Source organism: Argiope bruennichi, chromosome X2 (assembly GCF_947563725.1).
Source record: "Argiope bruennichi chromosome X2, qqArgBrue1.1, whole genome shotgun sequence".
Taxonomy (NCBI): Eukaryota; Metazoa; Arthropoda; class Arachnida; order Araneae; family Araneidae; genus Argiope; species Argiope bruennichi.
This window is the reverse complement of record NC_079163.1, coordinates 42,480,480-42,552,568: the sequence shown is the minus strand read 5'-3', so window position 1 is coordinate 42,552,568 and position 72,089 is coordinate 42,480,480. Positions and strand designations below refer to the sequence as shown.

Sequence of the window (72,089 nt, the reverse complement as noted above, 5' to 3'; positions counted from 1 at the left end):
GTATTTATAATTCAAATTTTTTCAGAAAATTGTTTACTCCAATAAAGAAATGAAATAAATAGTTTTAAAAATCATATTCAAGAAGTGAGCTCAAATCGATAAATTAATTCAATCACACGTTACTTCGATTAGTTATTTAAATATTAGTTACAATTAATACATTTTGCATTTAATACTAATTAATAAATTTTAATTAAAAATATGATTGAAATAACAGATATTTGGAACAAAAATTTAAAAATAACAATAGTAAAATTATTTGTCTAACTTTTCTTTAATTAAGTCTCTAACTTTTCAGGAAGTTCGAATTTGCCAAATCAAAGGCCCAAGAAACTTATATTACCTTAAGGGACTCTAAATGTTTAATCAGGGAGTAAGGAAATAACTTAATACCCTCATATTCTTAATGGTTTGCCTGAAATGGTGAAATATGGGGAAAAGTAACAATGTTCGTTATTACTTATCATAGTTGTAATATTCTTATAAGCACTAATAATTTATGGTGAAGTTTGAAATAGCAACTTTAAGAGAATTAACTAAAAAAGTAATAAGTAAATTTATACAAATGTATATGGTGCAAAGCGATGAATAAGAAAAAAAAAAAAAAAATGTAACTTACATTTGTGGTGAAAGATATTAATTTCAGGATAGCGAAGTGAACTGAAAAAATGAAATATTTATTGTATACATTTACAATTTTAAATTATTTTTATTTCCAGCTTAGATGGGCATGCTGCAACTCTGACAGTTATAAATTGTATCTGAGTAATATCTCTGTGATATTAAGATTGGATTTGCTTAATATTTCTTTCGAAATAGAGTACGTTCGCCACAATTGTGGCAATCGTTTGCCATTAAGGTTGGGGAAATAAAGATGAGTTCTTCGATATTGGACTCGAGTTTTGATTAACGTTGATCACCACATTACTCATCCTCCAGTGAATCGGAGGTGAAACGAACGATATTTTGTCCTGTTTTTTGCTGTTATTAGTGGTGATATTGGCTATTGCGCTTTACCCATTTTTATTGTCTGAATATTTATCAGCTTTATTTATTTATTTTTTGGTTGATTATTTATCAGCTTGATTTATTTATTGGCTTATTATTTATCAGCTTGATTTATTAATTTTACAGTAATCTTGATTTTGGCAACTTTTTTTAGATGGTTTCCTGGTACATGGTTGTTTTTTTTCTTGGAGGAGTTGTGGATATCCGTTTCTTAGGTGTGGGTGAACGCTTTGGTCTTCTGCTTACTTTACGTTTCTTAGATGCTGGTAATCACTTCGGACTTGTGTGTTTTCACTTATGCCTTCTTTTTTACCTTGGCGGGCCTTTGAATAAACTGAGATTGGGATTTGATGTGTAAATATTTAATTTTATCAAATTTTAAAATTAATTATTTATGGCCTAATGTGTTTGTGTTTTACATTTCTTTAACAATACTGCATGTTGAATATAAACATTTTTTTTGCATTTCCTTTTATAGGTATGAAAAGTTATGATAGGGACTTAGTTGAAATGCAGGGAATGAGCTAAATAATTTAAGACATAAAGAGGCAGGTGTGTATTTTTTTTGTTTTTCTTTAATATTTTTAAGTTTTTTTTTAATTATTTAATTACCACTTTGTGTTGTGAATTCAAGAAATGATACAACAAATCATGATTCATAATAATATATAACTGAGGATAAAAAAAGCTGATAAATATTTAGACAATAAAGATGGGTAAGGCTCAACAGCCATTATCCCCTCTAGTAACAGCAAGAAACAGGACAAAATATCGTTTGTCTCACCTCCGACTCACTCGAGGGGGAGTAATGTGGTGGCGCTTTATAAGTCAGACAACAACTACGAGACATGAGTAATTACTTCTGTCTTGTGGTCATATTACTCGGCTACAAAAAAAAACATTGTGAGTTTGGTCCTCGCTATAACCAAATGCTACAGAGCTAAACTAATCTTAAGACATTAAGAGGTAGGTGTGTATATTTTTGTTTTTCTTTCATATTTTCAATGTTTTTTTTATTTAATTAACACTTTGTGTTCATATTAAATGTGTTCTAATGTAAGAGATCGGAAAAAAGTAACATGAATTATAAATTGGACCTTTGTTCATGAATTCAAGAAATGTGTCTAGATACAAGTCATGAACTTATGGTATAAAATCAAAGTTTTTTGCTTCTTGCCACTTTCTATTTGTGTTTTTCATTCTTTATGCTTGATGCTGCAACGGAATATTAGATCTCATTTTAATGGTTTACTCCTAATTCTACCGTTCACTTAAAATGTTTGTGTTAAAAAAAATACTTCTAAGACTATGTCTTTTGATTTCAAATATTTCTGTGTGTTATTAAGACTGAATATGTTTCTCATTCCAGGATATTCTTTTCTCAGCCTTTTTATAAAATTGAAAACTGAAAATATTGCTTTTTTAGAATATAAGATATTTCAAAATGTAAAGTTGATTATTTTGGCATAACACGGAAACTATGCTCAATTGTTATTATATTTGAATTATATCTAAAATCTCTGTTACATACCATTGTCAATGTAGAATGAAATCTGCCTTCTTTCTGATGAACTTAATAATTAATATGCATTTCGAAAAACTGAGTTTGTGATTTGACGTATAAATTTTTAATTGTATGATTTTTTAAAAATACCTATGTATGGCCTATTGTGTTTGTTTTTTACATTTCTTTTACAATACTGCATGTTGCATTTAAACATTTTTTTTTTTTTTTTTTTTTTTTTTTGCATTTCCTTTTATAGATATGAAAATTGTATAGCAAAGATGGAGCTAAACTAATCTTGAGACATTGATCTGGTGTGTATGTTTTTGTTTGCCTTTCATACTTTCAAGTTGTTGTTTTTTTAATATAATTACCACTGTGTGTTCATATTTAAATGTGTTCTGATGTAAGAGATCGGAAAAAAGTAACATGAATTATAAATTGGACCTTTGTTCATGAATTCAAGAAATGTGTCTAGATACAAGTCATGAACTTATGGTATAAAATCAAAGTTTTTTGCTTCTTGCCACTTTCTATTTGTGTTTTTCATTCTTTATGCTTGATGCTGCTGCAACGGAATATTAGATCTCATTTTTCTTATTTTAATAGTTTAATCCTAATTGTACCGTTCACTTAAAATATTTGTATTGAATAAAATACTTCTTAGTCTATGTCTTTGGATTTCAAACATTGGAACATTTCTGTGTGTTGTTAAGACTGATTATGTTTCTCGTTCCTGTATATTCTTTTCTCAGCCTTTTCATAAAATTAAAAACTGAAAATATTGCTTTTTTAGTATATAAGGTAATTCAAAATGTAAAGTTTATTTTTTTGGCATATCAAGAAAAGTATGCTCAGTTGTTATTACATTTGAATTTTAATTATATCTAAAATCTCTTTTACATACTAATTTCAATGCAGAATGAAATCTGCTTTCTTTCTGATGAAATTAATAATTAATCTGTATTTCGAAAAACTGAGATTGAGGTTTGATGTGTAAATATTTAATTGTATTAATTTTTAAAAATAATTATTTATGGCCTAATGTGTTTCTGTTTAACATTTCTTTAACAATACTGCTTGTTGAATATAAACATTTTTTGCATTTCCTTTTGTAGGTATGAAATGTTATGATAGGAACTTAGTTGAAATGCAAAAAAGGAGCTAAACTAATCTTAAGACATTAAGAGGCAGGTGTCTATATATTTTTTTCTTTGATATTGTCAAGTTTTTTTTTTATTTCATTACCACTTTGGGTTCATATTTAAATGTGTTCTAATGTAAGAGATCGGAAAAAAGTAACATGAATTATAAATTGGACCTTTGTTCATGAATTCAAGAAATGTGTCTAGATACAACAAGTCATGAACTTATGGTATAAAATCAAAGTTTTTTGCTTCTTGCCACTTTCTATTTGTGTTTTTCATTCTTTATGCTTGATGCTGCAATGGAATATTAGATCTCATTTTAATGGTTTACTCCTAATTCTACCGTTCACATAAAATGTTTGTGTTAAAAAAAATACTTCTAAGACTATGTCTTTTGATTTCAAATATTTCTGTGTGTTATTAAGACTGAATATGTTTCTCATTCCAGGATATTCTTTTCTCAGCCTTTTTATAAAATTAAAAACTGAAAATATTGCTTTTTTAGAATATAAGATATTTCAAAATGTAAAGTTGATTATTTTGGCATAACACGGAAACTATGCTCAATTGTTATTATATTTGAATTATATCTAAAATCTCTGTTACATACCATTGTCAATGTAGAATGAAATCTGCCTTCTTTCTGATGAACTTAATAATTAATATGTATTTCGAAAAACTGAGTTTGTGATTTGACGTATAAATTTTTAATTGTATGATTTTTTAAAAATACCTATGTATGGCCTATTGTGTTTGTTTTTTACATTTCTTTTACAATACTGCATGTTGCATTTAAACATTTTTTTTTTTTTTTTGCATTTCCTTTTATAGATATGAAAATTGTATAGCAAAGTTGGAGCTAAACTAATCTTGAGACATTGATCTGGTGTGTATGTTTTTGTTTGCCTTTCATACTTTCAAGTTGTTGTTTTTTTAATATAATTACCACTGTGTGTTCATATTTAAATGTGTTCTGATGTAAGAGATCGGAAAAAAGTAACATGAATTATAAATTGGACCTTTGTTCATGAATTCAAGAAATGTGTCTAGATACAAGTCATGAACTTATGGTATAAAATCAAAGTTTTTTGCTTCTTGCCACTTTCTATTTGTGTTTTTCATTCTTTATGCTTGATGCTGCTGCAACGGAATATTAGATCTTATTTTTCTTATTTTAATAGTTTAATCCTAATTGTACCGTTCACTTAAAATATTTGTATTAAATAAAATACTTCTTAGTCTATGTCTTTGGATTTCAAACATTGGAACATTTCTGTGTGTTGTTAAGACTGATTATGTTTCTCGTTCCTGTATATTCTTTTCTCAGCCTTTTCATAAAATTAAAAACTGAAAATATTGCTTTTTTAGTATATAAGGTAATTCAAAATGTAAAGTTTATTTTTTTGGCATATCAAGAAAAGTATGCTCAGTTGTTATTACATTTAAATTTTAATTATATCTAAAATCTCTGTTACATACTAATTTCAATGCAGAATGAAATCTGCTTTCTTTCTGATGAAATTAATAATTAATCTGTATTTCGAAAAACTGAGATTGAGGCTTGATGTGTAAATATTTAATTGTATTAATTTTTAAAAATAATTATTTATGGCCTAATGTGTTTCTGTTTAACATTTCTTTAACAATACTGCTTGTTGAATATAAACATTTTTTGCATTTCCTTTTGTAGGTATGAAATGTTATGATAGGAACTTAGTTGAAATGCAAAAAAGGAGCTAAACTAATCTTAAGACATTAAGAGGCAGGTGTCTATATATTTTTTTCTTTGATATTGTCAAGTTTTTTTTTATTTCATTACCACTTTGGGTTCATATTTAAATGTGTTCTAATGTAAGAGATCGGAAAAAAGTAACATGAATTATAAATTGGACCTTTGTTCATGAATTCAAGAAATGTGTCTAGATACAACAAGTCATGAACTTATGGTATAAAATCAAAGTTTTTTGCTTCTTGCCACTTTCTATTTGTGTTTTTCATTCTTTATGCTTGATGCTGCAACGGAATATTAGATCTCATTTTAATGGTTTACTCCTAATTCTACCGTTCACTTAAAATGTTTGTGTTAAAAAAAATACTTCTAAGACTATGTCTTTTGATTTCAAATATTTCTGTGTGTTATTAAGACTGAATATGTTTCTCATTCCAGGATATTCTTTTCTCAGCCTTTTTATAAAATTGAAAACTGAAAATATTGCTTTTTTAGAATATAAGATATTTCAAAATGTAAAGTTGATTATTTTGGCATAACACGGAAACTATGCTCAATTGTTATTATATTTGAATTATATCTAAAATCTCTGTTACATACCATTGTCAATGTAGAATGAAATCTGCCTTCTTTCTGATGAACTTAATAATTAATATGTATTTCGAAAAACTGAGTTTGTGATTTGACGTATAAATTTTTAATTGTATGATTTTTTAAAAATACCTATGTATGGCCTATTGTGTTTGTTTTTTACATTTCTTTTACAATACTGCATGTTGCATTTAAACATTTTTTTTTTTTTTTTGCATTTCCTTTTATAGATATGAAAAGTTATGAAAATTGTAATGCAAAGATGGAGCTAAACTAATCTTAAGACATTGATCAGGTGTGTATGTTTTTGTTTGCCTTTCATACTTTCAAGTTGTTTTTTTTTTTAATATAATTACCACTTTGTGTTCATATTTAAATGTGTTCCAATGTAAGAGATCGGAAAAAAGTAACATGAATTATAAATTGGACCTTTGTTCATGAATTCAAGAAATGTGTCTAGATACAACAAGTCATGAACTTATGGTATAAAATCAAAGTTTTTTGCTTCTTGCCACTTTCTATTTGTGTTTTTCATTCTTTATGCTTGATGCTGCTGCAATGGAATATTAGATCTCATTTTTCTTATTTTAATAGTTTAATCCTAATTGTACCGTTCACTTACAATATTTGTATTAAATAAAATACTTCTTAGACTATGTCTTTGGATTTCAAACATTGGAACATTTCTGTGTGTTGTTAAGACTAATTATGTTTCTCTTTCCAGTATATTCTTTTCTCAGCCTTTTCATAAAATTAAAAACTGAAAATATTGCTTTTTTAGTATATAAGGTATTTCAAAATGTAAAGTTTATTTTTTTGGCATATCAAGAAAAGTATGCTCAGTTGTTATTACATTTGAATTTTAATTATATCTAAAATCTCTGTTACATACTAATTTCAATGCAGAATGAAATCTGCTTTCTTTCTGATGAAATTAATAATGAATCTGTATTTCGAGAAACTGAGATTGAGGTTTGATGTGTAAATATTTAATTGTATTAATTTTTAAAAATAATTATTTATGGACTAATGTGTTTCTGTTTAACATGTCTTTAACAATACTGCTTGTTGAATATAAACATTATTTGCATTTCCTTTTGTAGGTATGAAATGTTATGATAGGAACTTAGTTGAAATGCAAAAAAGGAGCTAAACTAATCTTAAGACATTAAGAGGCAGGTGTCTATATATTTTTTTCTTTGATATTGTCAAGTTTTTTTTTATTTCATTACCACTTTGGGTTCATATTTAAATGTGTTCTAATGTAAGAGATCGGAAAAAAGTAACATGAATTATAAATTGGACCTTTGTTCATGAATTCAAGAAATGTGTCTAGATACAACAAGTCATGAACTTATGGTATAAAATCAAAGTTTTTTGCTTCTTGCCACTTTCTATTTGTGTTTTTCATTCTTTATGCTTGATGCTGCAACGGAATATTAGATCTCATTTTAATGGTTTACTCCTAATTCTACCGTTCACTTAAAATGTTTGTGTTAAAAAAAATACTTCTAAGACTATGTCTTTTGATTTCAAATATTTCTGTGTGTTATTAAGACTGAATATGTTTCTCATTCCAGGATATTCTTTTCTCAGCCTTTTTATAAAATTGAAAACTGAAAATATTGCTTTTTTAGAATATAAGATATTTCAAAATGTAAAGTTGATTATTTTGGCATAACACGGAAACTATGCTCAATTGTTATTATATTTGAATTATATCTAAAATCTCTGTTACATACCATTGTCAATGTAGAATGAAATCTGCCTTCTTTCTGATGAACTTAATAATTAATATGTATTTCGAAAAACTGAGTTTGTGATTTGACGTATAAATTTTTAATTGTATGATTTTTTAAAAATACCTATGTATGGCCTATTGTGTTTGTTTTTTACATTTCTTTTACAATACTGCATGTTGCATTTAAACATTTTTTTTTTTTTTTTTGCATTTCCTTTTATAGATATGAAAAGTTATGAAAATTGTAATGCAAAGATGGAGCTAAACTAATCTTAAGACATTGATCAGGTGTGTATGTTTTTGTTTGCCTTTCATACTTTCAAGTTGTTTTTTTTTTTAATATAATTACCACTTTGTGTTCATATTTAAATGTGTTCCAATGTAAGAGATCGGAAAAAAGTAACATGAATTATAAATTGGACCTTTGTTCATGAATTCAAGAAATGTGTCTAGATACAACAAGTCATGAACTTATGGTATAAAATCAAAGTTTTTTGCTTCTTGCCACTTTCTATTTGTGTTTTTCATTCTTTATGCTTGATGCTGCTGCAATGGAATATTAGATCTCATTTTTCTTATTTTAATAGTTTAATCCTAATTGTACCGTTCACTTACAATATTTGTATTAAATAAAATACTTCTTAGACTATGTCTTTGGATTTCAAACATTGGAACATTTCTGTGTGTTGTTAAGACTAATTATGTTTCTCTTTCCAGTATATTCTTTTCTCAGCCTTTTCATAAAATTAAAAACTGAAAATATTGCTTTTTTAGTATATAAGGTATTTCAAAATGTAAAGTTTATTTTTTTGGCATATCAAGAAAAGTATGCTCAGTTGTTATTACATTTGAATTTTAATTATATCTAAAATCTCTGTTACATACTAATTTCAATGCAGAATGAAATCTGCTTTCTTTCTGATGAAATTAATAATGAATCTGTATTTCGAGAAACTGAGATTGAGGTTTGATGTGTAAATATTTAATTGTATTAATTTTTAAAAATAATTATTTATGGACTAATGTGTTTCTGTTTAACATGTCTTTAACAATACTGCTTGTTGAATATAAACATTATTTGCATTTCCTTTTGTAGGTATGAAATGTTATGATAGGAACTTAGTTGAAATGCAAAAAAGGAGCTAAACTAATCTTAAGACATTAAGAGGCAGGTGTGTATATTTTTTTCTTTGATATTGTCAAAAAATTTTTTTATTTCATTACCACTTTGGGTTCATATTAAAATGTGTTCTAATTTAAGGGATCAGAAAAAAAATAACATGAATTATAAATTCGACCTTTGCTCATGATTTCAAGAAATGTGTCTTGATACAACAAGTCATGAACTTATGGTATAAAATCAAAGTTTTTTGCTTCTTGCCACTTTCTATTTGTGTTTTTCATTCTTTATGCTTGATGCTGCAACGGAATATTAGATCTCATTTTAATGGTTTACTCCTAATTCTACCGTTCACTTAAAATGTTTGTGTTAAAAAAAATACTTCTAAGACTATGTCTTTTGATTTCAAATATTTCTGTGTGTTATTAAGACTGAATATGTTTCTCATTCCAGGATATTCTTTTCTCAGCCTTTTTATAAAATCAAAAACTGAAAATATTGCTTTTTTGCAATATAAGATATTTTAAAATGTAAAGTTGATTATTTTTCATAACACGGAAACTATGCTCAATTTATAGTATATTTGAATTATATCTAAAATCTCTGTTACATACTATTGTCAATGTAGAATGAAATCTGCCTTCTTTCTGATGAACTTAATAATTAATATGTATTTCGAAAAACTGAGATTGGGATTTGACGTAGAAATTTTTAATTGTATGATTTTTTAAAAATACCTATGTATGGCCTATTGGGTTTGTTTTTTACATTTCTTTTACAATACTGCATGTTGCATTTAAACATTTTTTTTTTTTTGCATTTCCTTTTATAGATATGAAAAGTTATGAAAATTGTAATGCAAAGATGGAGCTAAACTAATCTTAAGACATTGATCAGGTGTGTATGTTTTTGTTTGCCTTTCATACTTTCAAGTTGTTTTTTTTTTTTTAATATAATTACCACTTTGTGTTCATATTTAAATGTGTTCTAATGTAAGAGATCGGAAAAAAGTAACATGAATTATAAATTGGACCTTTGTTCATGAATTCAAGAAATGTGTCTAGATACAACAAGTCATGAACTTATGGTATAAAATCAAAGTTTTTTGCTTCTTGCCACTTTCTATTTGTGTTTTTCATTCTTTATGCTTGATGCTGCTGCAACGGAATATTAGATCTCATTTTTCTTATTTTAATAGTTTAATCCTAATTGTACCGTTCACTTAAAATATTTGTATTAAATAAAATACTTCTTAGTCTATGTCTTTGTATTTCAAACATTGGAACATTTCTGTGTGTTGTTAAGACTGATTATGTTTCTCGTTCCTGTATATTCTTTTCTCAGCCTTTTCATAAAATTAAAAACTGAAAATATTGCTTTTTTAGTATATAAGGTATTTCAAAATGTAAAGTTTATTTTTTTGGCATATCAAGAAAAGTATGCTCAGTTGTTATTACATTTGAATTTCAATTATATCTAAAATCTCTGTTACATACTAATTTCAATGCAGAATGAAATCTGCTTTCTTTATGATGAAATTAATAATTAATCTGTATTTTGAAAAACTGAGATTAAGATTTGATGTGTAAATATTTAATTGTATGAATTTTTAAAAATAATTATTTTCGGCCTAATGTGTTTTTGTTTTACATTTCTTGAACAATACTGCATGTTGAATTTAAACTTTTTTTTTTTTTTTTTTTTTTTTTGCATTTCCTTTTATGTGTATGGAAAGTTATGAAAGTTGTAATTCAAAGGAGCTAAACTAATCTTAAGACCTTAATCAGGTGTGTATATTTTTGGTTGTCTTTCATATTTTCAAGTTTTTTAAAAATTTTATTACCACTTTGTGTTCATATTTAAATGTGTTCTAATGTAAGGGATCAGAAAAAAGTAACATGAATTATGAATTGGATCTTTGCTCATGAATTCAAGAAATGTGTCTTGATACGACAAGTCATGAAGTTATGGTATAGAATCAATGTTGTTTGCTTCTTGCCATTTACTATTTGTATTTTTCATTCTTTATGCAGCTGCAACAGAATATTGAATCTCATTATTCTCATTTTAATAGTTTATTTCTAATTGTACTGTTCGCTTAAAATGTTGGATTTAAAGAAAATACTTCTAAGTCTATTTGTTTTCAGGACAAATTTTCAATCATTCCTATGCGATAATAAGACAAATTAAGTTTCTCCTTTGAGTACATTTTTTTTCTCAGCTTTTAGTAAATTAAAAACTGTGAAAATATTTCTTCTTATACTGCAATATATTAAAAAATGTAAAGTGTTATTCTGAGATTAAGAAAAGCGTGACAAATTGTTATTACGTTTTGAATTTTAATTTTAGCTATAATCTCAGTTACATACACTCTGATATTAATATTTATTATTGATGTAAATTATTTATGTTCTTTGGTATCATATAAAATAAAGCAGACAAATCCATCAAAATGTGGGATAAGGAAAATTTAAATAAAGCCATATTTGCAGTATTATAAGAATATTTAGTCTCCAAGCATTAAAATCACTCATTATTTTAAAATTAAAGGAAATAATAATAATTGGCAAATTTTTTCTTAAATATTCATAGAAACTTTAAACAAATGTTGAAATAAATAGTCAGAATGTAATTTACGTCAATAATTAAAAAAATGAAATGTGTCTTGAATATGAGTTTTTTTATTCCAACAAGTAAGTGAATTTTGCTGGAACTTGTTTCATGTGACAATTTCAAATGAATATGTAATCTACATAGAGAGAAAACTTTATTTTGCGAATGAATAAAACTGAATTTTTAAAACATAAAAACTAATGAAGTTTTGACACCATATGAACAATAAATGAGGTCATCAAGGATGTTCGATTTTATAACTATGCAAGTTAGTTTTGTTATGTTGTATCAATCAAAATGTAATAAAGAAACAAGCTTATTGTGCAAAAAAATCAATATTCTAAATACATAGTAAATCAAAATTAAATATATTTAGAAAATATTAGTTCAATCCATTGACCTAGATGCAAAGTCAATCAAATTATTTAGATATCAATGATATAAAGTCCAATTTGATATTGGTGTAAATCATTTATGATCCTTATTATGAAATAAAATATAACAAGTTGTCAAATCCATTAAAAGAGAGAAGAATTTTTTTCTAAATATTTAACAACATAAAATAAAACACATGAATAATTTCAAGAGAAATTTTGACTTGAATTTGAAGAGAAAATTCAAATTAAAAATTGAAAAGTTGAATCATATGTGCTGTAAATAAGATGAAATCAAAATAATTTGCACTAATTTCTTAAATATTGATACAACTACTAAACTGTTGTTTGAATACAGTGGGAATATGCTATTCATATCAATAATTGGAAAACGAAAATGTGTGTTGAACATCAGTTTTTATTCCAAGATCAAATGAATATGTAAACTACATGGTGAGAACACTTTATATTGCAACTGAATAAAGCTGCATTTTCAATGCAGAAATTAAAAACTGAATGAAGTTTAGGCACCATATGAACAATAAATGACGTCATCAAGGATTTGCAAAATAATAACTATGCGAGTTAGTTTTGTTATGTTGTATTATTCAATATGTATAAAAAACAAACAAACTTATTGAGCAAAAAAATAAATAAGAAATAAAATACTTATTGAATCAAAACTAAATATATTTTTATAATATTAGTTCAATTTGTTAGCTTAGAAGCAAAATAAATCAAATTATTATTAAGCTACCAATGGTATGAATTCCATTTTAATATTCTTGTATCTTATCCTTGGTATCTAATAACAAATAATAACAGAAAATCAAATTTATAAATGGAGAATATTTTTAGTAGTAAAATATACAAACCTTAACTTTTATGGAAAACATTTTCCACAGCCTGAAACTACCCAGAATTTTCGTGCTATAAACAAAAGGAAATGATAATCATTTGCAACTGATTACTTAAATATACATTTATTAATTGCTTTTGTGAATAAAATGGCTGTATGTAATTTAAATCAATAATTGGAAAATGAAAATTTGTATTGAACATGAGTTTTTATTCCAAGATCAAATGCTTATGTAATCTGCATAGAGAGAAATTTTATATTGCAATGGAATGAAGTTGAATTTTAGTGAAATTAAAAACTAAACATGATTTGACAGCTAATGAAGAATTAACGAGACATTCACTGAAAATATGTTATATAATAATTAAGTAAATTATCTTTGATATGTGGTATCTGTCGAAATGTACCAAAGAAACAAACTTATTGTGCAAAAAATTAATTATTCCAAATTCTTAGTAAATCAAAATTAAACATATTTTTATAATATTAGGCCAATATGCTGACCTAGGAGCAAAATCAATCAGATTGTTTAAGTTATTAGTTGCATAAAGTCCAATTTAATATTCATGTAAATCATTTATGATACTTGGTATCATATAAAATGTGACAAATAATCAAATTCATTCTAAGCATTTAACAAAACAAAATAAAAGTAAACACCTAACAATTAAAAAAAAATGCCTCCAAATAATAAAAATTAGACTTATCATGCTATAAATAAAATGAAATGGTAGTAATTTGCAAATAATTTCTTAAATATTCACACAATTATTAAACAGTTTTGTAAATAAAATGCAGATAGTAATTTTTTTCAATAATTGAAAAATGAAAATGTATATTGAACATCAATTTTTATTTCAAGTTCAAATGAATATGTAATCTCTGTAGAGAGATATCTTTATGTTTCAATAAAATGAAGTTGAATTGTAGCGAAATTACAAACCAAGTACGATTTGACACCAAATGAAAGATTTAGTTATGATGTGTGATATCATAAATATGTTTTGTGGTATCGACAAAATGTAACAAAGAAACAAAATTATAGTGCAAAAAAAAAAAAAAAATTCCTTATTCTTAGTACATCAAAATTAAACAGATTCTTATAGGAAACCTCTCGTCTTTCAGCTTCTTTTAGAGAAGTACTGAATTCAACTTACTTCAATGCCGATATTCTTCTAGATCTTAATGGTATTCAGATGGAATTTTTATGTATCTTCCTATACGTCTGACTTTGAATTATGGAAGAAGGTATAAACTATATTTTACGCATACGAATTCAATTTTTTTTCTTCTGAAAAATAGAAGGCATGATTATGTGGCCAAAGATTGATAGCAACGACATCATTGAGCTGACGGAAGAATATAGAAAGAACTCCGGAAAAATTTATGGAAGTGTGTTCTGTACCGTACCAAGAAGTTGCAGAGGAGATTTGATCTGGAAAAAAGAAAATAATAGCTTCAACAGAGCAGCAGCATTCCAGTGAAATAAGGGCAATGCTGAAAGCTACTGTCTTATCAGCCTGATAAGGTAGTAGCTATACACACTAATTAATTTACGAATAATGCTGTGCTTCATTTTCGCCAAATTTCAAAGTGTATCTATCCTAAGACCAATGTCTTTAGACAGTTTTATTGTAAAAAATTCGGATTCTGCTTCTTCAAGTGATGTTAATTTTCACTTTAAAAAGCAATGTCTGGAATTTTTAATCGTCTTGATTTTTTGTCTTTATTTTGCTGTTGTTGTTGTTCTTTGTCTTAATTTATTTTTCACCATCTTGCCTTTGTTAAAGCTATTCAGCATCATCCATTGCAGAATTAGAGCAAAGAGACATACGTCTCTTAGCAGTAAGAGAGCAGCGTGAAATAGAAGCTAACATTCTGATGAGAAATTGGATCAACATTGACTAATTATAAATTGCTCCTTCGGCATTTTAAACGAATTCCCGATGAAGATCCGTAATGTAAATATTGTATTTTTACCATTAAAATGTCAAATATTAGAGTAATATTTGAAATTTCAATCGTAATTTGGAATATATAAAAAATTAAACAATAAATGTATTAAATAATTTTGCTCAAAATATAGAAAACATTTTTCAATATTTTTTATTTATCACTCTTTCTTGTGATCAGAAAGCAGATTTCTTATGATTTTAGAAAAAAAAAAAAAAAAAAAAAATTATCATTTACAAGCAGGAATATCATTCTACACACTTTGAATGCTGTCTTGGCTTAACTTCCCTAAAAGCATTCATTTCATATCTTCCACTTAATGAGACATATATTTCAAATAGTGCCGCACACATGTGCTGCAATCCATGAACTGAAAATAAAGCTTTGTGAAACTGGACTATAATGACCCCGTGGATTTCAAAGTATTTATATTAATGCTGTATGTCATGAGAAAAATGAGGAGATTTAAGAGTCCCTTCAATAAATAAAGGGTTAATATAAAAATGTCTTAGGAGAGTTACATTCAGCAACATATCGAGACAAAGAATCCGCAAAATATTATAATCTATGTATTTTCTCTGGGCGGTTCAAGGTTAGGTTTTCTACCTCGGTACTGGTTGTCTGCGTCGTAATGCTGAGGCAGATAACACTGTCAATCTTTTTTTTTTTTTTTTTTTTTTTTTTTTACACGGCTGTTAAGGTACTGTCAGCTTAACGACCTTACTGAAACGTACTGACGTGGAAAAAAACAAGCTTTGACGAAACCAGGGCAACTGAGAAGGAGAATAGTACGGAAAACGAGTGTCCTTGAAACGCTTACAGAAATTACACAGACCATAGTTTGGTTCAGAAAAAAAATTTATTTTTAATTGGATTTCATAATGATTGCATTTTTTATTAATTTCAATTTGAACCGATGTTTAACTCATTAGATGTGGGAATATTAAATTATAAGTACAAATATCAAGAAGGATCGCAAAATTTTCTAATTCCTTTTTTGCGAACACAGATATAATTTAATACAACAAAAGCAAACCAGAAACAAATGATACAAAATAGTATATGAAAATGCGAAATAATTATTTCCCAGTTTCGCAATGGTCTCAACTTTTATACCAGGTGTCTTGGCATCCCAAATTTTAGAGCGAATAATTTAAATATATGTTGCCGTAAGTGATGGATCATCCTCTTGAAATTTCAATAAATTTTTAATCAGAAATTCTCCAAATAAAGATATGACACAGAGATTTCTATTATCGATTTCATCAGAACAGGATTATTAAAATTTCGTGATTCAAAAAGGGATTCATATTCATTTAGTAAAAATGACATCCCATTTAGAATTTATCCTATGTCTGTTTTTATATGGACCTAGGAATTTTGAACCATAATTAAATGATTAGAACGATACCTGAGGAACACCGCAATCCATACAAAACTTATTAATATCGAAAATTATATCGTACGGTCTAAATGACTATTTAATGTTAGCTGAAAACAAAAGTAATAGGAATATTTGTGACTTGGGCCTCCTCATTTTTTCCCCCTCTAAGCAACTCCTTTCATTTTTTTCTGTGTAAAAAACGAAATAAAATCTTTTCTTTCTCCGCCATGAAAGATCATGGTAAATGCCAATTAATATCACCTGAATAGAAAGAAGAATGGAACATTTACTATGTACATGATAATATTGATTATTGGAGCTGATTGAAACCTTAATCACTTTCAACAATTTAAAATTTATTTAACAAAGAGGGGCATTTTCAATTATTTTTCATTTTAACGTTTTAAAAATTTAATTCGAAATTCTGAAAATAATTTCGAACTAAATATAATAATATTGTCGTTTATTAATATTTTAACAAACTGTTTTATTGATTATCAACTTAAATATCATTATTATATATATAATCAGTAATAAAATGTTTTGTCAGATTATGGGAATTTGCTACATAAAACTGCTCACACAAATAATTAAAATAAAAGAAAATTGCCTGATCTTAGTAGGGATGACGAATATTTTACGACCGGCTATTATGTAACCAATGTCAAAAAGTCACAAATACCAGTGATCAATACTTTTCAAAGCGGAGTGTGATTCAAATTCTTGATACGATCTTACTGGTGATATTCCGATAACAGGTCTTGGATCTCGTTAGAAAGTAACAATCGATACGATCTGTCCAATGGAAGCTCTCTAACAAGAGTTCAATCATGCATAGGGAAAGTCCCTTACCCACTGAAGTGAACGGACCGGTTATTCTTGGAATTATCGTATCGTTGTATTGCATATCACTGAAATTTATCGGAGCCTTGACTTCGCTGGAATGTGTGAGGCTTCACAGGAAAGTGCGAAGACACCGCTCCACTTCATGGGAGTGACCTTGACTTTTCGATACTCGCATTTGACGATGCACTATTCCATAAACCATTCCTTATGACATGACTTTGATTGCATATATTCTGTTTACTGCTGGCGCCATCTGCAGGTAGAATAGAGAACTAAAGTCAACATTTTAAAGAAATGACATGTATTTATAATTCAAATTTTTTCAGAAAATTGTTTACTCCAATAAAGAAATGAAATAAATAGTTTTAAAAATCATATTCAAGAAGTGAGCTCAAATCGATAAATTAATTCAATCACACGTTACTTCGATTAGTTATTTAAATATTAGTTACAATTAATACATTTTGCATTTAATACTAATTAATAAATTTTAATTAAAAATATGATTGAAATAACAGATATTTGGAACAAAAATTTAAAAATAACAATAGTAAAATTATTTGTCTAACTTTTCTTTAATTAAGTCTCTAACTTTTCAGGAAGTTCGAATTTGCCAAATCAAAGGCCCAAGAAACTTATATTACCTTAAGGGACTCTAAATGTTTAATCAGGGAGTAAGGAAATAACTTAATACCCTCATATTCTTAATGGTTTGCCTGAAATGGTGAAATATGGGGAAAAGTAACAATGTTCGTTATTACTTATCATAGTTGTAATATTCTTATAAGCACTAATAATTTATGGTGAAGTTTGAAATAGCAACTTTAAGAGAATTAACTAAAAAAGTAATAAGTAAATTTATACAAATGTATATGGTGCAAAGCGATGAATAAGAAAAAAAAAAAAAAAATGTAACTTACATTTGTGGTGAAAGATATTAATTTCAGGATAGCGAAGTGAACTGAAAAAATGAAATATTTATTGTATACATTTACAATTTTAAATTATTTTTATTTCCAGCTTAGATGGGCATGCTGCAACTCTGACAGTTATAAATTGTATCTGAGTAATATCTCTGTGATATTAAGATTGGATTTGCTTAATATTTCTTTCGAAATAGAGTACGTTCGCCACAATTGTGGCAATCGTTTGCCATTAAGGTTGGGGAATTAAAGATGAGTTCTTCGATATTGGACTCGAGTTTTGATTAACGTTGATCACCACATTACTCATCCTCCAGTGAATCGGAGGTGAAACGAACGATATTTTGTCCTGTTTTTTGCTGTTATTAGTGGTGATATTGGCTATTGCGCTTTACCCATTTTTATTGTCTGAATATTTATCAGCTTTATTTATTTATTTTTTGGTTGATTATTTATCAGCTTGATTTATTTATTGGCTTATTATTTATCAGCTTGATTTATTAATTTTACAGTAATCTTGATTTTGGCAACTTTTTTTAGATGGTTTCCTGGTACATGGTTGTTTTTTTCCTTGGAGGAGTTGTGGATATCCGTTTCTTAGGTGTGGGTGAACGCTTTGGTCTTCTGCTTACTTTACGTTTCTTAGATGCTGGTAATCACTTCGGACTTGTGTGTTTTCACTTATGCCTTCTTTTTTACCTTGGCGGGCCTTTGAATAAACTGAGATTGGGATTTGATGTGTAAATATTTAATTTTATCAAATTTTAAAATTAATTATTTATGGCCTAATGTGTTTGTGTTTTACATTTCTTTAACAATACTGCATGTTGAATATAAACATTTTTTTTGCATTTCCTTTTATAGGTATGAAAAGTTATGATAGGGACTTAGTTGAAATGCAGGGAATGAGCTAAATAATTTAAGACATAAAGAGGCAGGTGTGTATTTTTTTTGTTTTTCTTTAATATTTTTAAGTTTTTTTTAATTATTTAATTACCACTTTGTGTTGTGAATTCAAGAAATGATACAACAAATCATGATTCATAATAATATATAACTGAGGATAAAAAAAGCTGATAAATATTTAGACAATAAAGATGGGTAAGGCTCAACAGCCATTATCCCCTCTAGTAACAGCAAGAAACAGGACAAAATATCGTTTGTCTCACCTCCAACTCACTCGAGGGGGAGTAATGTGGTGGCGCTTTATAAGTCAGACAACAACTAAGAGACATGAGTAATTACTTCTGTCTTGTGGTCATATTACTCGGCTACAAAAAAAAACATTGTGAGTTTGGTCCTCGCTATAACCAAATGCTACAGAGCTAAACTAATCTTAAGACATTAAGAGGTAGGTGTGTATATTTTTGTTTTTCTTTCATATTTTCAAGGTTTTTTTTATTTAATTAACACTTTGTGTTCATATTAAATGTGTTCTAATGTAAGAGATCGGAAAAAAGTAACATGAATTATAAATTGGACCTTTGTTCATGAATTCAAGAAATGTGTCTAGATACAACAAGTCATGAACTTATGGTATAAAATCAAAGTTTTTTGCTTCTTGCCACTTTCTATTTGTGTTTTTCATTCTTTATGCTTGATGCTGCTGCAACGGAATATTAGATCTCATTTTTCTTATTTTAATAGTTTAATCCTAATTGTACCGTTCACTTAAAATATTTGTATTAAATAAAATACTTCTTAGTCTATGTCTTTGTATTTCAAACATTGGAACATTTCTGTGTGTTGTTAAGACTGATTATGTTTCTCGTTCCTGTATATTCTTTTCTCAGCCTTTTCATAAAATTAAAAACTGAAAATATTGCTTTTTTAGTATATAAGGTATTTCAAAATGTAAAGTTTATTTTTTTGGCATATCAAGAAAAGTATGCTCAGTTGTTATTACATTTGAATTTCAATTATATCTAAAATCTCTGTTACATACTAATTTCAATGCAGAATGAAATCTGCTTTCTTTATGATGAAATTAATAATTAATCTGTATTTTGAAAAACTGAGATTAAGATTTGATGTGTAAATATTTAATTGTATGAATTTTTAAAAATAATTATTTTCGGCCTAATGTGTTTTTGTTTTACATTTCTTGAACAATACTGCATGTTGAATTTAAACTTTTTTTTTTTTTTTTTTTTTTTTTGCATTTCCTTTTATGTGTATGGAAAGTTATGAAAGTTGTAATTCAAAGGAGCTAAACTAATCTTAAGACCTTAATCAGGTGTGTATATTTTTGGTTGTCTTTCATATTTTCAAGTTTTTTAAAAATTTTATTACCACTTTGTGTTCATATTTAAATGTGTTCTAATGTAAGGGATCAGAAAAAAGTAACATGAATTATGAATTGGATCTTTGCTCATGAATTCAAGAAATGTGTCTTGATACGACAAGTCATGAAGTTATGGTATAGAATCAATGTTGTTTGCTTCTTGCCATTTACTATTTGTATTTTTCATTCTTTATGCAGCTGCAACAGAATATTGAATCTCATTATTCTCATTTTAATAGTTTATTTCTAATTGTACTGTTCGCTTAAAATGTTGGATTTAAAGAAAATACTTCTAAGTCTATTTGTTTTCAGGACAAATTTTCAATCATTCCTATGCGATAATAAGACAAATTAAGTTTCTCCTTTGAGTACATTTTTTTTCTCAGCTTTTAGTAAATTAAAAACTGTGAAAATATTTCTTCTTATACTGCAATATATTAAAAAATGTAAAGTGTTATTCTGAGATTAAGAAAAGCGTGACAAATTGTTATTACGTTTTGAATTTTAATTTTAGCTATAATCTCAGTTACATACACTCTGATATTAATATTTATTATTGATGTAAATTATTTATGTTCTTTGGTATCATATAAAATAAAGCAGACAAATCCATCAAAATGTGGGATAAGGAAAATTTAAATAAAGCCATATTTGCAGTATTATAAGAATATTTAGTCTCCAAGCATTAAAATCACTCATTATTTTAAAATTAAAGGAAATAATAATAATTGGCAAATTTTTTCTTAAATATTCATAGAAACTTTAAACAAATGTTGAAATAAATAGTCAGAATGTAATTTACGTCAATAATTAAAAAAATGAAATGTGTCTTGAATATGAGTTTTTTTATTCCAACAAGTAAGTGAATTTTGCTGGAACTTGTTTCATGTGACAATTTCAAATGAATATGTAATCTACATAGAGAGAAAACTTTATTTTGCGAATGAATAAAACTGAATTTTTAAAACATAAAAACTAATGAAGTTTTGACACCATATGAACAATAAATGAGGTCATCAAGGATGTTCGATTTTATAACTATGCAAGTTAGTTTTGTTATGTTGTATCAATCAAAATGTAATAAAGAAACAAGCTTATTGTGCAAAAAAATCAATATTCTAAATACATAGTAAATCAAAATTAAATATATTTAGAAAATATTAGTTCAATCCATTGACCTAGATGCAAAGTCAATCAAATTATTTAGATATCAATGATATAAAGTCCAATTTGATATTGGTGTAAATCATTTATGATCCTTATTATGAAATAAAATATAACAAGTTGTCAAATCCATTAAAAGAGAGAAGAATTTTTTTCTAAATATTTAACAACATAAAATAAAACACATGAATAATTTCAAGAGAAATTTTGACTTGAATTTGAAGAGAAAATTCAAATTAAAAATTGAAAAGTTGAATCATATGTGCTGTAAATAAGATGAAATCAAAATAATTTGCACTAATTTCTTAAATATTGATACAACTACTAAACTGTTGTTTGAATACAGTGGGAATATGCTATTCATATCAATAATTGGAAAACGAAAATGTGTGTTGAACATCAGTTTTTATTCCAAGATCAAATGAATATGTAAACTACATGGTGAGAACACTTTATATTGCAACTGAATAAAGCTGCATTTTCAATGCAGAAATTAAAAACTGAATGAAGTTTAGGCACCATATGAACAATAAATGACGTCATCAAGGATTTGCAAAATAATAACTATGCGAGTTAGTTTTGTTATGTTGTATTATTCAATATGTATAAAAAACAAACAAACTTATTGAGCAAAAAAATAAATAAGAAATAAAATACTTATTGAATCAAAACTAAATATATTTTTATAATATTAGTTCAATTTGTTAGCTTAGAAGCAAAATAAATCAAATTATTATTAAGCTACCAATGGTATGAATTCCATTTTAATATTCTTGTATCTTATCCTTGGTATCTAATAACAAATAATAACAGAAAATCAAATTTATAAATGGAGAATATTTTTAGTAGTAAAATATACAAACCTTAACTTTTATGGAAAACATTTTCCACAGCCTGAAACTACCCAGAATTTTCGTGCTATAAACAAAAGGAAATGATAATCATTTGCAACTGATTACTTAAATATACATTTATTAATTGCTTTTGTGAATAAAATGGCTGTATGTAATTTAAATCAATAATTGGAAAATGAAAATTTGTATTGAACATGAGTTTTTATTCCAAGATCAAATGCTTATGTAATCTGCATAGAGAGAAATTTTATATTGCAATGGAATGAAGTTGAATTTTAGTGAAATTAAAAACTAAACATGATTTGACAGCTAATGAAGAATTAACGAGACATTCACTGAAAATATGTTATATAATAATTAAGTAAATTATCTTTGATACGTGGTATCTGTCGAAATGTACCAAAGAAACAAACTTATTGTGCAAAAAATTAATTATTCCAAATTCTTAGTAAATCAAAATTAAACATATTTTTATAATATTAGGCCAATATGCTGACCTAGGAGCAAAATCAATCAGATTGTTTAAGTTATTAGTTGCATAAAGTCCAATTTAATATTCATGTAAATCATTTATGATACTTGGTATCATATAAAATGTGACAAATAATCAAATTCATTCTAAGCATTTAACAAAACAAAATAAAAGTAAACACCTAACAATTAAAAAAAAAATGCCTCCAAATAATAAAAATTAGACTTATCATGCTATAAATAAAATGAAATGGTAGTAATTTGCAAATAATTTCTTAAATATTCACACAATTATTAAACAGTTTTGTAAATAAAATGCAGATAGTAATTTTTTTCAATAATTGAAAAATGAAAATGTATATTGAACATCAATTTTTATTTCAAGTTCAAATGAATATGTAATCTCTGTAGAGAGATATCTTTATGTTTCAATAAAATGAAGTTGAATTGTAGCGAAATTACAAACTAAGTACGATTTGACACCAAATGAAAGATTTAGTTATGATGTGTGATATCATAAATATGTTTTGTGGTATCGACAAAATAAAACAAAAAAACAGAATTATAGTGCAAAAAAAAAAAAAAAAAATCCTTATTCTTAGTACATCAAAATTAAACAGATTCTTATAGGAAACCTCTCGTCTTTCAGCTTCTTTTAGAGAAGTACTGAATTCAACTTACTTCAATGCCGATATTCTTCTAGATCTTAATGGTATTCAGATGGAATTTTTATGTATCTTCCTATACGTCTGACTTTGAATTATGGAAGAAGGTATAAACTATATTTTACGCATACGAATTCAATTTTTTTTCTTCTGAAAAATAGAAGGCATGATTATGTGGCCAAAGATTGATAGCAACGACATCATTGAGCTGACGGAAGAATATAGAAAGAACTCCGGAAAAATTTATGGAAGTGTGTTCTGTACCGTACCAAGAAGTTGCAGAGGAGATTTGATCTGGAAAAAAGAAAATAATAGCTTCAACAGAGCAGCAGCATTCCAGTGAAATAAGGGCAATGCTGAAAGCTACTGTCTTATCAGCCTGATAAGGTAGTAGCTATACACACTAATTAATTTACGAATATTGCTGTGCTTCATTTTCGCCAAATTTCAAAGTGTATCTATCCTAAGACCAATGTCTTTAGACAGTTTTATTGTAAAAAATTCGGATTCTGCTTCTTCAAGTGATGTTAATTTTCACTTTAAAAAGCAATGTCTGGAATTTTTAATCGTCTTGATTTTTTGTCTTTATTTTGCTGTTGTTGTTGTTCTTTGTCTTAATTTATTTTTCACCATCTTGCCTTTGTTAAAGCTATTCATCATCATCCATTGCAGAATTAGAGCAAAGAGACATACGTCTCTTAGCAGTAAGAGAGCAGCGTGAAATAGAAGCTAACATTCTGATGAGAAATTGGATCAACATTGACTAATTATAAATTGCTCCTTCGGCATTTTAAACGAATTCCCGATGAAGATCCGTAATGTAAATATTGTATTTTTACCATTAAAATGTCAAATATTAGAGTAATATTTGAAATTTCAATCGTAATTTGGAATATAAAAAAAATTAAACAATAAATGTATTAAATAATTTTGCTCAAAATATAGAAAACATTTTTCAATATTTTTTATTTATCACTCTTTCTTGTGATCAGAAAGCAGATTTCTTATGATTTTAGAAAAAAAAAAAAAAAAAAAAAAAAAATTATCATTTACAAGCAGGAATATCATTCTACACACTTTGAATGCTGTCTTGGCTTAACTTCCCTAAAAGCATTCATTTCATATCTTCCACTTAATGAGACATATATTTCAAATAGTGCCGCACACATGTGCTGCAATCCATGAACTGAAAATAAAGCTTTGTGAAACTGGACTATAATGACCCCGTGGATTTCAAAGTATTTATATTAATGCTGTATGTCATGAGAAAAATGAGGAGATTTAAGAGTCCCTTCAATAAATAAAGGGTTAATATAAAAATGTCTTAGGAGAGTTACATTCAGCAACATATCGAGACAAAGAATCCGCAAAATATTATAATCTATGTATTTTCTCTGGGCGGTTCAAGGTTAGGTTTTCTACCTCGGTACTGGTTGTCTGCGTCGTAATGCTGAGGCAGATAACACTGTCAATCTTTTTTTTTTTTTTTTTTTTTTTTTTTTTTTTTACACGGCTGTTAAGGTACTGTCAGCTTAACGACCTTACTGAAACGTACTGACGTGGAAAAAAACAAGCTTTGACGAAACCAGGGCAACTGAGAAGGAGAATAGTACGGAAAACGAGTGTCCTTGAAACGCTTACAGAAATTACACAGACCATAGTTTGGTTCAGAAAAAAAATTTATTTTTAATTGGATTTCATAATGATTGCATTTTTTATTAATTTCAATTTGAACCGATGTTTAACTCATTAGATGTGGGAATATTAAATTATAAGTACAAATATCAAGAAGGATCGCAAAATTTTCTAATTCCTTTTTTGCGAACACAGATATAATTTAATACAACAAAAGCAAACCAGAAACAAATGATACAAAATAGTATATGAAAATGCGAAATAATTATTTCCCAGTTTCGCAATGGTCTCAACTTTTATACCAGGTGTCTTGGCATCCCAAATTTTAGAGCGAATAATTTAAATATATGTTGCCGTAAGTGATGGATCATCCTCTTGAAATTTCAATAAATTTTTAATCAGAAATTCTCCAAATAAAGATATGACACAGAGATTTCTATTATCGATTTCATCAGAACAGGATTATTAAAATTTCGTGATTCAAAAAGGGATTCATATTCATTTAGTAAAAATGACATCCCATTTAGAATTTATCCTATGTCTGTTTTTATATGGACCTAGGAATTTTGAACCATAATTAAATGATTAGAACGATACCTGAGGAACACCGCAATCCATACAAAACTTATTAATATCGAAAATTATATCGTACGGTCTAAATGACTATTTAATGTTAGCTGAAAACAAAAGTAATAGGAATATTTGTGACTTGGGCCTCCTCATTTTTTCCCCCTCTAAGCAACTCCTTTCATTTTTTTCTGTGTAAAAAACGAAATAAAATCTTTTCTTTCTCCGCCATGAAAGATCATGGTAAATGCCAATTAATATCACCTGAATAGAAAGAAGAATGGAACATTTACTATGTACATGATAATATTGATTATTGGAGCTGATTGAAACCTTAATCACTTTCAACAATTTAAAATTTATTTAACAAAGAGGGGCATTTTCAATTATTTTTCATTTTAACGTTTTAAAAATTTAATTCGAAATTCTGAAAATAATTTCGAACTAAATATAATAATATTGTCGTTTATTAATATTTTAACAAACTGTTTTATTGATTATCAACTTAAATATCATTATTATATATATAATCAGTAATAAAATGTTTTGTCAGATTATGGGAATTTGCTACATAAAACTGCTCACACAAATAATTAAAATAAAAGAAAATTGCCTGATTTTAGTAGGGATGACGAATATTTTACGACCGGCTATTATGTAACCAATGTCAAAAAGTCACAGTGATCAATACTTTTCAAAGCGGAGTGTGATTCAAATTCTTGATACGATCTTACTGGTGATATTCCGATAACAGGTCTTGGATCTCGTTAGAAAGTAACAATCGATACGATCTGTCCAATGGAAGCTCTCTAACAAGAGTTCAATCATGCATAGGGAAAGTCCCTTACCCACTGAAGTGAACGGACCGGTTATTCTTGGAATTATCGTATCGTTGTATTGCATATCACTGAAATTTATCGGAGCCTTGACTTCGCTGGAAAGTGTGAGGCTTCACAGGAAAGTGCGAAGACACCGCTCCACTTCATGGGAGTGACCTTGACTTTCCGATACTCGCATTTGACGATGCACTATTCCATAAACCATTCCTTATGACATGACTTTGATTGCATATATTCTGTTTACTGCTGGCGCCATCTGCAGGTAGAATAGAGAACTAAAGTCAACATTTTAAAGAAATGACATGTATTTATAATTCAAATTTTTTCAGAAAATTGTTTACTCCAATAAAGAAATGAAATAAATAGTTTTAAAAATCATATTCAAGAAGTGAGCTCAAATCGATAAATTAATTCAATCACACGTTACTTCGATTAGTTATTTAAATATTAGTTACAATTAATACATTTTGCATTTAATACTAATTAATAAATTTTAATTAAAAATATGATTGAAATAACAGATATTTGGAACAAAAATTTAAAAATAACAATAGTAAAATTATTTGTCTAACTTTTCTTTAATTAAGTCTCTAACTTTTCAGGAAGTTCGAATTTGCCAAATCAAAGGCCCAAGAAACTTATATTACCTTAAGGGACTCTAAATGTTTAATCAGGGAGTAAGGAAATAACTTAATACCCTCATATTCTTAATGGTTTGCCTGAAATGGTGAAATATGGGGAAAAGTAACAATGTTCGTTATTACTTATCATAGTTGTAATATTCTTATAAGCACTAATAATTTATGGTGAAGTTTGAAATAGCAACTTTAAGAGAATTAACTAAAAAAGTAATAAGTAAATTTATACAAATGTATATGGTGCAAAGCGATGAATAAGAAAAAAAAAAAAAAAAAATGTAACTTACATTTGTGGTGAAAGATATTAATTTCAGGATAGCGAAGTGAACTGAAAAAATGAAATATTTATTGTATACATTTACAATTTTAAATTATTTTTATTTCCAGCTTAGATGGGCATGCTGCAACTCTGACAGTTATAAATTGTATCTGAGTAATATCTCTGTGATATTAAGATTGGATTTGCTTAATATTTCTTTCGAAATAGAGTACGTTCGCCACAATTGTGGCAATCGTTTGCCATTAAGGTTGGGGAATTAAAGATGAGTTCTTCGATATTGGACTCGAGTTTTGATTAACGTTGATCACCACATTACTCATCCTCCAGTGAATCGGAGGTGAAACGAACGATATTTTGTCCTGTTTTTTGCTGTTATTAGTGGTGATATTGGCTATTGCGCTTTACCCATTTTTATTGTCTGAATATTTATCAGCTTTATTTATTTATTTTTTGGTTGATTATTTATCAGCTTGATTTATTTATTGGCTTATTATTTATCAGCTTGATTTATTAATTTTACAGTAATCTTGATTTTGGCAACTTTTTTTAGATGGTTTCCTGGTACATGGTTGTTTTTTTCCTTGGAGGAGTTGTGGATATCCGTTTCTTAGGTGTGGGTGAACGCTTTGGTCTTCTGCTTACTTTACGTTTCTTAGATGCTGGTAATCACTTCGGACTTGTGTGTTTTCACTTATGCCTTCTTTTTTACCTTGGCGGGCCTTTGAATAAACTGAGATTGGGATTTGATGTGTAAATATTTAATTTTATCAAATTTTAAAATTAATTATTTATGGCCTAATGTGTTTGTGTTTTACATTTCTTTAACAATACTGCATGTTGAATATAAACATTTTTTTTGCATTTCCTTTTATAGGTATGAAAAGTTATGATAGGGACTTAGTTGAAATGCAGGGAATGAGCTAAATAATTTAAGACATAAAGAGGCAGGTGTGTATTTTTTTTGTTTTTCTTTAATATTTTTAAGTTTTTTTTAATTATTTAATTACCACTTTGTGTTGTGAATTCAAGAAATGATACAACAAATCATGATTCATAATAATATATAACTGAGGATAAAAAAAGCTGATAAATATTTAGACAATAAAGATGGGTAAGGCTCAACAGCCATTATCCCCTCTAGTAACAGCAAGAAACAGGACAAAATATCGTTTGTCTCACCTCCGACTCACTCGAGGGGGAGTAATGTGGTGGCGCTTTATAAGTCAGACAACAACTACGAGACATGAGTAATTACTTCTGTCTTGTGGTCATATTACTCGGCTACAAAAAAAAACATTGTGAGTTTGGTCCTCGCTATAACCAAATGCTACAGAGCTAAACTAATCTTAAGACATTAAGAGGTAGGTGTGTATATTTTTGTTTTTCATTCATATTTTCAAGGTTTTTTTTATTTAATTAACACTTTGTGTTCATATTAAATGTGTTCTAATGTAAGAGATCGGAAAAAAGTAACATGAATTATAAATTGGACCTTTGTTCATGAATTCAAGAAATGTGTCTAGATACAAGTCATGAACTTATGGTATAAAATCAAAGTTTTTTGCTTCTTGCCACTTTCTATTTGTGTTTTTCATTCTTTATGCTTGATGCTGCAACGGAATATTAGATCTCATTTTAATGGTTTACTCCTAATTCTACCGTTCACTTAAAATGTTTGTGTTAAAAAAAATACTTCTAAGACTATGTCTTTTGATTTCAAATATTTCTGTGTGTTATTAAGACTGAATATGTTTCTCATTCCAGGATATTCTTTTCTCAGCCTTTTTATAAAATTGAAAACTGAAAATATTGCTTTTTTAGAATATAAGATATTTCAAAATGTAAAGTTGATTATTTTGGCATAACACGGAAACTATGCTCAATTGTTATTATATTTGAATTATATCTAAAATCTCTGTTACATACCATTGTCAATGTAGAATGAAATCTGCCTTCTTTCTGATGAACTTAATAATTAATATGCATTTCGAAAAACTGAGTTTGTGATTTGACGTATAAATTTTTAATTGTATGATTTTTTAAAAATACCTATGTATGGCCTATTGTGTTTGTTTTTTACATTTCTTTTACAATACTGCATGTTGCATTTAAACATTTTTTTTTTTTTTTTGCATTTCCTTTTATAGATATGAAAATTGTATAGCAAAGATGGAGCTAAACTAATCTTGAGACATTGATCTGGTGTGTATGTTTTTGTTTGCCTTTCATACTTTCAAGTTGTTGTTTTTTTAATATAATTACCACTGTGTGTTCATATTTAAATGTGTTCTGATGTAAGAGATCGGAAAAAAGTAACATGAATTATAAATTGGACCTTTGTTCATGAATTCAAGAAATGTGTCTAGATACAAGTCATGAACTTATGGTATAAAATCAAAGTTTTTTGCTTCTTGCCACTTTCTATTTGTGTTTTTCATTCTTTATGCTTGATGCTGCTGCAACGGAATATTAGATCTCATTTTTCTTATTTTAATAGTTTAATCCTAATTGTACCGTTCACTTAAAATATTTGTATTGAATAAAATACTTCTTAGTCTATGTCTTTGGATTTCAAACATTGGAACATTTCTGTGTGTTGTTAAGACTGATTATGTTTCTCGTTCCTGTATATTCTTTTCTCAGCCTTTTCATAAAATTAAAAACTGAAAATATTGCTTTTTTAGTATATAAGGTAATTCAAAATGTAAAGTTTATTTTTTTGGCATATCAAGAAAAGTATGCTCAGTTGTTATTACATTTGAATTTTAATTATATCTAAAATCTCTTTTACATACTAATTTCAATGCAGAATGAAATCTGCTTTCTTTCTGATGAAATTAATAATTAATCTGTATTTCGAAAAACTGAGATTGAGGTTTGATGTGTAAATATTTAATTGTATTAATTTTTAAAAATAATTATTTATGGCCTAATGTGTTTCTGTTTAACATTTCTTTAACAATACTGCTTGTTGAATATAAACATTTTTTGCATTTCCTTTTGTAGGTATGAAATGTTATGATAGGAACTTAGTTGAAATGCAAAAAAGGAGCTAAACTAATCTTAAGACATTAAGAGGCAGGTGTCTATATATTTTTTTCTTTGATATTGTCAAGTTTTTTTTTTATTTCATTACCACTTTGGGTTCATATTTAAATGTGTTCTAATGTAAGAGATCGGAAAAAAGTAACATGAATTATAAATTGGACCTTTGTTCATGAATTCAAGAAATGTGTCTAGATACAACAAGTCATGAACTTATGGTATAAAATCAAAGTTTTTTGCTTCTTGCCACTTTCTATTTGTGTTCTTCATTCTTTATGCTTGATGCTGCAATGGAATATTAGATCTCATTTTAATGGTTTACTCCTAATTCTACCGTTCACATAAAATGTTTGTGTTAAAAAAAATACTTCTAAGACTATGTCTTTTGATTTCAAATATTTCTGTGTGTTATTAAGACTGAATATGTTTCTCATTCCAGGATATTCTTTTCTCAGCCTTTTTATAAAATTAAAAACTGAAAATATTGCTTTTTTAGAATATAAGATATTTCAAAATGTAAAGTTGATTATTTTGGCATAACACGGAAACTATGCTCAATTGTTATTATATTTGAATTATATCTAAAATCTCTGTTACATACCATTGTCAATGTAGAATGAAATCTGCCTTCTTTCTGATGAACTTAATAATTAATATGTATTTCGAAAAACTGAGTTTGTGATTTGACGTATAAATTTTTAATTGTATGATTTTTTAAAAATACCTATGTATGGCCTATTGTGTTTGTTTTTTACATTTCTTTCACAATACTGCATGTTGCATTTAAACATTTTTTTTTTTTTTTGCATTTACTTTTATAGATATGAAAAGTTATGAAAATTGTAATGCAAAGATGGAGCTAAACTAATCTTAAGACATTGATCAGGTGTGTATGTTTTTGTTTGCCTTTCATACTTTCAAGTTGTTTTTTTTTTTAATATAATTACCACTTTGTGTTCATATTTAAATGTGTTCTAATGTAAGAGATCGGAAAAAAGTAACATGAATTATAAATTGGACCTTTGTTCATGAATTCAAGAAATGTGTCTAGATACAACAAGTCATGAACTTATGGTATAAAATCAAAGTTTTTTGCTTCTTGCCACTTTCTATTTGTGTTTTTCATTCTTTATGCTTGATGCTGCTGCAATGGAATATTAGATCTCATTTTTCTTATTTTAATAGTTTAATCCTAATTGTACCGTTCACTTACAATATTTGTATTAAATAAAATACTTCTTAGACTATGTCTTTGGATTTCAAACATTGGAACATTTCTGTGTGTTGTTAAGACTAATTATGTTTCTCTTTCCAGTATATTCTTTTCTCAGCCTTTTCATAAAATTAAAAACTGAAAATATTGCTTTTTTAGTATATAAGGTATTTCAAAATGTAAAGTTTATTTTTTTGGCATATCAAGAAAAGTATGCTCAGTTGTTATTACATTTGAATTTTAATTATATCTAAAATCTCTGTTACATACTAATTTCAATGCAGAATGAAATCTGCTTTCTTTCTGATGAAATTAATAATGAATCTGTATTTCGAGAAACTGAGATTGAGGTTTGATGTGTAAATATTTAATTGTATTAATTTTTAAAAATAATTATTTATGGCCTAATGTGTTTCTGTTTAACATGTCTTTAACAATACTGCTTGTTGAATATAAACATTATTTGCATTTCCTTTTGTAGGTATGAAATGTTATGATAGGAACTTAGTTGAAATGCAAAAAAGGAGCTAAACTAATCTTAAGACATTAAGAGGCAGGTGTGTATATTTTTTTCTTTGATATTGTCAAAAATTTTTTTTATTTCATTACCACTTTGGGTTCATATTAAAATGTGTTCTAATTTAAGGGATCAGAAAAAAAATAACATGAATTATAAATTCGACCTTTGCTCATGATTTCAAGAAATGTGTCTTGATACAACAAGTCATGAACTTATGGTATAAAATCAAAGTTTTTTGCTTCTTGCCACTTTCTATTTGTGTTTTTCATTCTTTATGCTTGATGCTGCAACGGAATATTAGATCTCATTTTAATGGTTTACTCCTAATTCTACCGTTCACTTAAAATGTTTGTGTTAAAAAAAATACTTCTAAGACTATGTCTTTTGATTTCAAATATTTCTGTGTGTTATTAAGACTGAATATGTTTCTCATTCCAGGATATTCTTTTCTCAGCCTTTTTATAAAATCAAAAACTGAAAATATTGCTTTTTTGCAATATAAGATATTTTAAAATGTAAAGTTGATTATTTTTCATAACACGGAAACTATGCTCAATTTATAGTATATTTGAATTATATCTAAAATCTCTGTTACATACTATTGTCAATGTAGAATGAAATCTGCCTTCTTTCTGATGAACTTAATAATTAATATGTATTTCGAAAAACTGAGATTGGGATTTGACGTAGAAATTTTTAATTGTATGATTTTTTAAAAATACCTATGTATGTCCTATTGGGTTTGTTTTTTACATTTCTTTTACAATACTGCATGTTGCATTTAAACATTTTTTTTTTTTTTTTTTTTTTGCATTTCCTTTTTTAGATATGAAAATTGTATAGCAAAGATGGAGCTAAACTAATCTTGAGACATTGATCTGGTGTGTATGTTTTTGTTTGCCTTTCATACTTTCAAGTTGTTGTTTTTTTAATATAATTACCACTGTGTGTTCATATTTAAATGTGTTCTGATGTAAGAGATCGGAAAAAAGTAACATGAATTATAAATTGGACCTTTGTTCATGAATTCAAGAAATGTGTCTAGATACAAGTCATGAACTTATGGTATAAAATCAAAGTTTTTTGCTTCTTGCCACTTTCTATTTGTGTTTTTCATTCTTTCTGCTTGATGCTGCTGCAACGGAATATTAGATCTCATTTTTCTTATTTTAATTGTTTAATCCTAATTGTACCGTTCACTTACAATATTTGTATTAAATAAAATACTTCTTAGACTATGTCTTTGGATTTCAAACATTGGAACATTTCTGTGGGTTGTTAAGACTAATTATGTTTCTCTTTCCAGTATATTCGTTTCTCAGCCTTTTCATAAAATTAAAAACTGAAAATATTGCTTTTTTAGTATATAAGGTATTTCAAAATGTAAAGTTTATTTTTTTGGCATATCAAGAAAAGTATGCTCAGTTGTTATTACATTTGAATTTTAATTATATCTAAAATCTCTGTTACATACTAATTTCAATGCAGAATGAAATCTGCTTTCTTTCTGATGAAATTAATAATGAATCTGTATTTCGAAAAACTGAGATTGAGGTTTGATGTGTAAATATTTAATTGTATTAATTTTTAGAAATAATTATTTATGGCCTAATGTGTTTCTGTTTAACATGTCTTTAACAATACTGCTTGTTGAATATAAACATTATTTGCATTTCCTTTTGTAGGTATGAAATTTTATGATAGGAACTTAGTTGAAATGCAAAAAAGGAGCTAAATTAATCTTAAGACATTAAGAGGCAGGTGTGTATATTTTTTTCTTTGATATTGTCAAAAAATTTTTTTATTTCATTACCACTTTGGGTTCATATTTAAATGTGTTCTGATGTAAGAGATCGGAAAAAAGTAACATGAATTATGAATTGGACCTTTGTTCATGAATTCAAGAAATGTGTCTAGATACAACAAGTCATGAACTTATGGTATAAAATCAAAGTTTTTTGCTTCTTGCCACTTTCTATTTGTGTTTTTCATTCTTTCTGCTTGATGCTGCTGCAACGGAATATTAGATCTCATTTTTCTTATTTTAATAGTTTAATCCTAATTGTACCGTTCACTTACAATATTTGTATTAAATAAAATACTTCTTAGACTATGTCTTTGGATTTCAAACATTGGAACATTTCTGTGTGTTGTTAAGACTAATTATGTTTCTCTTTCCAGTATATTCGTTTCTCAGCCTTTTCATAAAATTAAAAACTGAAAATATTGCTTTTTTAGTATATAAGGTATTTCAAAATGTAAAGTTTATTTTTTTGGCATATCAAGAAAAGTATGCTCAGTTGTTATTACATTTGAATTTTAATTATATCTAAAATCTCTGTTACATACTAATTTCAATGCAGAATGAAATCTGCTTTCTTTCTGATGAAATTAATAATGAATCTGTATTTCGAAAAACTGAGATTGAGGTTTGATGTGTAAATATTTAATTGTATTAATTTTTAGAAATAATTATTTATGGCCTAATGTGTTTCTGTTTAACATGTCTTTAACAATACTGCTTGTTGAATATAAACATTATTTGCATTTCCTTTTGTAGGTATGAAATTTTATGATAGGAACTTAGTTGAAATGCAAAAAAGGAGCTAAACTAATCTTAAGACATTAAGAGGCAGGTGTGTATATTTTTTTCTTTGATATTGTCAAAAAATTTTTTTATTTCATTACCACTTTGGGTTCATATTTAAATGTGTTCTGATGTAAGAGATCGGAAAAAAGTAACATGAATTATGAATTGGACCTTTGTTCATGAATTCAAGAAATGTGTCTAGATACAACAAGTCATGAACTTATGGTATAAAATCAAAGTTTTTTGCTTCTTGCCACTTTCTATTTGTGTTTTTCATTCTTTATGCTTGATGCTGCTGCAACGGAATATTAGATCTCATTTTTCTTATTTTAATAGTTTAATCCTAATTGTACCGTTCACTTAAAATATTTGTATTAAATAAAATACTTCTTAGTCTATGTCTTTGTATTTCAAACATTGGAACATTTCTGTGTGTTGTTAAGACTGATTATGTTTCTCGTTCCTGTATATTCTTTTCTCAGCCTTTTCATAAAATTAAAAACTGAAAATATTGCTTTTTTAGTATATAAGGTATTTCAAAATGTAAAGTTTATTTTTTTGGCATATCAAGAAAAGTATGCTCAGTTGTTATTACATTTGAATTTCAATTATATCTAAAATCTCTGTTACATACTAATTTCAATGCAGAATGAAATCTGCTTTCTTTATGATGAAATTAATAATTAATCTGTATTTTGAAAAACTGAGATTAAGATTTGATGTGTAAATATTTAATTGTATGAATTTTTAAAAATAATTATTTTCGGCCTAATGTGTTTTTGTTTTACATTTCTTGAACAATACTGCATGTTGAATTTATTTATTTTTTTTTTTTTTTTTTGCATTTCCTTTTATGTGTATGGAAAGTTATGAAAGTTGTAATTCAAAGGAGCTAAACTAATCTTAAGACCTTAATCAGGTGTGTATATTTTTGGTTGTCTTTCATATTTTCAAGTTTTTTAAAAATTTTATTACCACTTTGTGTTCATATTTAAATGTGTTCTAATGTAAGGGATCAGAAAAAAGTAACATGAATTATGAATTGGATCTTTGCTCATGAATTCAAGAAATGTGTCTTGATACGACAAGTCATGAAGTTATGGTATAGAATCAATGTTGTTTGCTTCTTGCCATTTACTATTTGTATTTTTCATTCTTTATGCAGCTGCAACAGAATATTGAATCTCATTATTCTCATTTTAATAGTTTATTTCTAATTGTACTGTTCGCTTAAAATGTTGGATTTAAAGAAAATACTTCTAAGTCTATTTGTTTTCAGGACAAATTTTCAATCATTCCTATGCGATAATAAGACAAATTAAGTTTCTCCTTTGAGTACATTTTTTTTCTCAGCTTTTAGTAAATTAAAAACTGTGAAAATATTTCTTCTTATACTGCAATATATTAAAAAATGTAAAGTGTTATTCTGAGATTAAGAAAAGCGTGACAAATTGTTATTACGTTTTGAATTTTAATTTTAGCTATAATCTCAGTTACATACACTCTGATATTAATATTTATTATTGATGTAAATTATTTATGTTCTTTGGTATCATATAAAATAAAGCAGACAAATCCATCAAAATGTGGGATAAGGAAAATTTAAATAAAGCCATATTTGCAGTATTATAAGAATATTAGTCTCCAAGCATTAAAATCACTCATTATTTTAAAATTAAAGGAAATAATAATAATTGGCAAATTTTTTCTTAAATATTCATAGAAACTTTAAACAAATGTTGAAATAAATAGTCAGAATGTAATTTACGTCAATAATTAAAAAAATGAAATGTGTCTTGAATATGAGTTTTTTTATTCCAACAAGTAAGTGAATTTTGCTGGAACTTGTTTCATGTGACAATTTCAAATGAATATGTAATCTACATAGAGAGAAAACTTTATTTTGCGAATGAATAAAACTGAATTTTTAAAACATAAAAACTAATGAAGTTTTGACACCATATGAACAATAAATGAGGTCATCAAGGATGTTCGATTTTATAACTATGCAAGTTAGTTTTGTTATGTTGTATCAATCAAAATGTAATAAAGAAACAAGCTTATTGTGCAAAAAAATCAATATTCTAAATACATAGTAAATCAAAATTAAATATATTTAGAAAATATTAGTTCAATCCATTGACCTAGATGCAAAGTCAATCAAATTATTTAGATATCAATGATATAAAGTCCAATTTGATATTGGTGTAAATCATTTATGATCCTTATTATGAAATAAAATATAACAAGTTGTCAAATCCATTAAAAGAGAGAAGAATTTTTTTCTAAATATTTAACAACATAAAATAAAACACATGAATAATTTCAAGAGAAATTTTGACTTGAATTTGAAGAGAAAATTCAAATTAAAAATTGAAAAGTTGAATCATATGTGCTGTAAATAAGATGAAATCAAAATAATTTGCACTAATTTCTTAAATATTGATACAACTACTAAACTGTTGTTTGAATACAGTGGGAATATGCTATTCATATCAATAATTGGAAAACGAAAATGTGTGTTGAACATCAGTTTTTATTCCAAGATCAAATGAATATGTAAACTACATGGTGAGAACACTTTATATTGCAACTGAATAAAGCTGCATTTTCAATGCAGAAATTAAAAACGGAATGAAGTTTAGGCACCATATGAACAATAAATGACGTCATCAAGGATTTGCAAAATAATAACTATGCGAGTTAGTTTTGTTATGTTGTATTATTCAATATGTATAAAAAACAAACAAACTTATTGAGCAAAAAAATAAATAAGAAATAAAATACTTATTGAATCAAAACTAAATATATTTTTATAATATTAGTTCAATTTGTTAGCTTAGAAGCAAAATAAATCAAATTATTATTAAGCTACCAATGGTATGAATTCCATTTTAATATTCTTGTATCTTATCCTTGGTATCTAATAACAAATAATAACAGAAAATCAAATTTATAAATGGAGAATATTTTTAGTAGTAAAATATACAAACCTTAACTTTTATGGAAAACATTTTCCACAGCCTGAAACTACCCAGAATTTTCGTGCTATAAACAAAAGGAAATGATAATCATTTGCAACTGATTACTTAAATATACATTTATTAATTGCTTTTGTGAATAAAATGGCTGTATGTAATTTAAATCAATAATTGGAAAATGAAAATTTGTATTGAACATGAGTTTTTATTCCAAGATCAAATGCTTATGTAATCTGCATAGAGAGAAATTTTATATTGCAATGGAATGAAGTTGAATTTTAGTGAAATTAAAAACTAAACATGATTTGACAGCTAATGAAGAATTAACGAGACATTCACTGAAAATATGTTGTATAATAATTAAGTAAATTATCTTTGATATGTGGTATCTGTCGAAATGTACCAAAGAAACAAACTTATTGTGCAAAAAATTAATTATTCCAAATTCTTAGTAAATCAAAATTAAACATATTTTTATAATATTAGGCCAATATGCTGACCTAGGAGCAAAATCAATCAGATTGTTTAAGTTATTAGTTGCATAAAGTCCAATTTAATATTCATGTAAATCATTTATGATACTTGGTATCATATAAAATGTGACAAATAATCAAATTCATTCTAAGCATTTAACAAAACAAAATAAAAGTAAACACCTAACAATTAAAAAAAAATGCCTCCAAATAATAAAAATTAGACTTATCATGCTATAAATAAAATGAAATGGTAGTAATTTGCAAATAATTTCTTAAATATTCACACAATGATTAAACAGTTTTGTAAATAAAATGCAGATAGTAATTTTTTTCAATAATTGAAAAATGAAAATGTATATTGAACATCAATTTTTATTTCAAGTTCAAATGAATATGTAATCTCTGTAGAGAGATATCTTTATGTTTCAATAAAATGAAGTTGAATTGTAGCGAAATTACAAACCAAGTACGATTTGACACCGAATGAAAGATTTAGTTATGATGTGTGATATCATAAATATGTTTTGTGGTATCGACAAAATGTAACAAAGAAACAAAATTATAGTGCAAAAAAAAAAAAAAAATTCCTTATTCTTAGTACATCAAAATTAAACAGATTCTTATAGGAAACCTCTCGTCTTTCAGCTTCTTTTAGAGAAGTACTGAATTCAACTTACTTCAATGCCGATATTCTTCTAGATCTTAATGGTATTCAGATGGAATTTTTATGTATCTTCCTATACGTCTGACTTTGAATTATGGAAGAAGGTATAAACTATATTTTACGCATACGAATTCAATTTTTTTTCTTCTGAAAAATAGAAGGCATGATTATGTGGCCAAAGATTGATAGCAACGACATCATTGAGCTGACGGAAGAATATAGAAAGAACTCCGGAAAAATTTATGGAAGTGTGTTCTGTACCGTACCAAGAAGTTGCAGAGGAGATTTGATCTGGAAAAAAGAAAATAATAGCTTCAACAGAGCAGCAGCATTCCAGTGAAATAAGGGCAATGCTGAAAGCTACTGTCTTATCAGCCTGATAAGGTAGTAGCTATACACACTAATTAATTTACGAATAATGCTGTGCTTCATTTTCGCCAAATTTCAAAGTGTATCTATCCTAAGACCAATGTCTTTAGACAGTTTTATTGTAAAAAATTCGGATTCTGCTTCTTCAAGTGATGTTAATTTTCACTTTAAAAAGCAATGTCTGGAATTTTTAATCGTCTTGATTTTTTGTCTTTATTTTGCTGTTGTTGTTGTTCTTTGTCTTAATTTATTTTTCACCATCTTGCCTTTGTTAAAGCTATTCATCATCATCCATTGCAGAATTAGAGCAAAGAGACATACGTCTCTTAGCAGTAAGAGAGCAGCGTGAAATAGAAGCTAACATTCTGATGAGAAATTGGATCAACATTGACTAATTATAAATTGCTCCTTCGGCATTTTAAACGAATTCCCGATGAAGATCCGTAATGTAAATATTGTATTTTTACTATTAAAATGTCAAATATTAGAGTAATATTTGAAATTTCAATCGTAATTTGGAATATATAAAAAATTAAACAATAAATGTATTAAATAATTTTGCTCAAAATATAGAAAACATTTTTCAATATTTTTTATTTATCACTCTTTCTTGTGATCAGAAAGCAGATTTCTTATGATTTTAGAAAAAAAAAAAAAAAAAAAAAAAAAAAATTATCATTTACAAGCAGGAATATCATTCTACACACTTTGAATGCTGTCTTGGCTTAACTTCCCTAAAAGCATTCATTTCATATCTTCCACTTAATGAGACATATATTTCAAATAGTGCCGCACACATGTGCTGCAATCCATGAACTGAAAATAAAGCTTTGTGAAACTGGACTATAATGACCCCGTGGATTTCAAAGTATTTATATTAATGCTGTATGTCATGAGAAAAATGAGGAGATTTAAGAGTCCCTTCAATAAATAAAGGGTTAATATAAAAATGTCTTAGGAGAGTTACATTCAGCAACATATCGAGACAAAGAATCCGCAAAATATTATAATCTATGTATTTTCTCTGGGCGGTTCAAGGTTAGGTTTTCTACCTCGGTACTGGTTGTCTGCGTCGTAATGCTGAGGCAGATAACACTGTCAATCTTTTTTTTTTTTTTTTTTTTTTTTTACACGGCTGTTAAGGTACTGTCAGCTTAACGACCTTACTGAAACGTACTGACGTGGAAAAAAACAAGCTTTGACGAAACCAGGGCAACTGAGAAGGAGAATAGTACGGAAAACGAGTGTCCTTGAAACGCTTACAGAAATTACACAGACCATAGTTTGGTTCAGAAAAAAAATTTATTTTTAATTGGATTTCATAATGATTGCATTTTTTATTAATTTCAATTTGAACCGATGTTTAACTCATTAGATGTGGGAATATTAAATTATAAGTACAAATATCAAGAAGGATCGCAAAATTTTCTAATTCCTTTTTTGCGAACACAGATATAATTTAATACAACAAAAGCAAACCAGAAACAAATGATACAAAATAGTATATGAAAATGCGAAATAATTATTTCCCAGTTTCGCAATGGTCTCAACTTTTATACCAGGTGTCTTGGCATCCCAAATTTTAGAGCGAATAATTTAAATATATGTTGCCGTAAGTGATGGATCATCCTCTTGAAATTTCAATAAATTTTTAATCAGAAATTCTCCAAATAAAGATATGACACAGAGATTTCTATTATCGATTTCATCAGAACAGGATTATTAAAATTTCGTGATTCAAAAAGGGATTCATATTCATTTAGTAAAAATGACATCCCATTTAGAATTTATCCTATGTCTGTTTTTATATGGACCTAGGAATTTTGAACCATAATTAAATGATTAGAACGATACCTGAGGAACACCGCAATCCATACAAAACTTATTAATATCGAAAATTATATCGTACGGTCTAAATGACTATTTAATGTTAGCTGAAAACAAAAGTAATAGGAATATTTGTGACTTGGGCCTCCTCATTTTTTCCCCCTCTAAGCAACTCCTTTCATTTTTTTCTGTGTAAAAAACGAAATAAAATCTTTTCTTTCTCCGCCATGAAAGATCATGGTAAATGCCAATTAATATCACCTGAATAGAAAGAAGAATGGAACATTTACTATGTACATGATAATATTGATTATTGGAGCTGATTGAAACCTTAATCACTTTCAACAATTTAAAATTTATTTAACAAAGAGGGGCATTTTCAATTATTTTTCATTTTAACGTTTTAAAAATTTAATTCGAAATTCTGAAAATAATTTCGAACTAAATATAATAATATTGTCGTTTATTAATATTTTAACAAACTGTTTTATTGATTATCAACTTAAATATCATTATTATATATATAATCAGTAATAAAATGTTTTGTCAGATTATGGGAATTTGCTACATAAAACTGCTCACACAAATAATTAAAATAAAAGAAAATTGCCTGATTTTAGTAGGGATGACGAATATTTTACGACCGGCTATTATGTAACCAATGTCAAAAAGTCACAGTGATCAATACTTTTCAAAGCGGAGTGTGATTCAAATTCTTGATACGATCTTACTGGTGATATTCCGATAACAGGTCTTGGATCTCGTTAGAAAGTAACAATCGATACGATCTGTCCAATGGAAGCTCTCTAACAAGAGTTCAATCATGCATAGGGAAAGTCCCTTACCCACTGAAGTGAACGGACCGGTTATTCTTGGAATTATCGTATCGTTGTATTGCATATCACTGAAATTTATCGGAGCCTTGACTTCGCTGGAAAGTGTGAGGCTTCACAGGAAAGTGCGAAGGCACCGCTCCACTTCATGGGAGTGACCTTGACTTTCCGATACTCGCATTTGACGATGCACTATTCCATAAACCATTCCTTATGACATGACTTTGATTGCATATATTCTGTTTACTGCTGGCGCCATCTGCAGGTAGAATAGAGAACTAAAGTCAACATTTTAAAGAAATGACATGTATTTATAATTCAAATTTTTTCAGAAAATTGTTTACTCCAATAAAGAAATGAAATAAATAGTTTTAAAAATCATATTCAAGAAGTGAGCTCAAATCGATAAATTAATTCAATCACACGTTACTTCGATTAGTTATTTAAATATTAGTTACAATTAATACATTTTGCATTTAATACTAATTAATAAATTTTAATTAAAAATATGATTGAAATAACAGATATTTGGAACAAAAATTTAAAAATAACAATAGTAAAATTATTTGTCTAACTTTTCTTTAATTAAGTCTCTAACTTTTCAGGAAGTTCGAATTTGCCAAATCAAAGGCCTAAGAAACTTATATTACCTTAAGGGACTCTAAATGTTTAATCAGGGAGTAAGGAAATAACTTAATACCCTCATATTCTTAATGGTTTGCCTGAAATGGTGAAATATGGGGAAAAGTAACAATGTTCGTTATTACTTATCATAGTTGTAATATTCTTATAAGCACTAATAATTTATGGTGAAGTTTGAAATAGCAACTTTAAGAGAATTAACTAAAAAAGTAATAAGTAAATTTATACAAATGTATATGGTGCAAAGCGATGAATAAGAAAAAAAAAAAAAAAAATGTAACTTACATTTGTGGTGAAAGATATTAATTTCAGGATAGCGAAGTGAACTGAAAAAATGAAATATTTATTGTATACATTTACAATTTTAAATTATTTTTATTTCCAGCTTAGATGGGCATGCTGCAACTCTGACAGTTATAAATTGTATCTGAGTAATATCTCTGTGATATTAAGATTGGATTTGCTTAATATTTCTTTCGAAATAGAGTACGTTCGCCACAATTGTGGCAATCGTTTGCCATTAAGGTTGGGGAATTAAAGATGAGTTCTTCGATATTGGACTCGAGTTTTGATTAACGTTGATCACCACATTACTCATCCTCCAGTGAATCGGAGGTGAAACGAACGATATTTTGTCCTGTTTTTTGCTGTTATTAGTGGTGATATTGGCTATTGCGCTTTACCCATTTTTATTGTCTGAATATTTATCAGCTTTATTTATTTATTTTTTGGTTGATTATTTATCAGCTTGATTTATTTATTGGCTTATTATTTATCAGCTTGATTTATTAATTTTACAGTAATCTTGATTTTGGCAACTTTTTTTAGATGGTTTCCTGGTACATGGTTGTTTTTTTCCTTGGAGGAGTTGTGGATATCCGTTTCTTAGGTGTGGGTGAACGCTTTGGTCTTCTGCTTACTTTACGTTTCTTAGATGCTGGTAATCACTTCGGACTTGTGTGTTTTCACTTATGCCTTCTTTTTTACCTTGGCGGGCCTTTGAATAAACTGAGATTGGGATTTGATGTGTAAATATTTAATTTTATCAAATTTTAAAATTAATTATTTATGGCCTAATGTGTTTGTGTTTTACATTTCTTTAACAATACTGCATGTTGAATATAAACATTTTTTTTGCATTTCCTTTTATAGGTATGAAAAGTTATGATAGGGACTTAGTTGAAATGCAGGGAATGAGCTAAATAATTTAAGACATAAAGAGGCAGGTGTGTATTTTTTTTGTTTTTCTTTAATATTTTTAAGTTTTTTTTAATTATTTAATTACCACTTTGTGTTGTGAATTCAAGAAATGATACAACAAATCATGATTCATAATAATATATAACTGAGGATAAAAAAAGCTGATAAATATTTAGACAATAAAGATGGGTAAGGCTCAACAGCCATTATCCCCTCTAGTAACAGCAAGAAACAGGACAAAATATCGTTTGTCTCACCTCCGACTCACTCGAGGGGGAGTAATGTGGTGGCGCTTTATAAGTCAGACAACAACTACGAGACATGAGTAATTACTTCTGTCTTGTGGTCATATTACTCGGCTACAAAAAAAAACATTGTGAGTTTGGTCCTCGCTATAACCAAATGCTACAGAGCTAAACTAATCTTAAGACATTAAGAGGTAGGTGTGTATATTTTTGTTTTTCTTTCATATTTTCAAGGTTTTTTTTATTTAATTAACACTTTGTGTTCATATTAAATGTGTTCTAATGTAAGAGATCGGAAAAAAGTAACATGAATTATAAATTGGACCTTTGTTCATGAATTCAAGAAATGTGTCTAGATACAAGTCATGAACTTATGGTATAAAATCAAAGTTTTTTGCTTCTTGCCACTTTCTATTTGTGTTTTTCATTCTTTATGCTTGATGCTGCAACGGAATATTAGATCTCATTTTAATGGTTTACTCCTAATTCTACCGTTCACTTAAAATGTTTGTGTTAAAAAAAATACTTCTAAGACTATGTCTTTTGATTTCAAATATTTCTGTGTGTTATTAAGACTGAATATGTTTCTCATTCCAGGATATTCTTTTCTCAGCCTTTTTATAAAATTGAAAACTGAAAATATTGCTTTTTTAGAATATAAGATATTTCAAAATGTAAAGTTGATTATTTTGGCATAACACGGAAACTATGCTCAATTGTTATTATATTTGAATTATATCTAAAATCTCTGTTACATACCATTGTCAATGTAGAATGAAATCTGCCTTCTTTCTGATGAACTTAATAATTAATATGCATTTCGAAAAACTGAGTTTGTGATTTGACGTATAAATTTTTAATTGTATGATTTTTTAAAAATACCTATGTATGGCCTATTGTGTTTGTTTTTTACATTTCTTTTACAATACTGCATGTTGCATTTAAACATTTTTTTTTTTTTTTTTTTTTTTTTGCATTTCCTTTTATAGATATGAAAATTGTATAGCAAAGATGGAGCTAAACTAATCTTGAGACATTGATCTGGTGTGTATGTTTTTGTTTGCCTTTCATACTTTCAAGTTGTTGTTTTTTTAATATAATTACCACTGTGTGTTCATATTTAAATGTGTTCTGATGTAAGAGATCGGAAAAAAGTAACATGAATTATAAATTGGACCTTTGTTCATGAATTCAAGAAATGTGTCTAGATACAAGTCATGAACTTATGGTATAAAATCAAAGTTTTTTGCTTCTTGCCACTTTCTATTTGTGTTTTTCATTCTTTATGCTTGATGCTGCTGCAACGGAATATTAGATCTCATTTTTCTTATTTTAATAGTTTAATCCTAATTGTACCGTTCACTTAAAATATTTGTATTGAATAAAATACTTCTTAGTCTATGTCTTTGGATTTCAAACATTGGAACATTTCTGTGTGTTGTTAAGACTGATTATGTTTCTCGTTCCTGTATATTCTTTTCTCAGCCTTTTCATAAAATTAAAAACTGAAAATATTGCTTTTTTAGTATATAAGGTAATTCAAAATGTAAAGTTTATTTTTTTGGCATATCAAGAAAAGTATGCTCAGTTGTTATTACATTTGAATTTTAATTATATCTAAAATCTCTTTTACATACTAATTTCAATGCAGAATGAAATCTGCTTTCTTTCTGATGAAATTAATAATTAATCTGTATTTCGAAAAACTGAGATTGAGGTTTGATGTGTAAATATTTAATTGTATTAATTTTTAAAAATAATTATTTATGGCCTAATGTGTTTCTGTTTAACATTTCTTTAACAATACTGCTTGTTGAATATAAACATTTTTTGCATTTCCTTTTGTAGGTATGAAATGTTATGATAGGAACTTAGTTGAAATGCAAAAAAGGAGCTAAACTAATCTTAAGACATTAAGAGGCAGGTGTCTATATATTTTTTTCTTTGATATTGTCAAGTTTTTTTTTTATTTCATTACCACTTTGGGTTCATATTTAAATGTGTTCTAATGTAAGAGATCGGAAAAAAGTAACATGAATTATAAATTGGACCTTTGTTCATGAATTCAAGAAATGTGTCTAGATACAACAAGTCATGAACTTATGGTATAAAATCAAAGTTTTTTGCTTCTTGCCACTTTCTATTTGTGTTCTTCATTCTTTATGCTTGATGCTGCAATGGAATATTAGATCTCATTTTAATGGTTTACTCCTAATTCTACCGTTCACATAAAATGTTTGTGTTAAAAAAAATACTTCTAAGACTATGTCTTTTGATTTCAAATATTTCTGTGTGTTATTAAGACTGAATATGTTTCTCATTCCAGGATATTCTTTTCTCAGCCTTTTTATAAAATTAAAAACTGAAAATATTGCTTTTTTAGAATATAAGATATTTCAAAATGTAAAGTTGATTATTTTGGCATAACACGGAAACTATGCTCAATTGTTATTATATTTGAATTATATCTAAAATCTCTGTTACATACCATTGTCAATGTAGAATGAAATCTGCCTTCTTTCTGATGAACTTAATAATTAATATGTATTTCGAAAAACTGAGTTTGTGATTTGACGTATAAATTTTTAATTGTATGATTTTTTAAAAATACCTATGTATGGCCTATTGTGTTTGTTTTTTACATTTCTTTTACAATACTGCATGTTGCATTTAAACATTTTTTTTTTTTTTTTGCATTTACTTTTATAGATATGAAAAGTTATGAAAATTGTAATGCAAAGATGGAGCTAAACTAATCTTAAGACATTGATCAGGTGTGTATGTTTTTGTTTGCCTTTCATACTTTCAAGTTGTTTTTTTTTTTAATATAATTACCACTTTGTGTTCATATTTAAATGTGTTCTAATGTAAGAGATCGGAAAAAAGTAACATGAATTATAAATTGGACCTTTGTTCATGAATTCAAGAAATGTGTCTAGATACAACAAGTCATGAACTTATGGTATAAAATCAAAGTTTTTTGCTTCTTGCCACTTTCTATTTGTGTTTTTCATTCTTTATGCTTGATGCTGCTGCAATGGAATATTAGATCTCATTTTTCTTATTTTAATAGTTTAATCCTAATTGTACCGTTCACTTACAATATTTGTATTAAATAAAATACTTCTTAGACTATGTCTTTGGATTTCAAACATTGGAACATTTCTGTGTGTTGTTAAGACTAATTATGTTTCTCTTTCCAGTATATTCTTTTCTCAGCCTTTTCATAAAATTAAAAACTGAAAATATTGCTTTTTTAGTATATAAGGTATTTCAAAATGTAAAGTTTATTTTTTTGGCATATCAAGAAAAGTATGCTCAGTTGTTATTACATTTGAATTTTAATTATATCTAAAATCTCTGTTACATACTAATTTCAATGCAGAATGAAATCTGCTTTCTTTCTGATGAAATTAATAATGAATCTGTATTTCGAGAAACTGAGATTGAGGTTTGATGTGTAAATATTTAATTGTATTAATTTTTAAAAATAATTATTTATGGCCTAATGTGTTTCTGTTTAACATGTCTTTAACAATACTGCTTGTTGAATATAAACATTATTTGCATTTCCTTTTGTAGGTATGAAATGTTATGATAGGAACTTAGTTGAAATGCAAAAAAGGAGCTAAACTAATCTTAAGACATTAAGAGGCAGGTGTGTATATTTTTTTCTTTGATATTGTCAAAAATTTTTTTTATTTCATTACCACTTTGGGTTCATATTAAAATGTGTTCTAATTTAAGGGATCAGAAAAAAAATAACATGAATTATAAATTCGACCTTTGCTCATGATTTCAAGAAATGTGTCTTGATACAACAAATCATGAACTTATGGTATAAAATCAAAGTTTTTTGCTTCTTGCCACTTTCTATTTGTGTTTTTCATTCTTTATGCTTGATGCTGCAACGGAATATTAGATCTCATTTTAATGGTTTACTCCTAATTCTACCGTTCACTTAAAATGTTTGTGTTAAAAAAAATACTTCTAAGACTATGTCTTTTGATTTCAAATATTTCTGTGTGTTATTAAGACTGAATATGTTTCTCATTCCAGGATATTCTTTTCTCAGCCTTTTTATAAAATCAAAAACTGAAAATATTGCTTTTTTGCAATATAAGATATTTTAAAATGTAAAGTTGATTATTTTTCATAACACGGAAACTATGCTCAATTTATAGTATATTTGAATTATATCTAAAATCTCTGTTACATACTATTGTCAATGTAGAATGAAATCTGCCTTCTTTCTGATGAACTTAATAATTAATATGTATTTCGAAAAACTGAGATTGGGATTTGACGTAGAAATTTTTAATTGTATGATTTTTTAAAAATACCTATGTATGGCCTATTGGGTTTGTTTTTTACATTTCTTTTACAATACTGCATGTTGCATTTAAACATTTTTTTTTTTTTTTTTTTTTTGCATTTCCTTTTATAGATATGAAAATTGTATAGCAAAGATGGAGCTAAACTAATCTTGAGACATTGATCTGGTGTGTATGTTTTTGTTTGCCTTTCATACTTTCAAGTTGTTGTTTTTTTAATATAATTACCACTGTGTGTTCATATTTAAATGTGTTCTGATGTAAGAGATCGGAAAAAAGTAACATGAATTATAAATTGGACCTTTGTTCATGAATTCAAGAAATGTGTCTAGATACAAGTCATGAACTTATGGTATAAAATCAAAGTTTTTTGCTTCTTGCCACTTTCTATTTGTGTTTTTCATTCTTTCTGCTTGATGCTGCTGCAACGGAATATTAGATCTCATTTTTCTTATTTTAATAGTTTAATCCTAATTGTACCGTTCACTTACAATATTTGTATTAAATAAAATACTTCTTAGACTATGTCTTTGGATTTCAAACATTGGAACATTTCTGTGGGTTGTTAAGACTAATTATGTTTCTCTTTCCAGTATATTCGTTTCTCAGCCTTTTCATAAAATTAAAAACTGAAAATATTGCTTTTTTAGTATATAAGGTATTTCAAAATGTAAAGTTTATTTTTTTGGCATATCAAGAAAAGTATGCTCAGTTGTTATTACATTTGAATTTTAATTATATCTAAAATCTCTGTTACATACTAATTTCAATGCAGAATGAAATCTGCTTTCTTTCTGATGAAATTAATAATGAATCTGTATTTCGAAAAACTGAGATTGAGGTTTGATGTGTAAATATTTAATTGTATTAATTTTTAGAAATAATTATTTATGGCCTAATGTGTTTCTGTTTAACATGTCTTTAACAATACTGCTTGTTGAATATAAACATTATTTGCATTTCCTTTTGTAGGTATGAAATTTTATGATAGGAACTTAGTTGAAATGCAAAAAAGGAGCTAAATTAATCTTAAGACATTAAGAGGCAGGTGTGTATATTTTTTTCTTTGATATTGTCAAAAAATTTTTTTATTTCATTACCACTTTGGGTTCATATTTAAATGTGTTCTGATGTAAGAGATCGGAAAAAAGTAACATGAATTATGAATTGGACCTTTGTTCATGAATTCAAGAAATGTGTCTAGATACAACAAGTCATGAACTTATGGTATAAAATCAAAGTTTTTTGCTTCTTGCCACTTTCTATTTGTGTTTTTCATTCTTTCTGCTTGATGCTGCTGCAACGGAATATTAGATCTCATTTTTCTTATTTTAATAGTTTAATCCTAATTGTACCGTTCACTTACAATATTTGTATTAAATAAAATACTTCTTAGACTATGTCTTTGGATTTCAAACATTGGAACATTTCTGTGTGTTGTTAAGACTAATTATGTTTCTCTTTCCAGTATATTCGTTTCTCAGCCTTTTCATAAAATTAAAAACTGAAAATATTGCTTTTTTAGTATATAAGGTATTTCAAAATGTAAAGTTTATTTTTTTGGCATATCAAGAAAAGTATGCTCAGTTGTTATTACATTTGAATTTTAATTATATCTAAAATCTCTGTTACATACTAATTTCAATGCAGAATGAAATCTGCTTTCTTTCTGATGAAATTAATAATGAATCTGTATTTCGAAAAACTGAGATTGAGGTTTGATGTGTAAATATTTAATTGTATTAATTTTTAGAAATAATTATTTATGGCCTAATGTGTTTCTGTTTAACATGTCTTTAACAATACTGCTTGTTGAATATAAACATTATTTGCATTTCCTTTTGTAGGTATGAAATTTTATGATAGGAACTTAGTTGAAATGCAAAAAAGGAGCTAAACTAATCTTAAGACATTAAGAGGCAGGTGTGTATATTTTTTTCTTTGATATTGTCAAAAAGTTTTTTTATTTCATTACCACTTTGGGTTCATATTTAAATGTGTTCTGATGTAAGAGATCGGAAAAAAGTAACATGAATTATGAATTGGACCTTTGTTCATGAATTCAAGAAATGTGTCTAGATACAACAAGTCATGAACTTATGGTATAAAATCAAAGTTTTTTGCTTCTTGCCACTTTCTATTTGTGTTTTTCATTCTTTATGCTTGATGCTGCAACGGAATATTAGATCTCATTTTAATGGTTTACTCCTAATTCTACCGTTCACTTAAAATGTTTGTGTTAAAAAAAATACTTCTAAGACTATGTCTTTTGATTTCAAATATTTCTGTGTGTTATTAAGACTGAATTTGTTTCTCATTCCAGGATATTCTTTTCTCAGCCTTTTTATAAAATTGAAAACTGAAAATATTACTTTTTTAGAATATAAGATATTTCAAAATGTAAAGTTGATTATTTTGGCATAACACGGAAACTATGCTCAATTGTTATTATATTTGAATTATATCTAAAATCTCTGTTACATACCATTGTCAATGTAGAATGAAATCTGCCTTCTTTCTGATGAACTTAATAATTAATATGTATTTCGAAAAACTGAGTTTGTGATTTGACGTATAAATTTTTAATTGTATGATTTTTTAAAAATACCTATGTATGGCCTATTGTGTTTGTTTTTTACATTTCTTTTACAATACTGCATGTTGCATTTAAACATTTTTTTTTTTTTTTTTTTTGCATTTCCTTTTATAGATATGAAAAGTTATGAAAATTGTAATGCAAAGATGGAGCTAAACTAATCTTAAGACATTGATCAGGTGTGTATGTTTTTGTTTGCCTTTCATACTTTCAAGTTGTTTTTTTTTTTTTAATATAATTACCACTTTGTGTTCATATTTAAATGTGTTCTAATGTAAGAGATCGGAAAAAAGTAACATGAATTATAAATTGGACGTTTGTTCATGAATTCAAGAAATGTGTCTAGATACAACAAGTCATGAACTTATGGTATAAAATCAAAGTTTTTTGCTTCTTGCCACTTTCTATTTGTGTTTTTTTCATTCTTTATGCTTGATGCTGCTGCAATGGAATATTAGATCTCATTTTTCTTATTTTAATAGTTTAATCCTAATTGTACCGTTCACTTACAATATTTGTATTAAATAAAATACTTCTTAGACTATGTCTTTGGATTTCAAACATTGGAACATTTCTGTGTGTTGTTAAGACTAATTATGTTTCTCTTTCCAGTATATTCTTTTCTCAGCCTTTTCATAAAATTAAAAGCTGAGAATATTGCTTTTTTAGTATATAAGGTATTTCAAAATGTAAAGTTTATTTTTTTGGCATATCAAGAGAAGTATGCTCAGTTGTTATTACATTTGAATTTTAATTATATCTAAAATCTCTGTTACATACTAATTTCAATGCAGAATGAAATCTGCTTTCTTTCTGATGAAATTAATAATGAATCTGTATTTCGAAAAACTGAGATTGAGGTTTGATGTGTAAATATTTAATTGTATTAATTTTTAGAAATAATTATTTATGGCCTAATGTGTTTCTGTTTAACATGTCTTTAACAATACTGCTTGTTGAATATAAACATTATTTGCATTTCCTTTTGTAGGTATGAAATGTTATGATAGGAACTTAGTTGAAATGCAAAAAAGGAGCTAAACTAATCTTAAGACATTAAGAGGCAGGTGTGTATATTTCTTTCTTTGATATTGTCAAAATTTTTTTTTATTTCATTACCACTTTGGGTTCATATTAAAATGTGTTCTAATTTAAGGGATCAGAAAAAAAATAACATGAATTATAAATTCGACCTTTGCTCATGATTTCAAGAAATGTGTCTTGATACAACAAGTCATGAACTTATGGTATAAAATCAAAGTTTTTTGCTTCTTGCCACTTTCTATTTGTGTTTTTCATTCTTTATGCTTGATGCTGCAACGGAATATTAGATCTCATTTTAATGGTTTACTCCTAATTCTACCGTTCACTTAAAATGTTTGTGTTAAAAAAAATACTTCTAAGACTATGTCTTTTGATTTCAAATATTTCTGTGTGTTATTAAGACTGAATATGTTTCTCATTCCAGGATATTCTTTTCTCAGCCTTTTTATAAAATCAAAAACTGAAAATATTGCTTTTTTGCAATATAAGATATTTTAAAATGTAAAGTTGATTATTTTTCATAACACGGAAACTATGCTCAATTTATAGTATATTTGAATTATATCTAAAATCTCTGTTACATACTATTGTCAATGTAGAATGAAATCTGCCTTCTTTCTGATGAACTTAATAATTAATATGTATTTCGAAAAACTGAGATTGGGATTTGACGTAGAAATTTTTAATTGTATGATTTTTTAAAAATACCTATGTATGGCCTATTGGGTTTGTTTTTACATTTCTTTTACAATACTGCATGTTGCATTTAAACATTTTTTTTTTTTTTTTTTTTTTTGCATTTCCTTTTATAGATATGAAAAGTTATGAAAATTGTAATGCAAAGATGGAGCTAAACTAATCTTAAGACATTGATCAGGTGTGTATGTTTTTGTTTGCCTTTCATACTTTCAAGTTTTTTTTTTTTTTAATATAATTACCACTTTCTGTTCATATTTAAATGTGTTCTAATGTAAGAGATCGGAAAAAAGTAACATGAATTATAAATTGGACGTTTGTTCATGAATTCAAGAAATGTGTCTAGATACAACAAGTCATGAACTTGTGGTATAAAATCAAAGTTTTTTGCTTCTTGCCACTTTCTATTTGTGTTTTTCATTCTTTATGCTTGATGCTGCTGCAACGGAATATTAGATCTCATTTTTCTTATTTTAATAGTTTAATCCTAATTGTAACGTTCACTTAAAATATTTGTATTAAATAAAATACTTCTTAGTCTATGTCTTTGTATTTCAAACATTGGAACATTTCTGTGTGTTGTTAAGACTAATTATGTTTCTCTTTCCAGTATATTCTTTTCTCAGCCTTTTCATAAAATTAAAAACTGAAAATATTGCTTTTTTAGTATATAAGGTATTTCAAAATGTAAAGTTTATTTTTTTGGCATATCAAGAAAAGTATGCTCAGTTGTTATTACATTTGAATTTTGATTATATCTAAAATCTCTGTTACATACTAATTTCAATGCAGAATGAAATCTGCTTTCTTTCTGATGAAATTAATAATGAATCTGTATTTCGAAAAACTGAGATTGAGGTTTGATGTGTAAATATTTAATTGTATTAATTTTTAGAAATAATTTTTTATGGCCTAATGTGTTTCTGTTTAACATGTCTTTAACAATACTGCTTGTTGAATATAAACATTATTTGCATTTCCTTTTGTAGGTATGAAATGTTATGATAGGAACTTAGTTGAAATGCAAAAAAGGAGCTAAACTAATCTTAAGACATTAAGAGGCAGGTGTGTATATTTCTTTCTTTGATATTGTCAAAATTTTTTTTTATTTCATTACCACTTTGGGTTCATATTAAAATGTGTTCTAATTTAAGGGATCAGAAAAAAAATAACATGAATTATAAATTCGACCTTTGCTCATGATTTCAAGAAATGTGTCTTGATACAACAAGTCATGAACTTATGGTATAAAATCAAAGTTTTTTGCTTCTTGCCACTTTCTATTTGTGTTTTTCATTCTTTATGCTTGATGCTGCAACGGAATATTAGATCTCATTTTAATGGTTTACTCCTAATTCTACCGTTCACTTAAAATGTTTGTGTTAAAAAAAATACTTCTAAGACTATGTCTTTTGATTTCAAATATTTCTGTGTGTTATTAAGACTGAATATGTTTCTCATTCCAGGATATTCTTTTCTCAGCCTTTTTATAAAATCAAAAACTGAAAATATTGCTTTTTTGCAATATAAGATATTTTAAAATGTAAAGTTGATTATTTTTCATAACACGGAAACTATGCTCAATTTATAGTATATTTGAATTATATCTAAAATCTCTGTTACATACTATTGTCAATGTAGAATGAAATCTGCCTTCTTTCTGATGAACTTAATAATTAATATGTATTTCGAAAAACTGAGATTGGGATTTGACGTAGAAATTTTTAATTGTATGATTTTTTAAAAATACCTATGTATGGCCTATTGGGTTTGTTTTTACATTTCTTTTACAATACTGCATGTTGCATTTAAACATTTTTTTTTTTTTTTTTTTTTTTTTTGCATTTCCTTTTATAGATATGAAAAGTTATGAAAATTGTAATGCAAAGATGGAGCTAAACTAATCTTAAGACATTGATCAGGTGTGTATGTTTTTGTTTGCCTTTCATACTTTCAAGTTTTTTTTTTTTTTAATATAATTACCACTTTCTGTTCATATTTAAATGTGTTCTAATGTAAGAGATCGGAAAAAAGTAACATGAATTATAAATTGGACGTTTGTTCATGAATTCAAGAAATGTGTCTAGATACAACAAGTCATGAACTTGTGGTATAAAATCAAAGTTTTTTGCTTCTTGCCACTTTCTATTTGTGTTTTTCATTCTTTATGCTTGATGCTGCTGCAACGGAATATTAGATCTCATTTTTCTTATTTTAATAGTTTAATCCTAATTGTAACGTTCACTTACAATATTTGTATTAAATAAAATACTTCTTAGACTATGTCTTTGGATTTCAAACATTGGAACATTTCTGTGTGTTGTTAAGACTAATTATGTTTCTCTTTCCAGTATATTCTTTTCTCAGCCTTTTCATAAAATTAAAAGCTGAGAATATTGCTTTTTTAGTATATAAGGTATTTCAAAATGTAAAGTTTATTTTTTTGGCATATCAAGAGAAGTATGCTCAGTTGTTATTACATTTGAATTTTAATTATATCTAAAATCTCTGTTACATACTAATTTCAATGCAGAATGAAATCTGCTTTCTTTCTGATGAAATTAATAATGAATCTGTATTTCGAAAAACTGAGATTGAGGTTTGATGTGTAAATATTTAATTGTATTAATTTTTAGAAATAATTATTTATGGCCTAATGTGTTTCTGTTTAACATGTCTTTAACAATACTGCTTGTTGAATATAAACATTATTTGCATTTCCTTTTGTAGGTATGAAATGTTATGATAGGAACTTAGTTGAAATGCAAAAAAGGAGCTAAACTAATCTTAAGACATTAAGAGGCAGGTGTGTATATTTCTTTCTTTGATATTGTCAAAATTTTTTTTTATTTCATTACCACTTTGGGTTCATATTAAAATGTGTTCTAATTTAAGGGATCAGAAAAAAAATAACATGAATTATAAATTCGACCTTTGCTCATGATTTCAAGAAATGTGTCTTGATACAACAAGTCATGAACTTATGGTATAAAATCAAAGTTTTTTGCTTCTTGCCACTTTCTATTTGTGTTTTTCATTCTTTATGCTTGATGCTGCAACGGAATATTAGATCTCATTTTAATGGTTTACTCCTAATTCTACCGTTCACTTAAAATGTTTGTGTTAAAAAAAATACTTCTAAGACTATGTCTTTTGATTTCAAATATTTCTGTGTGTTATTAAGACTGAATATGTTTCTCATTCCAGGATATTCTTTTCTCAGCCTTTTTATAAAATCAAAAACTGAAAATATTGCTTTTTTGCAATATAAGATATTTTAAAATGTAAAGTTGATTATTTTTCATAACACGGAAACTATGCTCAATTTATAGTATATTTGAATTATATCTAAAATCTCTGTTACATACTATTGTCAATGTAGAATGAAATCTGCCTTCTTTCTGATGAACTTAATAATTAATATGTATTTCGAAAAACTGAGATTGGGATTTGACGTAGAAATTTTTAATTGTATGATTTTTTAAAAATACCTATGTATGGCCTATTGGGTTTGTTTTTACATTTCTTTTACAATACTGCATGTTGCATTTAAACATTTTTTTTTTTTTTTTTTTTTTTGCATTTCCTTTTATAGATATGAAAAGTTATGAAAATTGTAATGCAAAGATGGAGCTAAACTAATCTTAAGACATTGATCAGGTGTGTATGTTTTTGTTTGCCTTTCATACTTTCAAGTTTTTTTTTTTTTTAATATAATTACCACTTTCTGTTCATATTTAAATGTGTTCTAATGTAAGAGATCGGAAAAAAGTAACATGAATTATAAATTGGACGTTTGTTCATGAATTCAAGAAATGTGTCTAGATACAACAAGTCATGAACTTGTGGTATAAAATCAAAGTTTTTTGCTTCTTGCCACTTTCTATTTGTGTTTTTCATTCTTTATGCTTGATGCTGCTGCAACGGAATATTAGATCTCATTTTTCTTATTTTAATAGTTTAATCCTAATTGTAACGTTCACTTAAAATATTTGTATTAAATAAAATACTTCTTAGTCTATGTCTTTGTATTTCAAACATTGGAACATTTCTGTGTGTTGTTAAGACTAATTATGTTTCTCTTTCCAGTATATTCTTTTCTCAGCCTTTTCATAAAATTAAAAACTGAAAATATTGCTTTTTTAGTATATAAGGTATTTCAAAATGTAAAGTTTATTTTTTTGGCATATCAAGAAAAGTATGCTCAGTTGTTATTACATTTGAATTTTGATTATATCTAAAATCTCTGTTACATACTAATTTCAATGCAGAATGAAATCTGCTTTCTTTCTGATGAAATTAATAATGAATCTGTATTTCGAAAAACTGAGATTGAGGTTTGATGTGTAAATATTTAATTGTATTAATTTTTAGAAATAATTTTTTATGGCCTAATGTGTTTCTGTTTAACATGTCTTTAACAATACTGCTTGTTGAATATAAACATTATTTGCATTTCCTTTTGTAGGTATGAAATGTTATGATAGGAACTTAGTTGAAATGCAAAAAAGGAGCTAAACTAATCTTAAGACATTAAGAGGCAGGTGTGTATATTTTTTTCTTTGATATTGTCAAAATTTTTTTTTATTTCATTACCGTTTTGGGTTCATATTAAAATGTGTTCTAATTTAAGGGATCAGAAAAAAAAATAACATGAATTATAAATTCGACCTTTGCTCATGATTTCAAGAAATGTGTCTTGATACAACAAGTCATGAACTTATGGTATAAAATCAAAGTTTTTTGCTTCTTGCTACTTTCTATTTGTGTTTTTCATTCTTTATGCTTGATGCTGCAACGGAATATTAGATCTCATTTTAATGGTTTACTCCTAATTCTACCGTTCACTTAAAATGTTTGTGTTAAAAAAAATACTTCTAAGACTATGTCTTTTGATTTCAAATATTTCTGTGTGTTATTAAGACTGAATATGTTTCTTATTCCAGGATATTCTTTTCTCAGCCTTTTTATAAAATCAAAAACTGAAAATATTGCTTTTTTTGCAATATAAGATATTTTAAAATGTAAAGTTGATTAATTTTCATAACACGGAAACTATGCTCAATTTATAGTATATTTGAATTATATCTAAAATCTCTGTTACATACCATTGTCAATGTAGAATGAAATCTGCCTTCTTTCTGATGAACTTAATAATTAATATGTATTTCGAAAAACTGAGTTTGTGATTTGACGTATAAATTTTTAATTGTATGATTTTTTAAAAATACCTATGTATGGCCTATTGGGTTTGTTTTTTACATTTCTTTTACAATACTGCATGTTGCATTTAAACATTTTTTTTTTTTTTTTTTTGCATTTCCTTTTATAGATATGAAAAGTTATGAAAATTGTAACACAAAGATGGAGCTAAACTAATCTTAAGACATTGATCAGGTGTGTATGTTTTTGTTTGCCTTTCATACTTTCAAGTTTTTTTTTTTTTTTTTTTAATATAATTACCACTTTGTGTTCATATTTAAATGTGTTCTAATGTAAGAGATCGGAAAAAAGTAACATGAATTATAAATTGGACGTTTGTTCATGAATTCAAGAAATGTGTCTAGATACAACAAGTCATGAACTTATGGTATAAAATCAAAGTTTTTTGCTTCTTGCCACTTTCTATTTGTGTTTTTCATTCTTTATGCTTGATGCTGCTGCAACGGAATATTAGATCTCATTTTTCTTATTTTAATAGTTTAATCCTAATTGTACCGTTCACTTAAAATATTTGTATTAAATAAAATACTTCTTAGTCTATGTCTTTGGATTTCAAACATTGGAACATTTCTGTGTGTTGTTAAGACTAATTATGTTTCTCTTTCCAGTATATTCTTTTCTCAGCCTTTTCATAAAATTAAAAACTGAAAATATTGCTTTTTTAGTATATAAGGTATTTCAAAATGTAAAGTTTATTTTTTTGGCATATCAAGAAAAGTATGCTCAGTTGTTATTACATTTGAATTTTAATTATATCTAAAATCTCTGTTACATACTAATTTCAATGCAGAATGAAATCTGCTTTCCTTCTGATGAAATTAATAATGAATCTGTATTTCGAAAAACTGAGATTGAGGTTTGATGTGTAAATATTTAATTGTATTAATTTTTAAAAATAATTATTTATGGCTTAATGTGTTTCTGCTTAACATTTCTTTAACAATACTGCTTGTTGAATATAAACATTTTTTGCATTTCCTTTTGTAGGTATGAAATGTTATGATAGGAACTTAGTTGAAATGCAAAAAAGGAGCTAAACTAATCTTAAGACATTAAGAGGCAGGTGTCTATATATTTTTTTCTTTGATATTGTCAAGTTTTTTTTTATTTCATTACCACTTTGGGTTCATATTTAAATGTGTTCTAATGTAAGAGATCGGAAAAAAGTAACATGAATTATAAATTGGACCTTTGTTCATGAATTCAAGAAATGTGTCTAGATACAACAAGTCATGAACTTATGGTATAAAATCAAAGTTTTTTGCTTCTTGCCACTTTCTATTTGTGTTTTTCATCCTTTATGCTTGATGCTGCAACGGAATATTAGATCTCATTTTAATGGTTTACTCCTAATTCTACCGTTCACTTAAAATGTTTGTGTTAAAAAAAATACTTCTAAGACTATGTCTTTTGATTTCAAATATTTCTGTGTGTTATTAAGACTGAATTTGTTTCTCATTCCAGGATATTCTTTTCTCAGCCTTTTTATAAAATTGAAAACTGAAAATATTACTTTTTTAGAATATAAGATATTTCAAAATGTAAAGTTGATTATTTTGGCATAACACGGAAACTATGCTCAATTGTTATTATATTTGAATTATATCTAAAATCTCTGTTACATACCATTGTCAATGTAGAATGAAATCTGCTTTCTTTCTGATGAACTTAATAATTAATATGTATTTCGAAAAACTGAGTTTGTGATTTGACGTATAAATTTTTAATTGTATGATTTTTTAAAAATACCTATGTATGGCCTATTGTGTTTGTTTTTTACATTTCTTTTACAATACTGCATGTTGCATTTAAACATTTTTTTTTTTTTTTTTTTTTTTGCATTTCCTTTTATAGATATGAAAAGTTATGAAAATTGTAATGCAAAGATGGAGCTAAACTAATCTTAAGACATTGATCAGGTGTGTATGTTTTTGTTTGCCTTTCATACTTTCAAGTTGTTGTTTTTTTTAAATATAATTACCACTTTGTGTTCATATTTAAATGTGTTCTAATGTAAGAGATCGGAAAAAAGTAACATGAATTATAAATTGGACCTTTGTTCATGAATTCAAGAAATGTGTCTAGATACAACAAGTCATGAACTTATGGTATAAAATCAAAGTTTTTTGCTTCTTACCACTTTCTATTTGTGTTTTTCATTCTTTATGCTTGATGCTGCTGCAACGGAATATTAGATCTCATTTTTCTTATTTTAATAGTTTAATCCTAATTGTACCGTTCACTTACAATATTTGTATTAAATAAAATACTTCTTAGACTATGTCTTTGGATTTCAAACATTGGAACATTTCTGTGTGTTGTTAAGACTAATTATGTTTCTCTTTCCAGTATATTCTTTTCTCAGCCTTTTCATAAAATTAAAAATTGAAAATATTGCTTTTTTAGTATATAAGGTATTTCAAAATGTAAAGTTTATTTTTTTGGCATATCAAGAAAACTATGCTCAGTTGTTATTACATTTGAATTTTAATTATATCTAAAATCTCTGTTACATACTAATTTCAATGCAGAATGAAATCTGCTTTCTTTCTGATGAAATTAATAATGAATCTGTATTTCGAAAAACTGAGATTGAGGTTTGATGTGTAAATATTTAATTGTATTAATTTTTAGAAATAATTATTTATGGCCTAATGTGTTTCTGTTTAACATGTCTTTAACAATACTGCTTGTTGAATATAAACATTATTTGCATTTCCTTTTCTAGGTATGAAATGTTATGATAGGAACTTAGTTGAAATGCAAAAAAGGAGCTAAACTAATCTTAAGACATTAAGAGGCAGGTGTGTATAATTTTTTCTTTGATATTGTCAAAATTTTTTTTTATTTCATTACCACTTTGGGTTCATATTAAAATGTGTTCTAATTTAAGGGATCAGAAATAAAATAACATGAATTATAAATTCGACCTTTGCTCATGATTTCAAGAAATGTGTCTTGATACAACAAGTCATGAACTTATGGTATAAAATCAAAGTTTTTTGCTTCTTGCCACTTTCTATTTGTGTTTTTCATTCTTTATGCTTGATGCTGCAACGGAATATTAGATCTCATTTTAATGGTTTACTCCTAATTCTACCGTTCACTTAAAATATTTGTGTTAAAAAAAATACTTCTAAGACTATGTCTTTTGATTTCAAATATTTCTGTGTGTTATTAAGACTGAATATGTTTCTCATTCCAGGATATTCTTTTCTCAGCCTTTTTATAAAATCAAAAACTGAAAATATTGCTTTTTTGGAATATAAGATATTTCAAAATGTAAAGTTGATTATTTTGGCATAACACGGAAACTATGCTCAATTGTTATTATATTTGAATTATATCTAAAATCTCTGTTACATACTATTGTCAATGTAGAAGTAAATCTGCCTTCTTTCTGATGAACTTAATAATTAATATGTATTTCGAAAAACTGAGATTGGGATTTGACATATAAATTTTTAATTGTATGATTTTTTAAAAATACCTATGTATGGCCTATTGGGTTTGGTTTTTACATTTCTTTTACAATACTGCATGTTGCATTTAAACATTTTTTTTTTTTTTTTTTTTGCATTTCCTTTTATAGATATGAAAATTGTATAGCAAAGATGGAGCTAAACTAATCTTGAGACATTGATCTGGTGTGTATGTTTTTGTTTGCCTTTCATACTTTCAAGTTGTTGTTTTTTTAATATAATTACCACTGTGTGTTCATATTTAAATGTGTTCTGATGTAAGAGATCGGAAAAAAGTAACATGAATTATAAATTGGACCTTTGTTCATGAATTCAAGAAATGTGTCTAGATACAAGTCATGAACTTATGGTATAAAATCAAAGTTTTTTGCTTCTTGCCACTTTCTATTTGTGTTTTTCATTCTTTCTGCTTGATGCTGCTGCAACGGAATATTAGATCTCATTTTTCTTATTTTAATAGTTTAATCCTAATTGTACCGTTCACTTACAATATTTGTATTAAATAAAATACTTCTTAGACTATGTCTTTGGATTTCAAACATTGGAACATTTCTGTGGGTTGTTAAGACTAATTATGTTTCTCTTTCCAGTATATTCGTTTCTCAGCCTTTTCATAAAATTAAAAACTGAAAATATTGCTTTTTTAGTATATAAGGTATTTCAAAATGTAAAGTTTATTTTTTTGGCATATCAAGAAAAGTATGCTCAGTTGTTATTACATTTGAATTTTAATTATATCTAAAATCTCTGTTACATACTAATTTCAATGCAGAATGAAATCTGCTTTCTTTCTGATGAAATTAATAATGAATCTGTATTTCGAAAAACTGAGATTGAGGTTTGATGTGTAAATATTTAATTGTATTAATTTTTAGAAATAATTATTTATGGCCTAATGTGTTTCTGTTTAACATGTCTTTAACAATACTGCTTGTTGAATATAAACATTATTTGCATTTCCTTTTGTAGGTATGAAATTTTATGATAGGAACTTAGTTGAAATGCAAAAAAGGAGCTAAATTAATCTTAAGACATTAAGAGGCAGGTGTGTATATTTTTTTCTTTGATATTGTCAAAAAATTTTTTTATTTCATTACCACTTTGGGTTCATATTTAAATGTGTTCTGATGTAAGAGATCGGAAAAAAGTAACATGAATTATGAATTGGACCTTTGTTCATGAATTCAAGAAATGTGTCTAGATACAACAAGTCATGAACTTATGGTATAAAATCAAAGTTTTTTGCTTCTTGCCACTTTCTATTTGTGTTTTTCATTCTTTCTGCTTGATGCTGCTGCAACGGAATATTAGATCTCATTTTTCTTATTTTAATAGTTTAATCCTAATTGTACCGTTCACTTACAATATTTGTATTAAATAAAATACTTCTTAGACTATGTCTTTGGATTTCAAACATTGGAACATTTCTGTGTGTTGTTAAGACTAATTATGTTTCTCTTTCCAGTATATTCGTTTCTCAGCCTTTTCATAAAATTAAAAACTGAAAATATTGCTTTTTTAGTATATAAGGTATTTCAAAATGTAAAGTTTATTTTTTTGGCATATCAAGAAAAGTATGCTCAGTTGTTATTACATTTGAATTTTAATTATATCTAAAATCTCTGTTACATACTAATTTCAATGCAGAATGAAATCTGCTTTCTTTCTGATGAAATTAATAATGAATCTGTATTTCGAAAAACTGAGATTGAGGTTTGATGTGTAAATATTTAATTGTATTAATTTTTAGAAATAATTATTTATGGCCTAATGTGTTTCTGTTTAACATGTCTTTAACAATACTGCTTGTTGAATATAAACATTATTTGCATTTCCTTTTGTAGGTATGAAATTTTATGATAGGAACTTAGTTGAAATGCAAAAAAGGAGCTAAACTAATCTTAAGACATTAAGAGGCAGGTGTGTATATTTTTTTCTTTGATATTGTCAAAAAGTTTTTTTATTTCATTACCACTTTGGGTTCATATTTAAATGTGTTCTGATGTAAGAGATCGGAAAAAAGTAACATGAATTATGAATTGGACCTTTGTTCATGAATTCAAGAAATGTGTCTAGATACAACAAGTCATGAACTTATGGTATAAAATCAAAGTTTTTTGCTTCTTGCCACTTTCTATTTGTGTTTTTCATTCTTTATGCTTGATGCTGCAACGGAATATTAGATCTCATTTTAATGGTTTACTCCTAATTCTACCGTTCACTTAAAATGTTTGTGTTAAAAAAAATACTTCTAAGACTATGTCTTTTGATTTCAAATATTTCTGTGTGTTATTAAGACTGAATTTGTTTCTCATTCCAGGATATTCTTTTCTCAGCCTTTTTATAAAATTGAAAACTGAAAATATTACTTTTTTAGAATATAAGATATTTCAAAATGTAAAGTTGATTATTTTGGCATAACACGGAAACTATGCTCAATTGTTATTATATTTGAATTATATCTAAAATCTCTGTTACATACCATTGTCAATGTAGAATGAAATCTGCCTTCTTTCTGATGAACTTAATAATTAATATGTATTTCGAAAAACTGAGTTTGTGATTTGACGTATAAATTTTTAATTGTATGATTTTTTAAAAATACCTATGTATGGCCTATTGTGTTTGTTTTTTACATTTCTTTTACAATACTGCATGTTGCATTTAAACATTTTTTTTTTTTTTTTTTTGCATTTCCTTTTATAGATATGAAAAGTTATGAAAATTGTAATGCAAAGATGGAGCTAAACTAATCTTAAGACATTGATCAGGTGTGTATGTTTTTGTTTGCCTTTCATACTTTCAAGTTGTTTTTTTTTTTTTAATATAATTACCACTTTGTGTTCATATTTAAATGTGTTCTAATGTAAGAGATCGGAAAAAAGTAACATGAATTATAAATTGGACGTTTGTTCATGAATTCAAGAAATGTGTCTAGATACAACAAGTCATGAACTTATGGTATAAAATCAAAGTTTTTTGCTTCTTGCCACTTTCTATTTGTGTTTTTTTCATTCTTTATGCTTGATGCTGCTGCAATGGAATATTAGATCTCATTTTTCTTATTTTAATAGTTTAATCCTAATTGTACCGTTCACTTACAATATTTGTATTAAATAAAATACTTCTTAGACTATGTCTTTGGATTTCAAACATTGGAACATTTCTGTGTGTTGTTAAGACTAATTATGTTTCTCTTTCCAGTATATTCTTTTCTCAGCCTTTTCATAAAATTAAAAGCTGAGAATATTGCTTTTTTAGTATATAAGGTATTTCAAAATGTAAAGTTTATTTTTTTGGCATATCAAGAGAAGTATGCTCAGTTGTTATTACATTTGAATTTTAATTATATCTAAAATCTCTGTTACATACTAATTTCAATGCAGAATGAAATCTGCTTTCTTTCTGATGAAATTAATAATGAATCTGTATTTCGAAAAACTGAGATTGAGGTTTGATGTGTAAATATTTAATTGTATTAATTTTTAGAAATAATTATTTATGGCCTAATGTGTTTCTGTTTAACATGTCTTTAACAATACTGCTTGTTGAATATAAACATTATTTGCATTTCCTTTTGTAGGTATGAAATGTTATGATAGGAACTTAGTTGAAATGCAAAAAAGGAGCTAAACTAATCTTAAGACATTAAGAGGCAGGTGTGTATATTTCTTTCTTTGATATTGTCAAAATTTTTTTTTATTTCATTACCACTTTGGGTTCATATTAAAATGTGTTCTAATTTAAGGGATCAGAAAAAAAATAACATGAATTATAAATTCGACCTTTGCTCATGATTTCAAGAAATGTGTCTTGATACAACAAGTCATGAACTTATGGTATAAAATCAAAGTTTTTTGCTTCTTGCCACTTTCTATTTGTGTTTTTCATTCTTTATGCTTGATGCTGCAACGGAATATTAGATCTCATTTTAATGGTTTACTCCTAATTCTACCGTTCACTTAAAATGTTTGTGTTAAAAAAAATACTTCTAAGACTATGTCTTTTGATTTCAAATATTTCTGTGTGTTATTAAGACTGAATATGTTTCTCATTCCAGGATATTCTTTTCTCAGCCTTTTTATAAAATCAAAAACTGAAAATATTGCTTTTTTGCAATATAAGATATTTTAAAATGTAAAGTTGATTATTTTTCATAACACGGAAACTATGCTCAATTTATAGTATATTTGAATTATATCTAAAATCTCTGTTACATACTATTGTCAATGTAGAATGAAATCTGCCTTCTTTCTGATGAACTTAATAATTAATATGTATTTCGAAAAACTGAGATTGGGATTTGACGTAGAAATTTTTAATTGTATGATTTTTTAAAAATACCTATGTATGGCCTATTGGGTTTGTTTTTACATTTCTTTTACAATACTGCATGTTGCATTTAAACATTTTTTTTTTTTTTTTTTTTTTTTGCATTTCCTTTTATAGATATGAAAAGTTATGAAAATTGTAATGCAAAGATGGAGCTAAACTAATCTTAAGACATTGATCAGGTGTGTATGTTTTTGTTTGCCTTTCATACTTTCAAGTTTTTTTTTTTTTTAATATAATTACCACTTTCTGTTCATATTTAAATGTGTTCTAATGTAAGAGATCGGAAAAAAGTAACATGAATTATAAATTGGACGTTTGTTCATGAATTCAAGAAATGTGTCCAGATACAACAAGTCATGAACTTGTGGTATAAAATCAAAGTTTTTTGCTTCTTGCCACTTTCTATTTGTGTTTTTCATTCTTTATGCTTGATGCTGCTGCAACGGAATATTAGATCTCATTTTTCTTATTTTAATAGTTTAATCCTAATTGTAACGTTCACTTAAAATATTTGTATTAAATAAAATACTTCTTAGTCTATGTCTTTGTATTTCAAACATTGGAACATTTCTGTGTGTTGTTAAGACTAATTATGTTTCTCTTTCCAGTATATTCTTTTCTCAGCCTTTTCATAAAATTAAAAACTGAAAATATTGCTTTTTTAGTATATAAGGTATTTCAAAATGTAAAGTTTATTTTTTTGGCATATCAAGAAAAGTATGCTCAGTTGTTATTACATTTGAATTTTGATTATATCTAAAATCTCTGTTACATACTAATTTCAATGCAGAATGAAATCTGCTTTCTTTCTGATGAAATTAATAATGAATCTGTATTTCGAAAAACTGAGATTGAGGTTTGATGTGTAAATATTTAATTGTATTAATTTTTAGAAATAATTTTTTATGGCCTAATGTGTTTCTGTTTAACATGTCTTTAACAATACTGCTTGTTGAATATAAACATTATTTGCATTTCCTTTTGTAGGTATGAAATGTTATGATAGGAACTTAGTTGAAATGCAAAAAAGGAGCTAAACTAATCTTAAGACATTAAGAGGCAGGTGTGTATATTTTTTTCTTTGATATTGTCAAAATTTTTTTTTATTTCATTACCGTTTTGGGTTCATATTAAAATGTGTTCTAATTTAAGGGATCAGAAAAAAAAATAACATGAATTATAAATTCGACCTTTGCTCATGATTTCAAGAAATGTGTCTTGATACAACAAGTCATGAACTTATGGTATAAAATCAAAGTTTTTTGCTTCTTGCTACTTTCTATTTGTGTTTTTCATTCTTTATGCTTGATGCTGCAACGGAATATTAGATCTCATTTTAATGGTTTACTCCTAATTCTACCGTTCACTTAAAATGTTTGTGTTAAAAAAAATACTTCTAAGACTATGTCTTTTGATTTCAAATATTTCTGTGTGTTATTAAGACTGAATATGTTTCTTATTCCAGGATATTCTTTTCTCAGCCTTTTTATAAAATCAAAAACTGAAAATATTGCTTTTTTTGCAATATAAGATATTTTAAAATGTAAAGTTGATTAATTTTCATAACACGGAAACTATGCTCAATTTATAGTATATTTGAATTATATCTAAAATCTCTGTTACATACCATTGTCAATGTAGAATGAAATCTGCCTTCTTTCTGATGAACTTAATAATTAATATGTATTTCGAAAAACTGAGTTTGTGATTTGACGTATAAATTTTTAATTGTATGATTTTTTAAAAATACCTATGTATGGCCTATTGGGTTTGTTTTTTACATTTCTTTTACAATACTGCATGTTGCATTTAAACATTTTTTTTTTTTTTTTTTTGCATTTCCTTTTATAGATATGAAAAGTTATGAAAATTGTAACACAAAGATGGAGCTAAACTAATCTTAAGACATTGATCAGGTGTGTATGTTTTTGTTTGCCTTTCATACTTTCAAGTTTTTTTTTTTTTTTTTTTAATATAATTACCACTTTGTGTTCATATTTAAATGTGTTCTAATGTAAGAGATCGGAAAAAAGTAACATGAATTATAAATTGGACGTTTGTTCATGAATTCAAGAAATGTGTCTAGATACAACAAGTCATGAACTTATGGTATAAAATCAAAGTTTTTTGCTTCTTGCCACTTTCTATTTGTGTTTTTCATTCTTTATGCTTGATGCTGCTGCAACGGAATATTAGATCTCATTTTTCTTATTTTAATAGTTTAATCCTAATTGTACCGTTCACTTAAAATATTTGTATTAAATAAAATACTTCTTAGTCTATGTCTTTGGATTTCAAACATTGGAACATTTCTGTGTGTTGTTAAGACTAATTATGTTTCTCTTTCCAGTATATTCTTTTCTCAGCCTTTTCATAAAATTAAAAACTGAAAATATTGCTTTTTTAGTATATAAGGTATTTCAAAATGTAAAGTTTATTTTTTTGGCATATCAAGAAAAGTATGCTCAGTTGTTATTACATTTGAATTTTAATTATATCTAAAATCTCTGTTACATACTAATTTCAATGCAGAATGAAATCTGCTTTCCTTCTGATGAAATTAATAATGAATCTGTATTTCGAAAAACTGAGATTGAGGTTTGATGTGTAAATATTTAATTGTATTAATTTTTAAAAATAATTATTTATGGCTTAATGTGTTTCTGCTTAACATTTCTTTAACAATACTGCTTGTTGAATATAAACATTTTTTGCATTTCCTTTTGTAGGTATGAAATGTTATGATAGGAACTTAGTTGAAATGCAAAAAAGGAGCTAAACTAATCTTAAGACATTAAGAGGCAGGTGTCTATATATTTTTTTCTTTGATATTGTCAAGTTTTTTTTTATTTCATTACCACTTTGGGTTCATATTTAAATGTGTTCTAATGTAAGAGATCGGAAAAAAGTAACATGAATTATAAATTGGACCTTTGTTCATGAATTCAAGAAATGTGTCTAGATACAACAAGTCATGAACTTATGGTATAAAATCAAAGTTTTTTGCTTCTTGCCACTTTCTATTTGTGTTTTTCATTCTTTATGCTTGATGCTGCAACGGAATATTAGATCTCATTTTAATGGTTTACTCCTAATTCTACCGTTCACTTAAAATGTTTGTGTTAAAAAAAATACTTCTAAGACTATGTCTTTTGATTTCAAATATTTCTGTGTGTTATTAAGACTGAATTTGTTTCTCATTCCAGGATATTCTTTTCTCAGCCTTTTTATAAAATTGAAAACTGAAAATATTACTTTTTTAGAATATAAGATATTTCAAAATGTAAAGTTGATTATTTTGGCATAACACGGAAACTATGCTCAATTGTTATTATATTTGAATTATATCTAAAATCTCTGTTACATACCATTGTCAATGTAGAATGAAATCTGCTTTCTTTCTGATGAACTTAATAATTAATATGTATTTCGAAAAACTGAGTTTGTGATTTGACGTATAAATTTTTAATTGTATGATTTTTTAAAAATACCTATGTATGGCCTATTGTGTTTGTTTTTTACATTTCTTTTACAATACTGCATGTTGCATTTAAACATTTTTTTTTTTTTTTTTTTTTTTGCATTTCCTTTTATAGATATGAAAAGTTATGAAAATTGTAATGCAAAGATGGAGCTAAACTAATCTTAAGACATTGATCAGGTGTGTATGTTTTTGTTTGCCTTTCATACTTTCAAGTTGTTGTTTTTTTTAAATATAATTACCACTTTGTGTTCATATTTAAATGTGTTCTAATGTAAGAGATCGGAAAAAAGTAACATGAATTATAAATTGGACCTTTGTTCATGAATTCAAGAAATGTGTCTAGATACAACAAGTCATGAACTTATGGTATAAAATCAAAGTTTTTTGCTTCTTGCCACTTTCTATTTGTGTTTTTCATTCTTTATGCTTGATGCTGCTGCAACGGAATATTAGATCTCATTTTTCTTATTTTAATAGTTTAATCCTAATTGTACCGTTCACTTACAATATTTGTATTAAATAAAATACTTCTTAGACTATGTCTTTGGATTTCAAACATTGGAACATTTCTGTGTGTTGTTAAGACTAATTATGTTTCTCTTTCCAGTATATTCTTTTCTCAGCCTTTTCATAAAATTAAAAATTGAAAATATTGCTTTTTTAGTATATAAGGTATTTCAAAATGTAAAGTTTATTTTTTTGGCATATCAAGAAAACTATGCTCAGTTGTTATTACATTTGAATTTTAATTATATCTAAAATCTCTGTTACATACTAATTTCAATGCAGAATGAAATCTGCTTTCTTTCTGATGAAATTAATAATGAATCTGTATTTCGAAAAACTGAGATTGAGGTTTGATGTGTAAATATTTAATTGTATTAATTTTTAGAAATAATTATTTATGGCCTAATGTGTTTCTGTTTAACATGTCTTTAACAATACTGCTTGTTGAATATAAACATTATTTGCATTTCCTTTTCTAGGTATGAAATGTTATGATAGGAACTTAGTTGAAATGCAAAAAAGGAGCTAAACTAATCTTAAGACATTAAGAGGCAGGTGTGTATAATTTTTTCTTTGATATTGTCAAAATTTTTTTTTATTTCATTACCACTTTGGGTTCATATTAAAATGTGTTCTAATTTAAGGGATCAGAAATAAAATAACATGAATTATAAATTCGACCTTTGCTCATGATTTCAAGAAATGTGTCTTGATACAACAAGTCATGAACTTATGGTATAAAATCAAAGTTTTTTGCTTCTTGCCACTTTCTATTTGTGTTTTTCATTCTTTATGCTTGATGCTGCAACGGAATATTAGATCTCATTTTAATGGTTTACTCCTAATTCTACCGTTCACTTAAAATATTTGTGTTAAAAAAAATACTTCTAAGACTATGTCTTTTGATTTCAAATATTTCTGTGTGTTATTAAGACTGAATATGTTTCTCATTCCAGGATATTCTTTTCTCAGCCTTTTTATAAAATCAAAAACTGAAAATATTGCTTTTTTGGAATATAAGATATTTCAAAATGTAAAGTTGATTATTTTGGCATAACACGGAAACTATGCTCAATTGTTATTATATTTGAATTATATCTAAAATCTCTGTTACATACTATTGTCAATGTAGAAGTAAATCTGCCTTCTTTCTGATGAACTTAATAATTAATATGTATTTCGAAAAACTGAGATTGGGATTTGACATATAAATTTTTAATTGTATGATTTTTTAAAAATACCTATGTATGGCCTATTGGGTTTGGTTTTTACATTTCTTTTACAATACTGCATGTTGCATTTAAACATTTTTTTTTTTTTTTTTTTTTGCATTTCCTTTTATAGATATGAAAATTGTATAGCAAAGATGGAGCTAAACTAATCTTGAGACATTGATCTGGTGTGTATGTTTTTGTTTGCCTTTCATACTTTCAAGTTGTTGTTTTTTTAATATAATTACCACTGTGTGTTCATATTTAAATGTGTTCTGATGTAAGAGATCGGAAAAAAGTAACATGAATTATAAATTGGACCTTTGTTCATGAATTCAAGAAATGTGTCTAGATACAAGTCATGAACTTATGGTATAAAATCAAAGTTTTTTGCTTCTTGCCACTTTCTATTTGTGTTTTTCATTCTTTCTGCTTGATGCTGCTGCAACGGAATATTAGATCTCATTTTTCTTATTTTAATAGTTTAATCCTAATTGTACCGTTCACTTACAATATTTGTATTAAATAAAATACTTCTTAGACTATGTCTTTGGATTTCAAACATTGGAACATTTCTGTGGGTTGTTAAGACTAATTATGTTTCTCTTTCCAGTATATTCGTTTCTCAGCCTTTTCATAAAATTAAAAACTGAAAATATTGCTTTTTTAGTATATAAGGTATTTCAAAATGTAAAGTTTATTTTTTTGGCATATCAAGAAAAGTATGCTCAGTTGTTATTACATTTGAATTTTAATTATATCTAAAATCTCTGTTACATACTAATTTCAATGCAGAATGAAATCTGCTTTCTTTCTGATGAAATTAATAATGAATCTGTATTTCGAAAAACTGAGATTGAGGTTTGATGTGTAAATATTTAATTGTATTAATTTTTAGAAATAATTATTTATGGCCTAATGTGTTTCTGTTTAACATGTCTTTAACAATACTGCTTGTTGAATATAAACATTATTTGCATTTCCTTTTGTAGGTATGAAATTTTATGATAGGAACTTAGTTGAAATGCAAAAAAGGAGCTAAATTAATCTTAAGACATTAAGAGGCAGGTGTGTATATTTTTTTCTTTGATATTGTCAAAAAATTTTTTTATTTCATTACCACTTTGGGTTCATATTTAAATGTGTTCTGATGTAAGAGATCGGAAAAAAGTAACATGAATTATGAATTGGACCTTTGTTCATGAATTCAAGAAATGTGTCTAGATACAACAAGTCATGAACTTATGGTATAAAATCAAAGTTTTTTGCTTCTTGCCACTTTCTATTTGTGTTTTTCATTCTTTCTGCTTGATGCTGCTGCAACGGAATATTAGATCTCATTTTTCTTATTTTAATAGTTTAATCCTAATTGTACCGTTCAC

General features: G+C 26.7%; 1 long non-coding RNA gene across 1 annotated transcript; it reads left to right on the top strand.

The window, feature by feature from the left end:
* The first annotated feature begins 42,685 nt into the window (after positions 1 to 42,685).
* Positions 42,686 to 44,844, top strand: LOC129960788 (uncharacterized). Its single transcript, XR_008783685.1, has 3 exons — positions 42,686 to 43,378; positions 43,503 to 43,989; positions 44,785 to 44,844. It is a non-coding gene; the product is annotated as an uncharacterized LOC129960788 (long non-coding RNA).
* Positions 44,845 to 72,089: the final 27,245 nt, after the last annotated feature.